Source organism: Chrysemys picta, chromosome 1 (genome assembly GCF_011386835.1).
Source record: "Chrysemys picta bellii isolate R12L10 chromosome 1, ASM1138683v2, whole genome shotgun sequence".
In the NCBI taxonomy this organism is placed as follows: Eukaryota; Metazoa; Chordata; order Testudines; family Emydidae; genus Chrysemys; species Chrysemys picta.
Window position 1 is genome coordinate 118,876,458 of NC_088791.1, and position 60,948 is coordinate 118,937,405.

At 41.7% G+C, this 60,948-nt stretch overlaps 1 protein-coding gene across 2 annotated transcripts; it reads left to right on the forward strand.

Moving 5' to 3' along the window:
- Window positions 1-25,993: 25,993 nt before the first annotated feature.
- PYROXD1 (pyridine nucleotide-disulphide oxidoreductase domain 1) lies at window positions 25,994-59,802 on the forward strand. 2 transcript variants are annotated; one of them, XM_005296594.4, is made up of 12 exons: window positions 25,994-26,327; window positions 34,467-34,547; window positions 36,005-36,124; window positions 38,884-39,012; window positions 40,462-40,535; window positions 42,298-42,458; window positions 43,401-43,501; window positions 48,914-49,052; window positions 53,012-53,124; window positions 57,100-57,222; window positions 57,486-57,623; window positions 58,610-59,802. In XM_005296594.4, the coding sequence occupies exons 1-12, from the start codon at window positions 26,025-26,027 to the stop codon at window positions 58,856-58,858; spliced, it is 1,731 nt and encodes a 576-aa protein (XP_005296651.3). In that variant the 5' UTR covers window positions 25,994-26,024; the 3' UTR covers window positions 58,859-59,802. The 2 variants fall into 2 exon arrangements, with proteins under 2 accessions (XP_005296651.3, XP_065424197.1); XM_065568125.1 differs by lacking the exon at window positions 57,100-57,222 and having other exon boundaries at window positions 26,007-26,327.
- Window positions 59,803-60,948: the final 1,146 nt, after the last annotated feature.

Consider the following 60,948-nt stretch of genomic DNA (forward strand, 5'->3'; position numbering starts at 1 on the left):
GGAGGCTTAGATAGGGAGTGGAGTCCTGGGGGGCAGTTAGGGGCAGGGGTCCCAGGAGGGGGCAGTCAGGGGACAAGGAACGGGGGGAGGGTTGGGGGTTCTGGGGGGGCGGGAAGTGGGAGGGGCAGGGGCGGGGCTAGGGCGGGGCTCCTCCCGTCCTCTTTTTTTCTTGCTGAAATATGGTAACCCTAAATGAACAGAACAGGTAATCATCAAGTGATCCATCCCCTGTTGACCATTCCCAATGATCCATGTCAAGGTACAATTTTTTGCAGTGACCACACTCTTCTCAACTCCCATGCTTCCTTTCTGTTAAGTAGTATTGCTGCAAGCTGTCTAAAAGTTATTTTTCTCCTGGAAGTGACTTCTTTTAGGAGATGGATGAAGTGATTCCTGGACACAGAGAGAAAGAGAGAGAGCTCACACACACCTATAATCACTTTGTAGAGTTTGTTGAGTGCACAGGGATTTTTGGATAAAAAAATGCTAGACAAAGGCTTGTTGAGACATGAGAGCAGCTCCCCAACGAATTGCAACTCAGAGTCTGCTAGCCAATCTGTTACAAGGAGTCAAGTACTCTCTCTTGCCTCCTTCTCACCCACTTGCTCAGCTAAGGAATATTAGGCACTTGGGCTCTTCTAAATTTCATTTTTACCATTCCTCTACCTTCAAAATGCAAGCCTCACAGCAGGAAGCCTTCCTGTGGCCACACTGCATTACACTCCCCCTAAATGACTGAACCTAAATGACATTATTACAGTATTGCCAACTTCAAGCATTCAAAAGCATGACCTATGGGGGGAGGGATAGCTCAGTGGTTTGAGCATTGGCCTGCTAAACCTAGGGTTGTGAGTTCAATCCTTGAGGGGGCCACTTAGGGATCTGGGGCAAAATCAGTACTTGGTCCTGCTAGTGAAGGCAGGGGGCTGGACTTTATGACCTTTCAAGGTCCCTTCCAGTTCTAGGAGATAGGATATCTCCATTAATTTATTTATTTATATAATTTATTTATTTATGGTTCCTAAAATAGGCGATATTTTTTAAAAATGGGTCGGGGGGTGTCTTTTCTTTGCTTTCTGGTTTGAATGTTTAGGAGAAAACTGACTTTACATAAGTGAGCTTTTCTCTACAACCACAAGGGCTAGGAACTTAGATTTTTTTTTTTTTTTAAGTAAAGCTAAGATTCATAAAGTCTCTTTGTTGCAGCAGGTAGGGGTTTAAGAAAAACACCAAATATCATGAGACTCCTGATAAAATTTCACAATAATGGTGTTGCTAACAATTGCAAATTACCGAAAGGAACAGACTGGTATAGAGGCCAAGTTGGGCACCACTCTGAGTGACATTTCATGCAAGTTATTTAATGAGCTAGTTGGTATATTTAAATATGATTTGCATATAACCATAAACTTACTCTTATGGTCAAACACACCCTGCCCCAAGCAATGGCGGAGGTAGGACAGAGCTAAACAGAATTATGGCTGGGTAGATAGCAGCTTGTGGGGGAATCTGGGGGCAGCTGGGTAGGTGGCTTCTGCAGGGTACAGGGCTCCTGGGTGCTGGAACAGGAAGCTCCTGGGAGGGGAGGGGTTGCTGGAGCTCATAGGATGCAGGGGGTAAAAGGCTCTTGGGACATCTGAGGTACCAGGTTTACTAATAAGAAGGTGTTTTGGGATAAAGGGTGCTGGGTGGGGCATGGGGTCATTGAACATCTACAGCTGGATGTTTGTGAGTGCTGGGGTGGCTGGAGGTGTAGTGTCTGGGGGGAGCCCAGTGTAGTTGAGTGAGGAGAACCTGAGGCTACCATTAGACATCTCACCTTGTGCTGTTGCTGCTACCACCACCACCTGAGTGCTCCTTCCCAGCTGGGAACGGAGGGATCCAGCAGCTGTAGCAGCAAAAGAGGAGGCACCTTCCTGCCTGCTCAACAGTGCCACAGCAGCTCTGGTGACAAAAAGGTAGAACTGCAGACAAAAGCCTGCGGCCTTCCCACAGCTCAGGAAAACCAGGAGATTGTGGCTGAGCTGCAGGAATGTAGACATGGCTCCCACATGAGTGAGTGCCATGTGTGAAACACGATATTGGGCAACCCTGAATCTGATAGAAATGGGACATGACCCTTGAGCACACCTCCTTGTGGCTCTGCAGGTACACAGCCCTCAGCTCCCTCCAGTCTTTAAAAACAGTATTCCCCCTCTCCTGGAGTCAATTTATTTAGTCCAATCAGCTCCCCCTTTAGGTTCAGGGGACTTCCTAGGCCTCCTTCTTAGGAATTTCCTGTCAGGGTCTTCTTAAATCAGGAATTCTCAGCCCTCCTCATGGAGCTGAGTTATCTCATGCTCACCAGATAAGGAGTCCAAAGCTCTCTTTCTGGAGCTGGTTTACATTTCAGGCCAGTTGTAGCCCTCCGTCAACTTCTCTTCCAGCTGGTCCCCAGTGCCATAACTAAACATTTGCACCCTCTGCTAGAGCCCTGAGTGGGACTATTTTTTTAATCCTGTTCCCATCCTTCCCTGTAATTCCCAGTCCCACCTGCTTCTGCATTGTTTGTAGATTTTTTTCCATCTCCTGTTCTACCTGGGGTTACCAGGCATCTGGTTTTCGACCGGAACGCCTGGTCAGAAAGGTACCCTGGTGGCTCCGGTCAGCACCACTGACCAGGCAGTTAAAAGTCCGGTTGGCAGTGCAGTGGAGCTAAGGCAGGCTCGCTGCCTGCCCTGGCTCTGCACAGCTCCCCAGAAGAGGCCAGCATATCCCTGCGGTCCTTAGGCGCAGGGGCGATCAGGGAAGCTCCATATGCTTTCCCCCCTGCCAGCGCTGGCTCCGCAGCTCCCATTGGCTGGGAACTGTGACCAATGGGAGCTGCAGGGGTGGCGCCTGTGGGCACGGACAGCGAGCACCACTCAGAGCCACCTGGCTGCGCCTCTGCCTAGGGGCCAGACATACCGGCCGCTTCGGGGAGCAGCATGGAGCCAGGGCAGGCAGGAAGCCTGCCTTACCACCGCCGTACTGCCAACCAGGAGCCGCGTGAGGTAAGCACCACCCAGACGGAGCCCGCACCCTGAACCCCCTCCTGCACTCAACCCCCCCGTCCCAGGTCAGAACCCCTTCCTGCACCCAAACTCCTTCCCAGACCCCACGCCCTCACCCCCTCCTGCACCCCAACCCTCTACCCCAGCCCTGAGCCCCCTCCTGCACCCCAAATCCCTCATCTCCAGCCCCTTCTGCAATATTTAACCATATCACCCACCCACTGCTACCCACCCTGAGACTTCCATTTATAAAATGATTTATATATTTATTTTACGAATTTGATGTCTATAGTACCCAGCATATGTCTGTGGGATATTATACAGTATAAGTATATGAAAACAATTTTAAAAAATGGAACAGACAGCTAGACTGATTAAAATGAATGGAATGGGCAGAAGGAAAGATAAAACTTAAGGTATAACTGTTGAAAAAAAGAGGGAAAGTATTAGTCATGAATGAAATTACCTGACTGAAAAACCTTGCACTGAATGTTAGAAACAACCATCAAGGGAAACTAGCAGGTATATTCAGGGAGATATTTCTATAGACTGACCCTCAAAATAGATAGTAGAAAGGAAAATTTTCCAGTCTCAGTTCATCTTGAAAAGTCCTGGGAGGGAGATCATCATACATCTCTCTGTTACATTTCAGGGATGACCTATTCCTTTGATCTCTCAGTTTCTCCATTTGCACATTCCAGTGACAGTACTACACCTGCACTTCTCTCAGAGTGGGATCCCACAATTCACCCAACTTTTTGACTAGATCACTAGCTACAGCCTACCAACCACATTTTCCTTAGCAGGCCCAACTCCCTTTGAGCCCTGCTATAGACTTCTCTTAGGGAGCTTGTGACAAGTATGAAATTGCAGTGACTCAAGACAGCCTCTTCAAAGCAAGTATTATTCATTTGTCCATAGGAACATAACAAATGGAGAGAAAATGGTTAAAATAATAAATGCCTAAAGGTATATTGACTTACCTAAACTTAGGCCTTGTCTACACTACAAAGTTTTGTCGGCAAAAGTTATGCTGCTTTAATTAAAATTGCTGTTGCATGGCCACACTATGCTCCTTGTGTCAGCAGAGCGCATCCACACTAGCAGCTCTTGCATCGACCCAGAGAGCAGTGCACTCTGGGAGCTAATCCACTATGCAACTGGCCACAGAGTGCTTTGGGAAGGTGTTTGCAATGCCTCAAGGGGCAAGTATAGCGTCACATGATGCAAGTTTCTCAATCCCATCATTCCAGGAGCATCCTAGTAGATTGTCAGCTGCTTTTTCAACTGAAGTGTGTGAGGGAGGGAGAGGAGAGTGGTGTATCTGGGGCAGGGGAGACAACAAGCTGACTGACCTGTCCTGAGGAACGGGGAGGGGGACACCCACACCCCACATCAGCCCCCGGCTCTGCTCGGCACAGCGGTCTCTCCAGAAGCAGCCCGCTCTGTCTGCCTGCCTATGGTTCTGTGATTGCCTACAAGTTCTCCCACGCCTCCTCAGCTGCCGGGAGCAGCATCCTGAGCAGCTCTGTGAGCTCTCCGTGCTGAGGAATGTCAAAAAAACAGCACAGCAATCTTTCTTTCCCCCCTTATCCCCTCCCTCCCCACGCCCCAGCAGCAGCCTGCCTGTCCCTGTGTTCCTAGTACAGGGCAGAATAGGAGCATTCCACGTTAATGATTTGCTCTTTGTTCCCCTCAGCTGTCAGATACTTCCCAGAGCTTTGAAAGGGGAGGGGTGCATGCCTGCAGGGCAGCAGAGATCAGAACAATGAGCAAAGCGGTCACGACAGGCATTGTGGGATACTGGCGGAAGCCAGTTCTGTCGACAAAATAAACAGCAGTCTCTACGCTGATGCTGTGTCGCTTTAACTTTGCGGCAAAAGGCTTTATGCCTCTCATTGAGGTAGCTTTATTTTGTCGGCAAAACAGCAGAGTTTTGCCCCCAAAAGTAGCTTTGTAGTGGGGACACCTCCCCTATTTTGTTGGCAAAAGACAGCTTTTGCTGACAAAACTTTGTAGTGTAGCCAAGGCCTTAGCCTTTCCTTGCCATTTTAAGCTCTCACTTGACCCAAGCACACCCCAGCATGGAGGCCTGTGAAAGATAAGGATGCAACTGGCTTTAAGGGTGCAACTGTAAGCTCTGCCTCTTTGACAGTCTGACCTCCAGTCTCCCACTGCATGTCTCCCTCAGGTCACAGCCTGTGTTTTATCCATTTTAAAGTGCCTTTATTCAATAACTTTTACCTGAAGATCCCAGTGAAGTTTCGAGCAGGGCTCCTGAACTTTGCAGATCTGGTTTATGCATCTCTCCAGGTGGGTCAGAGGAAGACTTTCAGCAGTGGATTAATTTTATTGTCCATTTGAGCAGCAAGCAATTGAATTAATCTATGCTGAGTTCCTGGTTACCTGGGAGACCCACAGCTGTAACTAATCCATAGGGTTCCATAGAGCTAGCTGCACTGCAATAACCGCCAAGTCTACATATATCTATACATAGTCAATGGTAAAAAAAAAAAAAACTTGCTTAGTGGTATGTTGTTTCCTTACAGAACAATGAGTTGAGCAAAACTCAAGCTTCTGAAAACCAGAAAATGCAACGTTAACTCTGTCCTCTGTCAGCAGTGTCCCAATATACTCCATTAACATACATACCTTTACTCTTCAAATCCCACAGTTGCTGAAGTGTACAAGTGTGCTCTTGTTGCCAAGAAGGCTAACGGCATTTTGGGCTGTATAAGTAGGGGCACTGCCAGCAGATTGAAGAACGTGATCATTCCCCTTTATTCGACATTGGTGAGGCCTCATCTGGAGTACTGTGTCCAGTTTTGGGCCCCACACTACAAGAAGGATGTGGAAATATTGGAAAGAGTCCAGTGGAGAGCAACAAAAATGATTGGGGTCTGGAGCACACGACTTATGAGGAGAGGCTGAGGGAACTGGGATTGTTTAGTCTCCAGAAGAGAAGAATGAGTGGGGATTTGATAGCTGCTTTCAATTACCTGAAGGGAGGTTCCAAAGAGAATGGAGCTCGGCTGTTCTCAGTGGTGGCAGATGACAGAACAAGGAGCAATGGTCTCAAGTTGCAGTGGGGTAGGTCTAGGTTGGATATTAGGAAACACTATTTCACTAGGAGGGTGGTGAAGCACTGGAATGCGTTACCTAGGGAGGTGGTGGAATCTCCTTCCTTGGAGGTTTTTAAGGCCCGGCTTGACAAAGCCCTGGCTGCGATGATTTAGTTGAGAATTGGTCCTGCTTTGAGCAGGGGGTTGGACTAGATGACCTCCTGAGGTCCCTTCCAACCCTGATATTCTATGATTCTATGATAAGTTCTTCACCTCCTTTTACAACCCATTCACTCATATGCACAAGATTCCATCTAAAACTGTTAAGGGCAGGGGGGAAAGGTTGCCCACTGCACCTTCCCTCTATCCTCTTTAAGCAATGCCTCGATATGTACAGAGCACATACTCACACTGGCCCTTGGCACTATCAGATTCAGAAGGTTCCAAATTCAGTTTTCCATCCCCCCTTCTTCTGGGGGCCAATAAAATAAAGATTTTCTCAAACAACCAATCCAAAGCTCACCTACCACCTGTCCTCGTGCCCACCTCTCCACAGACACAACCCCTCTTCCTGTTCCCCCATCCTCATTCCCCCCCTGCACAAAGTCCTCTGTCTCCAACTCCTCATCACCCAACATAATAAACATTTTAGTTAGACCAGCTGCTGACTATTCTGCTGTGTTCACAATGAACTTCCCATAAAACAAAAACACATTATAACAGAGACAATTTGTAGCAAGCATCATCGTGAGTTATTAAATCTTTATTGTACAGTTGAACAAAGGTTTGAACTAGAAACATCAGTAGCAGGGTGTTCATCAGGGCAATGACATTCCCTCAAACTACACAGGCAAGGATAAAGTGGCTGCATAGAAACTCTTTCATGGTTTTTTTCTTTATTGGTGCATGCACACTGTATTCCTTCCAGACTGCACATCTGTTCTTAAATACCATTCACAATTTGGGTTCCCCGTAAACTTAGTGAATACCATGAACTACCTTGAGTAAAGCTCTACAGATTGAGACCAATTTAATGTGTGTCGCATCAATAGTTTGATCTCTAGTTCTGTGCAAAATATACTCACCTAGAATCTTGTTGAAAAAATGACTATTTTGTTGTGGGTTATATCTCTGTAACCCCTCGGGTCACAGATTTGGGTCACTAATCCTACCCTCTTGGGGCACATTGTCACACCCCAATGGCCCCCTCCCTCAGGGGGTCCCCTGGGGAGGCAGATCAGCATTGCCTGTTGCTAAAGCTGTTTCAAGCATCACAAGGCATTTTGGCAAGAGTTAAAGGGTTAAAGATGTAAGTGTGGAGTGGAAAATTCCTTTGCAGGTTGCAAGAGGCCAAAGGGGGAGGAAGGGAGAAGAGAACAGGTTAATGCGATGACTCAGCTCAGCCCGAAGAAAAGACACCAGCCCCAGTCCAAGGTCACTGGGCTCGAACAGACTCTATACAGCCAAGAAGTCTGCAGCTGTGCCTGGATCTTACCCAACCCCAGAAAAATAGGGAGACGGTGAAGGCCAGCGAGGGGAAAACAATTGTCTCACGTCCCTAAAGCCGGTATGTTTTGGGAACGCTGAGGAGGCCACAGAGAGCTGGTTTAAACTGGTACAAAAAACACGGGGCACAAAGGTCCCTAAACAAAATGCCCCCCAAAAAACCCAGAACTTAAAACTCTCCTAAGAGCTGAAGCAAGCTGGAGATCAACAGCGAACCCCAGACAACCTGTGCACAGGACAGAACTCCCGTCCACCTCTTCCCCCCTTTCTTCATATGTTACACCCAGGCTTGGCCAGTCCCGGATAGTGTGTGTGTGAGTATGAAAGTGGGTTAAGGCTTGGGGCACTAATGCTTTCTTTCTTTCTTTGAATGACATGGGAAACCCCCAGCACTCTCCGCTGTTATTTTACTATTTTATTAATAAAGCTTTAAAACTCAGTCAGTTGGTGTGCTCCATCATTTCCTCCCCTAACGATCCTGCGGCCTCAGCCTAATCACCTGACGCCTCAGGCAGATTGGTAACATAAATCTGTCACAACATCCAATTGCAAAGGAATCTGTCTTAGCATGTAGATTTTAGAGGACCTAGAAATGTTGACCTTTAAACAAGAGTCTGTTGCACCACTGTAATAAAATAAAAATTCACAACATTAATATAGATATCTGCCATATTCTTCACATTTTCAGAGCTGGTTTTATCTATTATTAGCAAGATCTGGGTATATTAACTTTTTTAACATTACACACTTTTATAAAGAATTTTATCTTATCTTAGCCAGTGATATTTGTAAGTCAGTTATTCTTGTTCTCCCAGCATGAAAATGTTTGGATAATGTGAGATGTCACTATCCAAAGTTTGATTATTTCCTCCTCAAAAGGATTCATCTTTGTAATATATGCATTAGTGAAGTCAACTTTAGTCTTTCTGTTGACTTAGTGGGCTTTGCACAAGGCCGTAGATTGACCTTTCCTTCTCCGCATTCCCATGGACATATAAATGCACACTGGGAGAATGTATTGTTTGTTGAAGGTATCAGTGGAGTGTTAATATCAGGTAGTAAAGTCTTGCCTTTTATCTCAAATGTTAAACTTATTTACTAAAAATTTCCTTTGGGGGAAAGAGTTATTCATCATTGTGTATGAGCAAGAAAAAGGTCAAGGGCCAGATTCTGATAGCTTTACTCATTCTGAATAACCTCATGGTTAAATGGGACTACTTGTAAAGTAAACTGTTATTCAGGGTAAGTAATGCTGTCAGAATCTGTCCCCAAATGAGGACTGATTTAGTTCTTAAATAGAATCCAGTAGACAGTAAAGAAAACTTACAGATTATTAGTGGACCAGATCTTCAGATGATGTAAACTGATGTAGTGCCATTGAAGTCAATGGATCAATGCTGACTACACAAGCTAAGGGTCTGGCCCAATCCTCCCTCCCGCCTCCCCACTCGACCCCCAGATTAGTAAAGTCACCGTGATTTGATATGTACTGAAAATATTCTTCAAAAAAATGTTAAAAACAAACACACTAAGATGGACATTACTTGAAACATGGTGATTTAAATCAAGAACTTGGAAGATAATGTCCTTGTTATCTTTCATAAGGCTGCATTTTTCAGATCGCAGTAAAAAGGTATTGTTGAGAACGCTGTCATCCTGCCAAAGCAAATTTTGATTTTATACTTTGATTAACATATTTGTAGAATTTTACATATTCTGCCCAGAAGGTAGAGTCATGCTGACCTTTTCAGAAGAATTACACTATGGAGGAGAAACTTCTGATAGCCTGATGCTATTGAAAAAGTTTTCACAATTGTCCCAAAAGCTTGAGATCAAGTTGAGACCATGTATCACTATTGAATTCAACTGACGGAGCCTATATTCAAATGAATCATGCAAAGGGACTGATAACAAACCATTGCAGCTCAGTCACTCTCTCTACAAATGATTCATAATTCTAATCTTACATCAGAAATTAAAAAGTGGGTGAAGGTGGGTGGTAGTGCAGTTAGTGGTTGGGTCCCAGGGATCACAGCAGTTTTGTTTGAGTACCCCTTACTGGCTTTTCACTGATGTGGATGCAAAGGAAACAACCACATCATAGTCTCACAAACTAAAATGTAGTACAGTATGATGATTGTTATTAAACCATGTGATAAATTGCATTTTACAAGCACCTTTGTCTCCTTCGCCTGCACCTTGCCTAATGATCAGTCTCCACTGGAGCACATTCTGATGTTCCGAACTGAAGAGGTTGGCTTCCAACAGTTACTTAAACCAAATAAACATGCAACGGACACCTGCCAGTTTCCTTTTTTCCCCTCTATAATTACATTTGACAAAGGCTCAAGACAAGCAATATTCAATCCTGGCCAAGTGAAAGGTTTAGGGACCAGGTTTTGCCATTCTTACTCCTGTTGAAATCTGTGGGACTACTTACATAATAAGGTACTAGTCAACTTGAATAAGGACAGTGGAATTTGGCCCTTCAGGTCTAATGCCTTGTAACCCTACAGAGTTAGAAATGGAAACTTTACACCATGAGAAACAGAACACACTCAGCTTTCCAGAAGGACACTCTTTGCTTCTAGCCCTGGAAATTCCTAAGATACTGGATCTTAAAACTGTCTCATTTTAATATACAGAAAAGCTATTTTAAGTCATTTGTAGAGATTCCTAAAATGTTATTAGTTGTAAACTTCCTTGCGATCTGAACCCTGCATTGTTGGACTCATGATTTTTAAAATTCTCTAAAACAGTTTTTCTTTAAAATATGTGGCTTATATGAAATGTACAGTGTTTTGCTGAATACAGCTATTATTTGCACTTTTGTGGCAGAAGTTGCATTACTCAGACAAATGAAGCCACGAGTTATTTGGCCAGTCCAAACACATTAATAAAAGCTTTATACCACACCACTGTGTATTCCCTATAAATCACTGTTAAGCAACCATCCAATTATCACTTTTCTCTTCCCCGCTGTTCTGAAGAACTCAATATATTTACCACAACAAGTCTCCAGTTTTTAAAACCCTTTGCCTTACTGGACCAACATTATGCACTGCGAACATTTTAGAAAGATGTTGGTGTCATGCACATGTAAAACCAACAATTATGTTCCTACTTGGATTGTATTTAGTCTCCTAAGTATCTGTTTCTGTGGTTATTCTTATTGCTTGCAACACTGAGTTCCATATAAAACAGAATTTTTACTGGGAAGGCACACATTTTGGCTAGTACATTCCCGTTTGTTAAAAGAAGAACCTTATATTACCTTCCCTGTACATGCACCACTCAGCACCAACTCTACGGTGTAACAAGCTGTCTGAAAAGACTGAAAGGTACTTGTGGGGACAGGGGAAGGTTCAAGTATAGTCCATTTCAAATGTAGTCCATTTCTGTTAAATATAGTCCATGCATTCCATGGGTGACCCAATCATTAGTCCCAAATATGACTGGGAGTTTGAATTCAGTCCAGAAATTTGCCATAGAATCATAGAAGATTAGGGTTGGAAGGGACCTCAGGAGGTCATCTAGTCCAACCCCCGGCTCAAAGCAGGACCTATCCCCAACTAAATCATCCAGCCAGGGCTTTGTCAAGCCTGACCTTAAAAACCTCTAAGGAAGGAGATTCCACCACCTCTCTAGGTAACCCATTCCAATGCTTCACCACCCTCCTAGTGAAAAAGTTTTTCCTAATAACCATCCTAAACCTCCCCCACTGCAACTTGAGACCATTACTCCTTGTTTTGTCATCTGCTTCCACTGAGATACATCCTCTTTGGAACCACACTTTAGGTAGTTGAAAGCAGCTACCAAATCCCCCCTCATTCTTTTCTTCTGCAGACTAAACAATCCCAGTTCCCTCAGTCTCTCTTCATAAGTCATGTGCTCCCACCCCCTAATCATTTTTGTTGCCCTCCACTGGACTCTTTCCAATTTTTCCACATCCTTCTTGTAGTGTGGGGCCCAAAACTGGACACAGTACTCCAGATGAGGCCTCACCAATGTCGAATAGAGGGGAATGATCACGTCCCTCGATCTGCTGGCAATGCCCCTACTTATACAGCCCCATTAGCCTTCTTGGCAACAAGGGCACACTGTTGACTCATATCCAGCTTTTCGTCCACTGTAACCCCTGGTTCTTTTCTGCAGAACTGCTGCCTAGCCATTAGGTCCCTAGTCTGTAGCAGTGCATGGGATTCTATAAATCATGAGGAGAAGGGGGATGGTAATGGAGTTCTGTGTGTTTGCATGCAGTCCTAACAGACGGTATCAGAAACCATGGGGATGCAGTAGGCCATGCTGATGCTAACACAGAATTCTGTTGATTCCCTCATGAATTCTGACCTAATCCCAGGTGCCGATAGCTGCAAACTTTTCCTGCAACAGGAACTCCAGACAGGTAGTCACATTTCAGGGAAGTGTATATTTTTAGGGCTACCTCGGTAGCTCACCATCCCACTCCATTTGTAGATGTGCTGTTCAGTCACTATCTGTTTAATACTTTGGTGGTATACATTCCGTCAGTAGCTTGGAATTACACCTCCCTTTGCCAGTTGGAGAACTATTATGTCCTCCAAAATGTGCAATGTCTGAAATGATAGAAAAAACTAATATAGCATGCTGTGGCCACCAACGTCTCCTCAAACGCCATTAAAAAAAAGAAGCGTAAAGGAAACATGATGATGATGATGATTCTCTCAGCACTTCTTTCACTGAGATTAATACATCTTGTCCACATTGATTCTGTGCTCTGAAGCCGATGTAGTGATGTTCAGTTTTTAAAAGTAACATTTTCTATCCTTGAAAATCCAAAATGATTTTTTCTGTGCTCCTGTACCAAGCTATTCAAGACAATAACCCTCGGATCATGTCCTATTCCAGGCCCCTCGATCTCTACAGGCTGCAATAACTCCACAGCTCGCCCACACTATAGAAGCTTGGCTCACTGTACCTTCACGGACCATTCCAAGAGGAAGTGTTTCTGTGATGAACTTATGGTTGAAGTTCTGAACAGGGCCAACAAGCAGGTTGAGCAATAAAGGCAAACAGATTTGTGATGAGAGGAAAAACGTGCTGAGAGGCAAGTGGAAAGGATCAGGCTATCTTCACAGCTTGAGGACAGGGTAGCCGTGAAGGAGTAGGCAATCACTTCGCAGTTCCTGGAACAGGAACAGTTGTTAAGGGAGGAAGATAAAGCACAATAGAGAGAACTGTTTCAGCAGCTGCTGGCTCTAATGGCCGCAAGAGTACAGGCTCCTGTTGTGCCAGCATCATGGGCTGCGTCCCTTCCGTGGTAGCCTGGCTTGCATTTCAGGAGCAGCTTGGACAACTCTGTAGCTGGGTGGCCCATGCCACCCAGGCTCTATATGCAGCAGGACAGGCCGAATGCAGACTCCCATGCAGTCCTTAGTGCTGAATCCCTTTCCCTTTGGATGCCTCCAGCCCCCTTCCTGGGCACCAAGTGATGGCAAACGTGGAAGGAAAGGAAAAGAGAATGGGGGACGGGGGGACGGGCAGGGGACACACAATACTGTGGCGGGTGCCTTGTACATACTTTAATTGTTTGCACTTGTTTATGCAATTTGTTCTTTGTTACTTCTAAAGCTTTTTGTGTTGCTGGTGTTTTGGTGTTCTAATGGCAGCTGGCCTGCCAGGCAATGGTGTAATATTGTACTTTTCCAATACATGTGTAAAAATAAAGGTTTTTATTTTATAAAGAAATGTTATTGCCATCACTGCAATACATCATATAATAGGTATTTCAAATAATAAAGTAAACTCATGATCAGGAACAACTGAGAGGTTGTACACAAAATCCATTGTCTCAGCACAACTATATACATCAATCCATACATCAGTTATTTACATCAATCCATACTGTTCTCCCCCCTCCCCATTTCATAAGCAGTCATGTTATTGAAATTATTATGCAGGGAATCAACCTCCCCCAAGCAATCAACACCCTCCCTCACAAGTACATTCATAAAGGTGCTATTTTCCTTCTTCCATTGGCCCATACAAATCCATAACATAGGAGCACAAAGTATTCCTGATTTCTGTTGCCCTTGTGCATCCAGCTTCAGCTGTGGTAGGTGCACTTTCTGTCTGAGGTGGTCCTGTTCTGTTCAGTGGCCCCTCACTGACACGGGTCCATTTAGAGAGCAATGGCTCACCTTTGGCTTCACAAAGATTGTGAAGAGGACAGCAAGACACAGTAATGAGCACAGCATTGAGGACACAAACAGGTCTGTAGACAGCTCCAATAGGATTTAAATCTGCCAAACATACATTCAATCACCATTCTACACCTGCTGAGAGTGCAATTAAACTTTCCTTTGCCAAGGTGCATTTTCATAAGCAAAGTCATAAGGGGCTACCTGGTGTTACCCAGAATAACAGTGGGGACAGTAACTCTGTGTATGACAATGTCATGTAGTGGGAATAGAGTCCCAGCCTGTCCATGAATGTAGACCCCCAATTGTTGCAAAATCCTGGCATCATGAACTTTTCCAGTGTAGCCAACGCTAACATTCATAAATCAGCCTTTGTGGTCCACAAGAGCCTCCAAAATTATGAAATAGTACCGTTTGTGGTTTATGTACCCACGTGCTCCTTGAGGAGGGCAAACTATGGGCACATGAGTCCCATCAATGGCCGCAGTGCAGTGTTCAGGAATATATTTTATGCCAGCTATCTCGGGGTAAACCACACACCTGATTGCCTCAAAAGAAATGTCAGCCACCACTTTATCCACAGTTGACTTTCCAACACCAAATTGGCTGGCAGTGAACCTGTAGCAGTCTGGGGTAATGAGCTTCCAGGTGATTACGGTAACCTGCTTCTGGACTGGCCTGGCCACCCTCTTGCGTATGTCTTTATACTGGAGGGTAGGGGCAAACTGCTCACAAAGCTCCAGAGACCTAGCTTTCTTGATGTGAAAGTTCTGGACCCTCTGCTGGTCATCCCATGTCTGCATGATGATGTGGTCCCACCAGTCCGTGCTTGTTGCACTCCTTCAGCAGTGCCCATCTATGTAGGGTATCAGCAGCTATACGAAGTGTCATGAGCAGCATCAGCCAGTTTCATTCTGCCATGTCTATGTCCTCCTACTACTACTACTCTGTCATTAGCTCTGTCAGGTGCCTTTGGTGTGTCAGATAATGCTGCTGAACTGTTCATCAGCATCTCATGGAAGCTCTGCCCATGTCCTGAAGCAGGAGTGAAAGTTCAAGCAAGAGAAGTTCTTGAAACGGTGACTTCTCCACATTGCTGGCTCCAGCTGCTGGGAACACGCAGACCAAAATGACAGCTCGGTAGGATGTGTTGGCAGGCTGTTCAAACGTCCTGTAACGTGTCGGGTGGACAGTCAAGGTTTCCCATACTATGAATAAAGGGCTAGAGTGGCCACATTTCGGGACAGTGCTAGGAAGACTGGGACATGGGTGGACTCAGGTCTGTGTACTACAGTGTGGCCACCAGAATCCCAGGGCTCATGCCTGGGTTAAAAAATTCTTAACCACGAAATGACAATCAGTGTAGATATTCAATCCTTGAGTTCTCAAACTCAAGTCCCACTAACCCTGGGCTAACATTGCAGTGCAGTCATACCCTACGTCTTCACTTACCGGAGGGTCCGGCAGCAGGCAATCGATGTTCTGGGATCGATTTATTGCGTCTGGTTAAGACGCGATAAATCGATCCCGGATCGATCCCGGAAGTGCTCCGGTACTCCAGCTCGGCGAGAGGAGTACGCGGCATCGACGGGGGAGCTTCCCTGCCGCGTCTGGACCCGCGGTAAGTTCGGACTAAGGTACTTCGAATTCAGCTACGTTATTAACGTAGCTGAATTTGCGTACCTTAGTCCGAAGTGGGGGGTTAGTGGGGACCAGGCCCAAGTGTTGTCTCTTTACCAGGCCCTGGCCTAAAGCCTAAGGAGGAGCTGGTTCTAGTTCCATGTCTACAAGAGCAAATCATGGAATCATTCTGTGCCACAGCTTACTCATCTGTAAAATGGGAATAAAATACTTCCCTATTTTATCGGGGCACTGTGAGTAAAATCCACTAATGTTTATAAAGCATTTTGAACTCCTCATAGGGAAGCTGCTGCAAAATACAAGTGTGAAATATTATTTTTATTTTTACTGCATTAATTAAAAATGTACTTAATTCACATAAAAAGTACAGTTGAATATCTAGCTAGATAGCTACAGTATATATGTCAAATAGTATTGAGTTATATGTATATTGAGTCATGTAATTTAACATAACAGATTTAAGAACATACAATATTGAAAAATAGATAGCCTGCACATATTGTAATGGCAATAGCAAGTCATCTGTGAAAACCAGAAAAAGAAACAAATCCACACTGACAAACATCAATATCTGTATTGCACACTACAGTTGTTCATTGTGAGGCTTTGGGAAAATGATAGTAAAATGAAGGAGGTTACAAAGGAAGTTTCTGTCTCTATTCTGATGGTTTCATTTGTCAACAGATGAATTTAGCTCCATGACAAGACAACATTAAGGGAACTATTAAGCAATAGATGTGACCAAATGTTATTTGTTTAAACCATCAAAACTTATTATTGTCAGAGCCACTGGCAACGTGACAGGCTTGGAGAGAGAGAATCAAAAGGCTGGTTGCTTTTTAAACTATAACTAGTAAAAAAATATGCAGTTAACAGACATCAAAGTCTGAGGAAACTTTTTCTTACCATATCTCCCTTGATGAGATACTTCTAGAAGAAAACCAAACCAATAAATGCAAAGGTAAATCTTGATTTTATATATAACCAGGGGGTACTTATACATGTAGGTTCAAATCTCCGATGAACAATTTACAGCCTGTCCATTTTATGGATGTGGTCATGCCTCAAAGCTCGCTGTCCATACCCACATGGGGTCATAGAGTGTTATTAGGAAAGTTAGCTGTGGCTGGATTATAGAAATCTGATTGCAGCTCCTCCCAATTTAGCATCATCTGCAAAATTAAATAATATGGAATTTATTTCCTCCTCCAGATCATTAGTGAGTCAGTCATTATAAAATGAATTAAGGGTCTCAATCCAAAGGTAGGTGGACAACTGGTATCTTTGTTCATGATCTCAGCAAGATCTCAGAAGCCAATGGTAGAGCTGGTTGGGAATTTTCTGTCAATATGATTTCTGTATGGAAAATGCAATTTCTGAAAAACTGACATTTTCTGCATACAGATTTTACTGATTTTTATTATTTTTTTATATTTATTTACTTAAATTTTCCAATAGGAAAATCTAATCAAAATATTCCACTCTGGTGTGTTGAGCCAAATAATTTTTTTAAATTTACAGTCAGTCTGACATTAAGCTGCATCTGCCTAAGGTGCTGCAGTGCCTCATGGGAAGTTGTAGTTCAGGTGCCTTCAGGCCTGTATGAACCAGGCTCTTTGGCCTGCCTACATCTCCCATGATGCATTACAGCCTCCCTTCTGACCAAGCCACCTGGTGCATCATGGAAGTAAAACAGTCTGTAGTGAATCATCGAAAATGTAATTCTGCCAGGAAGCCTGGCTTATAGGGAAGAATGAGGGAATGAGGCATTTGAACAACAACTTCCATGTGGCTCTGAGGTACGTTTGGAACATACAGCTTAATATCTAACTGACTGGAAATTAAAAAATTTGATTTGGTTCAACACACCCAAATGAAATGTTTTAATTTAGGAAATGTCAGAATGTTTCATTTCAATGGAAAATGTTGAAACAAATCATTTTGACACCTCCAAATTGAAATTTTTCAGAACTTTTTGCTACATGAAAATTTTGCTATTTCAACTTTTCTTCACAATTTGGGGCAAAAATGAATGTTGAACTATTGGAATTTCCTGTGGGATGGAAATTCTGATTCCTGCATAGGTCTGCTAAATGGTCATGAAGACTGAAGAAGCGGTTATTCTAGGTCAGAGGTAAGGCACATTGGCAGGTTAGTGTGATGAACATGTGCTGCTGCTAACCATGCCGTACCTGTTCTGTGAATAGACATTTTTTAGTTTCCACGACATTTAATTTAGCACCTCTCAGGAGCAATACAATTAAACAAAATATTTTCTTAAAAAATCAACTTCATCTCCAAAGGTGAAATGTGGCATGCTCTCCACTTCCAATGAGCAGGATTGGGCCCACAAGGAGGGCTTGTTCAATTGTTTATAATTTATCCATCCTCAAACTAAAGTATTTCTAGATGCTTTAAAGAGAACAGAATTTTAGGAAACTAGTTCAGACAGACTATTTGTTCTGAAAGCATGACTTCTAAATGCCCAGTTCAATAGGAAGCCATCAGGAGGGATGACACTTACAATCTAGATGACGATGGGGGGGGGGGGGGAGACTCACATAGAAACCAAAACTATATAAAATGAAAAGAAATAAAAATGTTGTTTCCTGAAAGCAAATCACTTCCCCAGGCTGAATTACAAGCCAGTCAATTTGCTCAGATGGCCCCTTGCTTGACATGGTTGAGGCCTTGCTGCTACACAGCAATCACACTCCATCCATGTATAGAAAGAGTGACAAATAGAAGACAATGGCTGGCAAACAGAACAATGTCAGAACCCCCAATACTGTAAATTTTACCAGCAGAACTAATTTGGACTGTCATGGACAGGCACAATTAACATGAAGTGACACCACTGTGGTCCGACGATGAGTCTGATGAAAATAGAACTGTCAGAGTGCTTCTCTGTGCAATGATAAATGATGTCCTCTCTACTTCAGAACGTTTCAGATGAAAGGAAAGCTTAACCACACAAATCATGGAATGAGAATGACAGGAGAGTATTACATCCAACTCCAAGAATGGAAAAATAGCTTAGATTGCCGGATTCAACTTGATGTAGACACAGCGGCAAAATGAGGACAGACACATGCATGGAATTAAGCCACCGGCCACAACTGTCATTAAACTTTAACATGGGGGAGGGACTCTACTCATCCATCACCCACACTTTCCTATGCCAGGCATTTAATTGGTTCCAGTGCAGGAGTTATAGGGCTCCTTGCCATATAACCCAGAACTAGCACCAGGCTTACAAGGTTCCTTTCCATAACCCACAGCATGGGGTAAACTCTCCTCAGCCTGCCCCCAGGACTCAGTTCTCTTTGAGTGAGGGGGACAGAAGGTATTGCAGGGTGGGGAATGGAGCCAAAAGAGGTGCCACATAGCCACCAGACCAGGTTAAATCCTGGGAGCTGGGGAATGCTGGCCAATCAGCACCTCTCTCCTCCCCCCCGGCCAATGGGTGCCCGAGATTCCGACGGGGAAGAGCTACCTATTGTCCCTTGGCAAGTGTATCCCTCCCTTGATGCTGGGACTGTCCCCCTTTCACTACCAGCCCCATCAAGTTCCCCCACCTGTTGATAAAAGAACTCTGCATTTGGTTCTTGGTAGATGTCGACAACTTGGTGAGCAGCAAAAATACCTAAGAATCCAGAAGGATTGGCCTGTGAGGGATGATTAAAAATATTAATGGCCAGATTCTGCCTGACCTTTAGACAGGTGAACATTATAGGGTGTGAGGAGTTTTTCCTACTCTCACAACTGCCCCAGAGGTGCATGACAATGATATAGTGAGTAGGCAAAGTCATGACTCCACCCCCAGATGCAAGCCAACAGAACTACCAGCCACCCAGGTGAGGGGAACAAACAGAGCCGTAACTAGCTATTTTTGTGTCCAAGGCAAGAATATAAAATTGCGCCCTCCCACCGCCATATAATTTCATAGTACTGTAGTTACTTTGTAAAAAAAAGAAAAATACGTAAATAACAAGAATAATAATGATAATAGAACGTTTATTTATTTTAATCATAAGATCTGCATACAAAATCAACTAATACATATAAGGTGTGCATCATAGTACATCATGAAGTGAGGGGGTCAGGGCTGGCAGCCCAGCGCAGGGGTCAGGGCTCACAGCCCGGGATCAGGGCTTGCAGCCGCACACTGGGGTCAGGGTTGGGACTTGCAGCTGCGCGCAAGGGGCGGGGTCAGGGCTCACAGCCCGGGGTCGGGGCTCGCAGCCCGGCGCAGGGGTCGGGGCTCGCAACTTGCAGCCGCGCACCGGGGTCGGGGCTTGCTACCCCCCACATAACCGGCTCACAACCCCCTGAGGGGTCGCGACCCCCAGTTTGAGAACCAATGCTTTATAATTACTGTAGAGTGTATTCTATTTATTTTCCATTTACATTGTACATTTGTCATGACGCAATGTGCATATTATGTGATTATAATTTTTCATAAAATAATAAGAATTTAAAAATGTAATTTGTCTTTTTCTGCGCCCCATAGCTTTGCGCGTCCGAGGCAAGTGCCTCACTCGCCTCACCCTTGTTATGGTACTGGGAGCATGTTGCACCTCATAAAGGGGTAGTAGCAATGTGCATGTCTAAACTACTAGTGAGTGTATGTTACTTACAAGTCCCCTTCTGTGCCCAAGCTGCAGAAGATATTGCTCTGTTACAGCTCCACCTAGAGAGCCTTGCCTTTTTAGTTCAAGCTATAGTGGCTCACAGTTTTAGCCTGGGACGTCCCTGTTTCAATCCCTGGTGTATCAGCCAAGATGATTGTTGCCACACAAGCTTCTCCTGCTCAACAGGGAAGCTGCAGGAGGAATGATGGCTCCCTATGGCGAAAAGTCTCCTGGGTGCTTCCTCTAAGGCAGTGAAGCTCTGTACCACCCCCAAAGCAGAGTTGTGCCTAAATGTCACAAACAATCCCTAAATGACTGATGAACAGATTTTGCCACTTTTAATGGATGTACTCATGGAGAAAGATACTGTTTAACATGGGTAAGGATGACAGAATCGAGGCTTAAAATTTTCAGTCTTCTTACTTAAAATAAAATAAAATTGAGGTTAAAGGATAAATTACAGCGTCACTAGGGTAAATCATTAGGGTAAATCAAGAGTAACTCCATTGTTTTCTTGAAAGTAATCTATATTTACACCTATGTAAATGAGATCAGAATCTGGACAAGTTGTTTTCACCCATCAATCATGGAATCTTGTTTGCTAATTGCTTTACTTGCAGCTAATAAAATGATTATGACAACATGAAACATTCGTTTGGCTGGTGTTTAATTATCTATCTGTTAATTTCTTTGCAAGTCCAATGTGTCAAGCAAAATTATAATATCCATCACACAGATATTTCCTAGCAAAAAAACTTAGAGGGATAATCTTCTTGAAAACAAAGAACCAAATGCACCAGTCTCTGGTTATTATGTTTCAGGACACATCAAAACAAGCTAAAACATTTAAGGAGTTTAACAGAGCATTGAAATTACAGTACAGCAAACTAGTCTATTTTAAATTCCAGGCAGACTAATAAATAGCCAGAAGCAAGTTCATATTTTTAAAAGTCATTCACATTAGCTATCTTGATAATATTACATCCTCTGTCCTTTAGGTGATCCAAGTATTAACTGACATGTAATTTCTTCTTGGAACCACAGCATATGTAACATTTTATGCTGTTTTAATGCCCTTATCACTTCTCTGGCCCACTTCCAAAGAGTCCTCAAATACAAAGAAATGTCCTGTTCCTCTTCTTTATCATTCCACAATGGGTGGAAGATCCCTTTTTACCACAGCTTTCACTCTCTGAACAATCTCTCTACCTGCCTGAGGAAAGGAAGAGAGAGAAATTAATGATAGTGTATGGTGCTATAGCAGTTTTATTGTCATGAGCTGGAGATTAATTCATTATTAGCTGAAAGCCTGTGATGTCACACAGGGCTAATTTGTAAAGTGTAAAAAAGCTGAAAATGGCTGAGAACTTAAAAATTGGATCACAACAGACCATAAATCGCAATGATGATTGAACCTGGTGATATTCTAGACAAAAAGAGCTCTCAACCATGCTTGTAGGTGTGTCCATCACTTCACACTGACTCAACAGACATTCTAGGCTTCAGAGTGACACACAGACAGAGTGACAATCCTGGAACCTTACTTTATAGATTCATGAGTGGTGCATTACTCATATTCCTGGATGAATGTTGCTGTCTCCTCCTCAGCCATGGAGCTCCCTGACCCAGATGAAGTGCCTTGCTACTACTACAGCAAGTATGGGGAAGGGATCCAAGATTCCAGAACCCCATGCAAGGGAGGTGGACTACCTTGTCTCATGTAGCTGTGTTCTCCAGAGGTTCACCGTAGAGGCCTTTTAGTAGATGGTGCAGGGTTGGGGCAGGGCTAGTGGATCATCTGTGACTATATGTATCTGCTAGTCATTCCTTTCTTCAAACTAAGGACACAAGACCTCCCCATTTCCCTTGTAGATCTCCCCAGTTCACCTCCCAGTTAATCTGTTCACTAGAGCCAGGATTTGGCCCTCTCTGAATAGGGCTATTACATTTCACTCTTATGGTTAGATCATGCCTGTTAGGCAAAGCCCTTCACTGAAGGTAGTGCACTGACATTCTACCCCAGGGAGTACTGTGAGGCAGAGTGCCTTCCAGAGCTCCTCAGGACATGTGGAGAATTCATCTGCTGCTGCACCTCTTTACTGGATGCAGTTTACTCTTCTGGCACCACACCCTCTCCATCCCACGTGCCTGGGTGGGGTAGTACAGTGAATTTCTGTTTACAATCAATGCTGAGACTGAAGCTAAACTCATGACATTCTTTAAATAATTGTTTTTAAATATTTTTATAAATAATACCTATCTTATAGAACTGAAAGGTCATTAAGTCCAGCCCCCTGCTTCACTAGCAGGACTAAGTACTAATTTTGCTTCAGATCCCTAAGTGGCCCCCTCAAGGATTGAACTCACAATCTGGGGTTTAGGAGGCCAATGCTCAAACCACTGAGCTATCCCTCCCCCCCCAAACATTATTAATATGGAAATATGTTCACAGAGCTACATTTATCTTTTGTGGTTGCTGTTGATTAGGGGCCAGATTCAGATATAGTGTGAGTGTGTGCAAGTCCATTGATGCACATGGTCTTGAACCCATTTTCACCAGATATGATTTTGGTCCAAAGAATTTAGTAAAGTCTTTATTCAACCAATTTTTAAATGGCAGTAATGAAACAGTTAACATGCAGGAGCAAATACATCAAGTTAAAAGAGAAAAGAAATTTTCTTTTCATCTTGCTGTCATATGCCAATGATAAAAATATGGGGAGTGTATTTATATCTGATGACACAAGCCTATCCAATTTCTTGCATTATTTAGGTTAGGTCATTTATTCAGGTAATTACTGTAGGACAGACTGTGTATGGAAGACAGCATTTAGTTTATGACCAAAATGGCCAGCAATTGTCTGGATGGCAAAATTACCTTCAGCACTGGAAAAAAATGTTACTTCTTAAGAAAGACAAAGTCAAAACAAAAAATATTTATTACTAACGATCAGCAGGTAGTCACTGCTTCCAAGACCAAGAGTGATTTCCTGATATCATTAGGGATGTCTGAAAATGCATCAGTCACTAGATATTTTCAGCATCTGCGTGATGAAATGCATGTCATTGGTATTTCTCACAGGAAATCTGTTTGGGAAGGGGTCTAGTCTAGACTAGGATTTAAAGGTAGATGTTAGAACATGTTAGTTATCACATGAACTCAGAAGCACCAACTTTCTAATGTGCCGGGGGATGCTCAACCCCGCTGGCTCTGCCCCAGGCCCCACTCCCATTCTAACCCTTCCCCCAAACTCCCACCCTGCCCCCATCTTTTCCCGCCCCTGTTCTGCCCCCTTCCCTGAGCGCGACCAGCCCTTGCTGCTCTCCCCTCCCCACCAGCATCTCCTGCATGCTGTGGAACAGCTGATCTGTGGTGAGGGGGGAGGTGCTGGGAGGGAGGGCGAGTCGCTGTTTGGCAGGGTGCCGGTGGCTGGGAGGTACTGTGAGAGGGGAGATGGCTGCCAGTGGGTGCTCAGCACACAGCACCTATGCATGAACTAACACATTTGAAAAGTTTACTGTAGATAAGGCAGTGTATATTTTAATACATATTGAGCTGGTCGTATTAAAACCGAGGCTTCCCTGTAGGCTTTAACTCAACTGTCTAATCACATGTTAAAGGTGATGTGCCTTGTCTATACTAGACTTTTCAAACATGTTAAAACACATTCACGTTCTAATAATATACTTTTTATTGTAGTCTAGGAAAGACCAAGTAACTGTCAGAGCCAGCTAGTCTAGTCACTAAAGAGTAGTAATAAGTATTTTATATCAAACATTTATATAGCACATTGTATCTGCTAAGATCCCAAAGCACTTTACAAATGTAAATTCCAATCCTGCAATGTGATGCAGTGAGCAGACACTTACACCCATGTGGAACCACTTGCACGACATGTAATCTCAGATGGGTACAACAGCTAACATGATTTTAAAGGTGTTAAACTGTATTTACAGTAGGTTCTAAGTGGAGTGTCAAATAATATTAGTTAACTTGTATTAGCTAACTTGATTTTAAAAAACAAACCCACACCATTTTTCCTAGTCTAGACAGATCTTAAGGAAGGGCTTGTGTTAGAACATGACTAATCTCAAAGAGTCACGTCAACTAATGTCATGTAAAACAAAACTTGCTGTCGGTGTAGACAGGGACAAACTGTATCCTATCAGCTGTTTGTAATTAAACCTATAGTTACAGTAGGACTAGTCATGATCAGCTGACACAGTGTCATGACTTGCCCCATCTACATTGAGTACAAAGTCATATTTAATGTCATGTTCATTAACATGACACTTCAAAGTCATGTTCCAACACAAGCTAATTTTCTAGTGAAGACAAACCCCACTGTATATCTACACTACAAGCACTACAGCAGCACAGCTAATGTGCTATATATTCGCTACTGTAGGGTAGACACTTCCTATATCGATGGAAGAGGTTTTTTTGTCAATTTAGTTAATCCACCTTTCTGAGAGGCAGTAGCTAGATTGATGGAATTATTCTTCTATCAACCTATCTGCGTCGACAGTGGGGGTTAAGTCGACCTATGTATAGCGCTCAGAGCACATTTTTCACAGCCCTAAGCACCGTATCTAATTTTTAAGTGTAATCCAGGCCTGAGAGAGATGTAAACAGGATGTCTGCCTCCAGTTTTAAATAATCAAACAAGAGTTTCCTTAGAACAAAGACCTCGTGAATTACGATTTTGAAGGTGCTAGCCTAGTGTAGATAAACACAAAATATGTTCTCTTGAAAACACAAGATCACTCTCTGGCTATTTATGGCCATTTCTTCTTAGAAGTACATAATGTACTAAATTGTATATTTAGTAGCACTAGGTGAGGCAAACCCACAGCAAGACCAGGGTTGCTCACTCAGGTGCTCTGATTTATCCCTCCAGCAGAGCCTGTAGTGACTCAGCCCTCAGGCATGCTGCAGCAGCCTTATTCCTGGACTGAGCCCAGATCAGATGATCAATTTTTTATGAGGTATTAAGGTGTAGACAGGACCTAAATGTATATTTATTATTCATCAACTTCAGCCTTATTTATTTATTACAGGGTCCTTTAAAGCTCTCTTGACAAAATGGGGCAAACATGATTTATTCAGCAACAGAGGGTCCTGTGGCACCTTTGAGACTAACAGAAGTACTGGGAGCATAAGCTTTCGTGGGTAAGAACCTCACTTCTTCAGATGCAAGAAGTGAGGTTCTTACCCACGAAAGCTTATGCTCCCAGTACTTCTGTTAGTCTCAAAGGTGCCACAGGACCCTCTGTTGCTTTTTACAGATTCAGACTAACACGGCTACCCCTCTGATACATGATTTATTCAGTGTCTCTTCTACACATAGCACAATTGTTATAGAGCTTGGCTGGATTTTGCTGACTGACAGGGAAGCTGAGTCCAGTAGTATCAAGATGACAAACACAATTAGGAGGGTATCAGTTAGTTTCCTGTAGAGACCAAAATGTCAGTAACAGAGACATGGTTTTCCCCAGTATGGGCAGCAGTGACGCTGCGTGGCAGCGTTTTAAGCAGTGCTTTTGTGTCACATCAACATTTTCACTCAATCGGGAGATACAAGAGGGGCAAGCTACTTTGTCAGGCGAGTTACAGACAACCCAGCCGGTTGCTATTTCTTGTGGTTTGATCACTAGTCTCATGATAGTTGGTATTTTCCTTAGCGGCCCCTTTTCTTTCTTTAATATCCCTGGGGTCCTGTGAGTGCACAAGTCTCTCCGCTTTTCTTTCTTTCGCGTGCTCAAGCCTGTGGAGGACATCGGAGCTTTAATGGGTTGAAAACCAGAAGGCAAAGGCCCCACATTTAGATACACTGGGGGGGTGGGGGGGGTGTTTACATCTCAGGATTTGGGGGCGGGGGCTGACTCATGGGTATTTTTTTAACTCCCGGGGTTGACACTATTGTTGTCACCCTGCCCCCATTGCACACAACGGGAGCCTCACCCCTGATGGCTGCTGGGGGCAGGATTCAGCAGACTTCAGCCCCGGCCCTCGCTCAAGGCCTGATCCTGCCCCCAGCAGCGGGCTCCGCCGCCAAGCTGCCATTAGCTTCACGTGTGCGGAGGTATTGGGCAAGCGGCACCGCAAACGCGAAGGGCAGAGGTTTGAGCTCAGCCGCGCACCGTAGCCAGAGCTCCTCCCACCCTCTGCTGTTGCCAGGTCCAGGCGTCGAGATGGCGGCTCCCCTCCCCGCGCGGAGCCGGTTTGTGGTGGTGGGAGGGGGGATTGCGGGAGTCACCTGCGCCGAGCGGGTAGGTACCGCCCCTCCCACCCCACGCGCGCGCGACACCCACCACTTCCCGCCGGCCCCCAACCGCCCAGTGAGTGGGGCGCGCGCGACACCCCGCCTCTTCCCCTGCGGGCGCCGGGGAGCACGGGACGGGCGGGGAGAGCTGACTGGGGTCTAAACACGTGCTCCCCGGTTTGCACTATAATAAAATCTCAGTCCCCATTGCAGCTCGCTGAGCTGTCGGGTCCACCAGGGCACTTCCAGTCCCACCCTGACCTGTACATCCCTCGGCCGTGCACACAGCCCCTTTCCCCTGTACACACCTCTTCCTCTGTGCCCCCCCCTTCAGCTGTGCACAGCCTCCGTCACCAGTGCACAGACCCCACAGCTGTGCATACAGTCCCCCTGCACTGTGCAACCCCCCACTGCTGTGCATACCCTCCCACCTGTCTGGCACAGCCCCCCTCAGCGGGGCACAGCCCATCTGTGCATCCCCTTCAGCCATGCACACAGCCCCCCTCACCTGTGCACCCCCACAGCTGTTCATACTGTCCCCACACTTACGTCCCAAAATGTTTGCTTTTTTGCTAGTGTTCCATTGTTGACTCATTAATTTTATGATCCGCCATAGCCCCCAGATCCTTTTCTGCTGTACTCCTCCTTAGCAGTCATTTCCTATTTTATACTTGTGTAATTGATTATTTCTCTCTAAATGTAGTACTTTGAATTTGTCCTTACTGAATTTCATCCTATTTATTTCAGACCATTTTTCCAGTTTGTCAAAATTATTTTAAATTCTAATCCTGTCCTCAAAAGCGCTTGCAACCCCTCCCAGCTTGATATTGTACACAAACTTTATAAATGTACTCTCTGTGCCATTATCCAAATCATTTATGAATATATTGAATAGTGCAGGATCCAGGACAGGGCCCTGCAGGACACCACTCCATATGCCCCTCCAGCTTGACTCTGAACCATTGATAACTACTTTCTGAGTATGGTATTCCAACCAGTTGTGCACCCACCTTATTATAGGCTTATCTAGGCTATATTTCCCTACTTTGTTTATCAGAACATCATGTGAGATAGTATCAAAACCCTTACGAAAGTTGAGCTATATAATATTTACAGCTTTCTCCCCTCTGCAAGGCTTGTTACCATCTCAAAGAAGGATAGTAAGTTGGTTTGACATGATTTGTTATTGACAAATCCAGGTTGACTGTTACTTATCACCTCTCTGAAAATATCTGCTCATTTTGCAACAGCAGTCAAAAAAAAAAACAAGGTTACCATTAGGAAAGGGTTAGAAAATAAGACAGAAAATATCATAATGCTACTGTATAAATCCATGGTACATCCACACCTTCAATACTGTGTGCAGTTCTGATCTCCCCATCTCAAAAAGAGATACTAGAATTGGAAAAAGTTCAGAGAAGGACAATAAAAATGATTAGGGGTATGGAACAGCTTCCATATAGGGAGAGAGTAGAAAGATTGGCACTGTTCAGCTTAGAAAAGAAATGACTAAGGGAGATAAGATAGAGGTCTAAAATAATGGAGAAAGTGAAAAAGGAAGTGTTATTTAACCCTTCATATAACACAAGATCAAGGCGACACCCAATGAAATTAATAGGCAGCAGGTTTAAAACAAACACAAGGAAATACTTCTGCATACAACACACAGTCAATCTGTGGAACTCATTCGTTCTCTGGGTGACCGTAAGTCTCTGACTGCCAGAGCTGGGACAGGATGACAGGAGACAGAATGACTCTTGCTAATTGCCATGTTCAGTTCATTCCCTCTGAAGCACCTGGCAGTGACCACTGTCAGAAGACAGGATACTGGTCTGAGCCAGTATGGCTATTCTTATTATCTTCTAGTTGCTTTCAAACTGATTGTTTGATTATTTGCTTCATTAACTTTCTGAGTACCCAAGTTAAGCTGACTGGTCTATAATTCCCTGGGTTGTCCTTATTCCCCTTTTTATAGGTAGGTACTATATTTGCCCCTTTCTGGTCCTCTGGAATCTCTCCTGTCCTGTTCTCATACATAATCATTAATGGCTCAGAGATCTCTTCAGCCAGTTCCTTAAGTATTCTAAGATGTATTTCGTCAGACCCTGCTGATTTATAACCATCTATCTTGTCTAAGTAATTCCTAACTTACTCTTTCTCTTTTAATGTAAGAGACCATTTACATGTAAAATATTAATATTAATGAGGAATTAATTAATTGCTGGCAATGTACATGCAAACTCTCATCCTGCTCAGGAAGACAAGAAAATCATTGCTCCAAAAATTGTCATGTAGAATCAACATCTTTTAATTATTGAAGCTAAAGAATTTGTAAGAGTTATTTAATTTTAAAAGACTGTTTTAAGAACTAAAAATTTTTGTATAATTTTGGACTTTTTGAAAACAGAATTTCATTTCCTGTGAAACTCTAATAAAATTGAAAGACTATCTCAGAAAATGAGCTGAATAAAAAGAAAGAGCTAGTTTTAACTTTAAAAGTTATCTGGATCTTTTCTGCAACAAGAAGAACAAAGGCAATTAAATAAATGTTACGTATTTATTAAGCAGTGCATATTCAGGAGCTGAAAATGTCACCTAAGCCAGCCCTGAATTCACGAAGCTAATAAAAGAGTGACGGCAACCAAGTTGAGTCTAAATGAGCCTGAAATAGATGTGTTTTCCTATAATATAATAGGAAGGAGAATGGTATAAAATACTCTGAACTGAGCACCTCAGATGCTTCCATTCGCTATTCTGGTTAGACAGCAATCATTCCATAGCTCATCCTGTCCATCTCCACAAACAAGCTGCCACATGCAAATAAGAAAAATAGAGAAGACTCGAAGAAACCAACCAATCCAAGGAAAATCTTCCCAAAACTTCAGCATGAATTCATTAGACAAAGTTAACTACGACTTTGCCAAAGGATTAGATTGCATCATGGGGATGTGCTCGCCGTCCTGTGATGCCGTTCTTTCCATCCCATCATTCCTTGGTCTTCCTGCTTCATTTTGTGCCATTTTTCAACAGCCCTTGTAAACTGTGCACTTGCCATCTGTGCCTGACAGCATGGATCCTGAGCTGCTGACCATTCTGGTGATGAATATTATGAACACAGTGTGGCTGGGCCTGCAGTATTTCATGAGCTGTGAAACAGAGAGTAAGCCGGTGATGCCTGCCCTGCTCTCTGCCATGGAGATAAATAATTCAAGATTGCTGCTGGCATTCACAGATCAGCTTGCCACAGTGGACCATTGATACTGGGATCGGGAAACAAGCACTGACTGGCGGGATCGCATTGTGATGCATGTATGGGATGACGAGCAGTGGCTGCAGAACTTTTGGATGCGCAAAGTCACCTTTCTGGAACTGTGTGCGGAGCTCGCCCCGACACTGCAACTCAAGAACACCAGAATGAGAGCTGCTCTGACTGTGGAAAAGCAAGTGGCGATCGCTGTGTGGAAGCTGGCAACTCCAGATTGCTACCGATCAGTTGTGAATCAGTTTGGAGTTGGAAAGTCCACCATGGGGGCTGCAGTGATGCAAGTGTGCAGGGCCATTAATCTCCTCCTGCTACGAAGGACTGTGACTCTTGGTAATGTCCAGGAAATAATTGATGGCTTTGAGGCAATGGGATTCCCTAACTTTGGTGGGGCGATAGATAGAACACATATCCCCAACCATCTTGCGAAAGAGTATATCTACCAAAAGGGCTACTTCTCCATGGTCTTGCAGGTGCTGGTGGATCACCGGAGCCATTTCACGGACATCAATGCGGGGTGGTCAGGGAAAGTGCATGATGCACGCATCTTTCGGAACAATGGACTGTATAGAAAGCTGCACACTGGGACTTTCTTTCCAGACCAGAAGATTCCAGTGGGGGATATGAAAATGCCCATAGTGATCCTTGGAGATCCCACATACACCTTGCTCCTGTGGCTCATGAAGCCTTACACCTAGACAGCAGCAAGGTGCAATTCAACAACAGGCTTAGCAGGTGCCGAATGACCACTGCATGTGCCTTTGGCCAATTAAAAGGTCGCTGGCGCTGTCTTTTTTTCCAGTTAGACCTCAATGAGGGAAATATTCCGATGGTCATTGCGGCCTGCTGTACTCTCCAAAATATTTGTTAATTGAAGGGGGAAAAGTTTCCTTGGGGTGGACCACTGAGGCTGATCAACTGGCTGCTGATTTTGAGCAGCCAGATAGAAGGGCAGTTAGAAGGGCACAATGGGAGGCTATTTGAATAAGGGAGGTTTTGAAGAAGCTTTTGACAGTGATTCTCAGTATTGTGTCTGTATGTGATGCATTCAGCCAGACAATGTTTACTTACCCCTGTAGTGCTTGCTTCTTGAGCATTTATTGCAAGGAGAAAATATTCCTACCTATAGCCACTGTGTTTCAGTGTTAGCACTGAGTGATGTATGTATGTCACAAATAAAGACTCATTTTATTTCAAAGACTCAAGTTTAATAACAGGATAAAACACAAACTTTTGGACAAACAGGGAACATGAAAATGAGGAACAGTCTTGTGGTTAGGGCTCTCATAGCTGGGTGTAATTCCAGTTTTAATTGGAAAACCAGTTCCCTAGTGTGGCGTGCACAGGTCACTGTGAGGGACCGGAAACATGCCATGAATGCAGTAGGGGAGTTGGGGGAGGGCTGTAGTGGCTGGAGGGGGAGTCGGGCATGGATTTGCTCTGATTGCAGGCTAATGAGGGACTTCAACATCTCTGTCTGGTCCTGAGGTTTATCATCCTCTCCTGCCCGTGTCCCTTCCTGGCTATCCCGCCTCAGTCTTTCATTAATTGTCTCCCTCCATGCTCTTGTTTCACTATGTGCTGCATCTATTGACTGCAGCACTTCTCAAAACATATCCTCCTTATTCCTCCTGGGTTCGCCGCTTTATCTGATGGAGGCACTCTGCCAGTGTGGTGGAGTGTGTTCTCAAGGGCACATGAGCAGAAGGCAAAAGAACAATGAACAGAGACAGTATTGTGAGTGCGTTCACAGACGTGAATCGCAAAAGTTACACACACCTCTTTCTCACTGTCCCTTGGATAGCACATAGTTGGCCACGAGTCCCAATTATGGTGAGTTCACGGGGGGGGGGGGGGGGGGGGGAAAGGAAAGGGCAAGAAAGTACAAAGGGTGATTTTCGAAGGGGTTTCTATTAGTGGCTAGGGAACCTATTCCGAATTCTTGTACCCTTTTCCATAGGCTAGGGTAATCAAACCCGATATCTCATTCCTCAGGGTAATTCAGGATGCAAGGGAGCATCTCCTGCATGCATGTGGTTTCAGACCGGCTCTGTATACTGCTTGTCTGTGTGCCACTCTGGTTGCTGCAGAAATAATTGCCGGGTGGCGCGGCAAAGTTTCATATGCTGGGGATAGAAACAAGACAGCTCTGCCAAGGAACCTTCGACAGCGGATTGCAGAGTACCTACAGGAAAGTTTCCTAGAGATCACTATGGAGGATTCCAGAGACATCCCCATGTACATTAATAATTTTTTCTGCTGTGGCCCCACTGCGTAGATGGACAGGCTCTGTTGTTAATTTCTGTCCCTTATCTCACCTCTACCATATAACAAAGTACATGAGAGCTCAGTCTCCTGTCACCATGCAGTATGAAAGCAAAATGAGCACTTACCAGAGCTCTCCTCTCCTGCATCCTCCGCGCCAAAGTCAGAGTGCTGGGATTAGCTAGACCCCTCCGGATTGGAAAAGAGGTCCTGACTCACTGTGCCACTTGATGACCCTGCCTTGTGCTCCACATCGTCCTCCACCTCCATCTCCTCATCCACCACTTCCTCACTGGAGTTGAGTCTGATGGCCGCTGCCTCCGTGCCCCTGAAGTATCCTCAGGGCTCCTGGTGGTGGAGATGGGGTTGCTGCTGAGGATGGTATGAGGCTCCTTATAGAGGCAGCATATCTTTGGCGCTGCACCAGAGCGACGATTGGCCTCCATTGCCTTCTGGTACGCCTATGTCAGCTCCTTGATTTTAGCAAGACACTGCTGCGTGTCCCTTTTGTGCCCCTTCTCCTGCATGCCAATAGCATTCAGCCTGTAGGTATTGAAATTCCTACAGTTGGTCCAAAGCTGTGACTGCACAACCTCCTCTCCCCATATATCAGCAGAATCAACAGCTCCCATGTGTTCCACACAGGAGCGCATCTGTTGCGTAAAGCTGCCGTGGTCAGCTGTGTGAACTGTGCTCACCAAGCGAACAGGAAGAGGAATTTCAAAAATTCCTGGGCCTTTAAATGGGGGAGGGGTGCATATCTGTGTATCTTCAGGACAGCAGAATTCAAACTGCTGACCAGAGTGGTCATGATGGGCATTCTGGGACACTTCCTGGAGGCCAATTAGGGTAACATAACCAAGTAAGTTACACTGATGCTGTGTTGCTCTAACTACGTCGCAAAAAGCTCTATGTTGCTTGTTGAGATGGTTTTATTATGTCAGCATTGCATGGGAGTTACATCAGCGGGAGGAGCAGTTCAGTATGTATACCTCCAGTGTTTTGTCGACGAAAGCTGACTTTTGTCAACAAAACTGTGTAGTGTAGGCAAGGCCCAAGAAATAGTGTGATTTAATATTCTTAATGTTGGTTAATTGGCCTGTCTCAAGACAGCTCCTTTAATGGCTTTTTCTAATTGATTTAATTTTTTTTTTATTTCATAGGATGTAAGGATTGCCTGTTTTGCAAACTATAAACTGTTTGTTTGTTTGTTTATTAATGCCCAACAAGTCCACCTGCCATGAGACTAAATTATAAAACATTTGTTGGTATCTAAACAATGAATTCACAATAATTTTGGGAAACCATATATTTTTGAGTCTTATCTTACCAAGACAAAAGTATCTACCAGAGGCTGTTCACTCTTAAAAGTGTAATTCCTGTCAAAAGCTCTCCACAGAGAGACATACAGAAGAAGTTGTAACGGAAGTAACTGGTTTATCATTTGTGTTTGGTCATTTGTGGTGTTTAATATTTTCTTTTCCTTTTTTAAATATTAAAATAGCCATGGTTAATAATGGTGATTATTTTGCTTAGTCTTGCTCGTGACTAAATAATGTGAGCCACACCCCTGAGTTGACAGTAAGAGAAGCAATAAGACTTGGCCTACCATTTCTTATTTCTTGAAACTAAATAATTGTAGTAATTTTTAAAATAAAATTACTTCGCATCCAACAATTTAAAATCATCTCTTTCAACCCTACCTGGCCTTAGTCAATAATAAAGGTAGTGAATTGCCTGAGAATTTATACTGCACTTAGAAGAGGTGAGATCTGAACATCTGGGCTCCTTGTTCCTAGCCAAGGGAACTTTCCCTTATGTAAGCAAGCCCACATTTTGTAACAGACAACATTCTTGCTGTGGCACAGATTTTTGTCATCAAATTAAAAATCAGTGGCTTCAGATTAACGCACAAACTTTCTGTTGCCACTTTAAAGTCCTTTTGTTTAAAAAATTGCCATTCACTTACCCAAAGATCGTATTCTAGGAACCTGTGTTATGGAAACAATGATTTGTGCAAATTTGAACCATATCTGTGATTGTATCTTTCTGCTAGAGGACTACAGAAGCCAGTGAGACCCTCCCTGGCAAAAATAGCCAAAACATGAATTTTTAAACAGCTTAATTATATAACCAGTACATCAAAAAATCCATAATTAGCCAAAGATTATAATCCATTTTCCATAAAACTCACTCAAAGATACGAGGTATTCACTGTTCTTTCTACAGTCAAAAGTCTTTAATACAATCTTAACTGAGTTACCACTGCCCACTAATAATTGGACTCCAGGCATACAGACTCTTCAGATCTCAGTTTGTGTCATTTTACACCTCCCAGTTTGGCTAGTGTGATGGTTAGGCATTCGTGCCATGATGTGAGTCTTATGGAAATGTCTATAAATAAAGAAAGCCCTGGACCTGGGGATCAGGTTCGCTTCCATTGTATCACCCAAGCCAAGTTTACCCTTCTGTAAAATGGAGGCAATATTTGCCTACATCTCTGGGATTTATAAGACTAAAATCCTTAATACGATAACTCCTGTTTTTTTAGTACTGTTATTGTCTTATTTAAAGTCAAATTCCACTGACAGCTGTGTTCACTCTCTCTTTCTTTACAAGTTGGCTACAGAATTTCCATCAGAAGATATTCTCTTAGTAACAGCTTCTCCAGTTATAAAAGCAGTAACAAATTTCAAACAGGTAAGAGAGAGACTTAAATTTTGTTTTTGTGTAGGCGTCTATAGAAGTTACTAAAACATTTACTCAGGAGAGATAATTTAGGGCCTGACCCCGCAAATGCTTATGCATATGGTTTCAGTCTCATGTCCTTTTCCCCTTCTCTCCCTGACTCCCAGCCCCAGTCTGCTTGTCCGACCTGTTCTAGCTTCCTTCCCTCAAGCTCCCAATCTCTGTTTCCATTCCCCCATCCTGGGTCCCTGTAACAATCTCCATGCCCAGCCATTCCCAGTTTCTCTCCCCTGAGTTCTTCCAGTCCCAGTCTCACCAGACTCCTTTTCCAATTTACTACTGACCCACCCCCTGGTCTGGCTTTTACCTCCTCTGCATTTGAATCAGACAGCTTCATCCTCCACACTACCTGGGTGCCAACAGAAGAGACTGCGCATGCCAGCTTGGAGCAGTCATTACAGGGAAAGTCTGATTTCACCCCCTAGCCCTGGGCTAGAGCATACTCAGTTGCTGTGTGGGGATGGTTTATGCAGAGTCTGGTCATAGGTAGGAGCTGTGAGAGAATGGATCATGCTCAGTTCGTGTGTTAGACCAGTCTGCACTAGGAGCTGTGAAAGACTCAAGCATGCTCAGTGAAGATGGAATCTTCAGAGATTTTAGCTGTGAATCTCTATGTCTCTCCTGAATACATGTACGAACTGGGATTTTTCATTCACTTTTATCACTTGGGCATATTTTCACGGGAACAGCAAAATATATATCCCTTACACAAAGTCCAACCCCTGCCAAATGTCAAGTCCCTGTTCAGAGCATATGGGTCATAGATCTGTTCAAAGAAAAGGTCACCAGAATTTTTTAATGTGGGCAAAACAGTGTATTTTTTTCTAGCCTTGTTCTTAAAAACAACTGAACTGTTGTGGCTAAAATTTTCCAAAAGAAATTAGGCTAAGGCCAAGCATGGAACATTGCAGCCCAAGTGAATTTAGATTTGCAAAGTTATAAGCAAATGGAAACAGTGTTAAAATGGAAAGCGTAGGGCTACCTTAATAGATGGTTCTACCAGCCCCACTTATAATAGTAGAAATTAGATATGGAAAAGACCTATTTGATTGTCTAGTCAATCCTCCAGGGGGCAAATATAGTCTCAGGTGCTTAATCTAGTCTAATTTTAAATTTCTCAAAATAGGGATTTAGAAGTCCAAGTTCCATTTTGAGTGGTAACGTACTACTGCGAGCCTTTCTTAGGACTATTTATTAACAGATTATGTACCTAAATGCTTAATTTTAATAGCAATTTTCTAACTTGGTGGAAAGAATTTGCTGAGGGTTTGGTGCTTTAAGTTTACAGACTGGGAGTGAACATCATCTATTTTCCAATCACTAGGTTTGGTTGAAAACTTAATAAAAGAAGAAAAACAATTAAAACAAAAATGATTTTTCTCTCTCTCTTTCTTTTTTTTAAACTATAGGTATCCAAAACACTAGAGGAATTTGATGTTGAAGAACAACCAAGCACTATGTTAGAAAAACGGTATCCCAACATTAAAGTTATAGAGTCTGGAGTGAAACAGTTGAAAAGTCAGGAGCATGTAAGAGAGCTTCATTTTGCCTAATTTTCTATGGATCCTGAAAGTGAATGGGTTTAAGAAGGGATCCATTTTTTCAAATGAAATATGTTATTAAAACAGAATTTCTAATGATTTAAATTAATTTACCAAGATTTAGAACAGAAGAGAAATGTCACAGTTCACTTATAGTGCACATTTAGAAGAAACGTAGGCAATGGGGTAAAAAGGAATCACAGGTCATAAGTCATTAGAAAAAATCAGTGGTTAGAATGCTTAGATCAAGACTCCTGATTCCTCTAATATATTGCCTGGCTCTTTAGAGCAGAGTAGCAAAGAGTTGATCATGAAACCAGATATAATAGAACTAAGATTCCTGCAAAATTCTTAAATCATTAATCGGCACTCTCTGTGAACTGTAACTTGGTTTGTTGCCAAAGAGAAACCAAAATTAGTATTGACTTTATAAATTTATAATAAATACCCACTTTTAATTCTGAGGAGAACAAAATAAATAAATCCCTATGCTTTTTTCTCCGTTCTCCAGCAAAAATATAGTACACACAGTCTCTCTGATCCTTGTTCAGTGTCTTACTTATAGAGTAAAGTTGGAAGGCTTTGTTTTTCATCTCAATATTATTCATTTACCCACATTCAGAGCCAAGTCTGTGTTTTTGCTTTTATTATATGTAACTGGTATACCTGTAATTAATTCACTGTACTTAGGTTAAGGTAGTATACTCATATTCTGTACTGTATCTGTTAGGCTGATGTATGCGCTCAGGTATAATACATAATAAAGCGCACACACAACAGTTTTAATAAATATATTGTGTTTTTTGTTTTGTTTTAGGGATGTCCCCTGGGATGGCCATTGTGACATTTTAGGGATCACCCAGACCAGTAATGGGTTCAGTAACCCCTGCCCTGTAACCTTGGGTGACCTTAGTGCTATGCTGATTTAGCTCAGAACCCTGACACCAGTAGCCAGACCATAGGCATAAAGTTTCATTCTTGCTTCCACCAGCCTAGTTACTCCTTATAGGGTGACCCCAACAGCCCTTCTGCTCCTGAGTCTCCCCAAATCCATCTTTCCTGAGTTCTTAACTAGCAGACACTTGGACTTTGCACAGTCTCAAAGTCGGGGATCTATCTGTGAATGCTGGATCCCCCTGCTTGGGCTAGGAAGCACTGTGGGAAATGGTTCAAAAACAATAGGTAACTTTTATTAGAAAAAGGAGTTTAACTAATATGGAAGTGCAAAGCCAGAAGTTGTGTCTTTATGTTTATTTTCTGTGTAACTTGTATGTGTTTGCTTTTCCTTACTATTTCATCTTTGAATCTATGAATTTTCTGTTAAATAAACTTTTTGTTTATTTTTACAACAATCAGGTCTCTGGTGTGCAAATGGTTTGGAGTGTATATGCCAAAGTGAACTGATAATGGGGGGGCGCTGTTTTCGCACCTTCAGGGGTAACGAACTAGAGGGAAAATGGGGATTTGGGGAAACTGAGAATTGGAAGGGCTGATAGGGTCACCCTGCAAGGAGTAGTGAGGCAGATGGAAGCTAGGGTGAGACCTTTATGCTTGTGGGCTAGCTATTGGTTTCAGGGCTCTGAGCCCAAATAGTTTAGCATTTAGGCACTCAAGATTACAAGGCAGGTGGATCCTTTTACTGGTCTGGGTAATCCCCCAAAAGTCACAGCCATATTGCACGTGTACATCATCTTTCATCTCAAAGGATCCCAATGCCCTTTATAAACTCTCTACAAGATGGACAGAACCATTGTAATGTAGCCATCTGTGAGGTGGAGAACAGCAAATAAGCTCACAAAAAGTTTCATTTTAAATGTTCTGTGCTGCAGCTTGATGTGGCTTCCTCCAGAACCTGACAATGTTGCTCCTTTAGAATTTGATCCAGTTTTGAAGTACTGAAGTCAGTGGTAGCCTTTCCATTGACTTTAATGAACTTTGGATCACACACTTGGTTGACCAGATGTGGCAGTATGTAGAGTTGCATCCATGGCACTTATATTCTTTGAAAGACCTGGGGGAAAAACATTCTTTTGAACACAGATCCCAAAAGCAATTACACCTCTACCTCGATATAACGCTGTCCTCGGGAGCCAAAAAATCTTACCGCGTTATAGGTGAAACCAAGTTGTATCGAACTTGCTTTGATCCGCCGGAGTGCGCAGCCCCCCCCCCCCCGCCCCGGAGCACTGCTTTACCGCGTTATATCAGAATTCGTGTTATATCGGGTCGCGTTATATCGGGGTAGAGGTGTATTTATACCCCATGCTGCCCCCAACAGAATTCTGTGTACATACATGTAAATTAATCGCAGCCTTCCATTCTACAAAATACAGAAGTAATCTCCAATATAAAAAATAGCACTTGGACTAGTAAAGCAGTGTAGGTTTTGCCATGATATACAAGCTACTAAAAAACCAGTCTAATGCACAAAACAAACTCTTCCCTCAACACCATAACAAAATACAGAGTTCCACTAAGAGACAAGCTTTATATTTTGTCTTGTAATCTTATTGAGTTTACTATATGCAATTTCCATTTTACTGATTTAGGAACTCACATAGCACTGTCATGAGCGTAATATAAACTGCTAGATATTTAATCAGTTAGAGAGGACTTGCTTTTTTTTTTTTTACCTTTCCCATAGCCAGTTACAGTTTGATACCAGTAAAATACTGTGATTTTAAGGTGTACCCTGGGTTTTCTTAGTTGATCTATATAGATGGTTTTTCTTTTAAATCTTTTAACAGAAAATTTTCACAGAAGATGGCAAACAGTGTATATATGAAAAACTTTGCCTATGTGCAGGAGCAAAACCTAAGTTAATTTTTGAAGGAAACCCATATGTATTAGGAATCCGGGATACTGACAGTGCTCAGGTAATATATTTTCATGGTTCATAAATATGTTAGCATTTTGCATCCTAACTATACACATGTGGTTAGTCACAGTATAATGTAAAAATTATTGTGGAATGAAATAGATAAACAAGATGTTATCCTAATATCAGAAATAAATAATAGAAACCATTGTTATACATTTTTAGAAGCAAAGAAGTAACTCTGAAATGCCATTTTAAAAAATAAGATCTTTATTTTCAAAAATAACTCATGAATGGATAGAGAGGGTTCCCATCATGAGAACCTTCAGAATAAGCAAAATAGTAGTTTATTTTGTGCTGGTAACAGGTGCCAGATTGAAAACATACAGCATAGGCAGCAAACTTTCCCATTCACTGCTTGCCAATTAACTTGAGGTAGTCAACAAATTTGTAAAGGCTTGTGGGGATGCTCCAAACATTTGATCCAGGCTGTAAATTTGTTTTAGTAAAGAAATTGGCTATCCATTAACTTGAGTTAAAGAAGGCTAATGAAGACAAGCCCAGAAAGACAACCTCTAGGGACAGGAGAGGATAGTTGTTTTCATAGCCTCTCAGTTTTTTATTTCTCTGTTGTGACTAACCACAAAGGTGGTCAGTTGTGTACGTTGATCCATATGGTACGGGATGGAGACTAGCAGGTCATTCTTTCATAAATTCTCGAACCATCACCAGATCGTCATGACTCTTGGTCACTGCTGATCTGGACTATATTCAAATCAACAGTTCAAAGTTTAATGGCTTTCTGTGCCATGAGCTATTCAGTCCCAGTGGATGCAGATATTTGTTTAAAATACAGTGTCCCAAGTGATAATGATATGATACAAAATACTGTCTGGTATTCTTTGTTTTCTGAATAGCAGCATCTCTTGCTCATAAGTTATGTAATTCAGGGACTTAATTTTCTTTTTCAAAAAATTTTCCAGGCAAACAAAACAGTCTGTGGCAAATCTAAGAACCTTACTGTTAAATCAATGTTATAAATGCAAAACAGTCTCCTTATCCTGGTCCATTTTGTCTTTTTACAAGATATTGAGTGAAATAAAATTGGACTCAAAGAAACAGAACATGATTTCAATATTGGCTTTTAAATACATTATAAAATATGAGATGAAACGTGCTTTAGTGGTTAGGACAAGGGAGAGACTCCTGGATTCTATTACAAACTCTGCCATTTAGTCTTAACTAAATCACTTACCTTTCCTCTTCTCAGTTTATTTATCTATAAAAGCAATATAGTAGAGGCACACTGTGGCATCCTAACAGAGCTATAGAGTCTTAATTAACTTCAATAAAATGCCTTAACATAATTAGATGTGTATCATTCATAATCATTAACATAATAATTATTAAAATTATACATTTGAGAATTTGAGGAATATTAAATTACGTAAATTGATCAAGTTTGAGTGACTAGAATACTGTAAGCTGTCTTTTTTTTTAACTATAGGCCTTTCAGAATCATTTGGCCAAAGCTAAAAGAATAGCAGTTGTGGGAAATGGTGGCATTGCGCTCGAATTAGTGTAAGTAAATTATTTTCTTAAGTTATTGAGAAATGTGTGCAAATAAAGACTAGAACAACTGGGTTATCCAAGTGTGTGTTATCTTAGGATTTTTTTAAAATGCTTTATAATAAAGTTCTAATTATTATTTGTTTATATTTAGTAAGGGCATTGATAAAAGGAAATACTTTGATACAACATGTAATTGGACTGTGGAACTCATTATCACAGAAAATCATTAAGGCCAATAATTCAGCAAGATTCAAAAAGGGATTGGACATTTACATGGATAACAACATCCAGAGTTAAAGTAATGTAAAAATAAGTGAAAGGCAAGTTAAAGCTCGTGTTTTAGGGTTTAAGCTATTCTCTATTAGAGATTAGAATGAGACCTAATGTGGGAGTAGGGAGCAGATCTGCCTACTGTATGGTTCTTACACGTTCCTCTGAAGTCCTTTTAATACCAGGATTGGTGTTGGAATGAGGATAATGTGCTGGAGGGACTCTTGCCCCCTACTCTGAATTGAGGCTAAAGTGGTGGGGAATGCTGCACGGATCACCAAATTGGAGGGCCAAGGATAGTCTTGCTTATGGTTTTTCTTTCATCAGGCAAAGATTTTCTTTAGGTGGATGTGTAATGGATGTGACTGGGTTCTGTGGGGGGGAGTCTTGTCATGACACTGTAGGGTCTTGGATTCATTAGTGACGTTTTGTACTATATATGTATATGTAGATTTGTCTCATAAAAAGGGGGATAATATGTAATCTCTGTAACCAGTACTAAAGGGCATGAAAATAGGATGCACACAACTTCTTCTTTCACCAGGGAGGCATTAACTTTGTTTCCAGGTTTAGGAATGAAATCTCCTGCCCTCCTTTAATCTAGATCAGCATTTCTCAAACTGGGGTCTGTGGACCCCGCTGCTCAACTCCTCCCCCTCCTCACTCCCAGGCAGGCTCCCTACTTGCCCTGGCTCCCTACCTGCACAGGGGCGGCCAGGGAGGCTCTGTGCACTGCCCCTGCCTGAGTGCTGGCTCCGCGGCTCCCGTTGGCCAGGAACCGCGACCAATGGCAGCTGTGGGGGCCTCGTCTGCGGGCAGGGCCGCCGAGAGTGGATTCGGGCCCCGGTGAAAAATTTTTTTCGGGCCCCACAGCAAGGGCAGACTGGCTAAACAGGGCTGACGGGGTGGGGGTGGGGGGGGAAGAAGCTGGGGAAGCTGGCCCCCGGGCCCCCTTCCGGACCGCCAAGCCCTGGTCATTTGTACCGGCTTTCTCTCCCCCCCCCCCCCCCCATCGGCCCTGTCTGTGGGTGCGAGGGCAGCGCGCAGAGCCTCACTGGCTGTGCATCTGCCTAGGGGCTGCAGGAATCTGTGGCTGCATCCTGGGAGCCACGGTAAGTGCCTCCAGGACCACTTACCCCTCCACACCTTAACCCCCTGCCCCAGCTCAGAGTCCCCTCCTGTACCCAAACTCACTCCCGGAGCCCCCACGCCCCAGCCCAGAGCCTCACCCCCTTCCCGCATCCCAACTCCCTGCCACAGCGTGGTGAAAGTGAGTGAGGGTGGGGGAGGGCAAGCGACAAAGGAAGAGGGGATGGAACGAGTGGGGGGCAGGGGCTTGGAGAAGGGGTGGGGCCTAGGTGAAGAGGCGGGGCAGAAACATTCAAAATGGGGGGGCCTCAGATTGCTAAAGTTTGAGAACTGCTGATCTAGATCACTCATAAACAAAAATTTCCTCTGTGGCAACCCATAATTTTATCCGTTGTTGAAATGTGCTTTCCAGGTATGAAATTGAAGGATGTGAAGTGATTTGGGCCATCAAAGACAAAGCCATTGGGAATACTTTCTTTGATGCGGGAGCAGCTGAATTCCTTATTCCAAAGCTAACTGCTGAGAAATTAGAGACTGCAATTGCATGTAAAAGAACCAAATATACGACAGAAGGTACTGTGCAAACAGTAAAATACACTCCTTGCTTTAGTATATTAGCATATTAGTTGGCACTTGAATTTACACCATCTAAAATCATATGTAAACCTGAGATCAGCTGAATTAACAATGTTCAAAAAAGCTTCACTGTTCAAAATAGCATTCCCTCTTTAAAAAAACAAACATAAAAAAGATTTTAATTATTATACTGCTAAAATGTTTGTGTAATATTGCTCTCTAAAGATTATTTAATGTATATACTGGTATGTATGCATGTATCTCTGTCTCTATTTGATGATGTTACATATTCTATAATTGCCCAAGCGCTGCAGCAAGTAATACTGGTAATTGGAAGCACTCTACCCTCTTAGTCAGTACTGAACTAATGTGTCTGCAGAGTGCTAGGAGATGCTACTGTTCAATACAGTTTCTTTTGGATAAGGCACAAAACTAAGATTTCTAGTTTATTGTGGTCATTAAAGATCTCATTACACTAGATGCTTTTTAAAATTCCCCCATCTGTTTTAATTTAGATATTAATATTTTTTCTTTGTTACAATGAGGGCCTGCAGTTTTCTATTCACATGAGTAGCCCCATTGATTCATGTGAGTAAGGGTCTGTTGGAACAGCTCCTTTAATCTGTTATACCGTTGCTGGGTGCTTTCACACAGCGGTTCCTTTTTATTCCATGTCTGGTTGCATGTGAGTGGTGGCTAAAGGGTGAAAGGTGTTTTTAAGAATATTATAAAATAAAATTACAATCCTGAAGTATGATATGTTCTAGAAGTAGTGGAGTATTTTGACTCCAGCACATTGTAATCCCTCCTTCCCACCACAAGGTCACACTACTCTCTTAGTTCAGAATCCTTTGGAGTTGTGAGGATTGTATAATCGTGTATAAGGTCTTCGTATCGTGTATTTGTTGAGTCTGATATTCTCCACATCCTTGACTTCAGGAAGTGAGAAGGAAGAAGGAAGTGTGGCAGCAGCCGACAAACTAGGCACTGCCTTAGGCCCTGATTGGCATGAGGGCCTACATCTTAAAGGAACTAAAGAGGTAAGGCTGACATCATCCTAACTATATTTGTTTAGATGCTAGTTTAAGTGTGTGGGAATGCACTGGCAGTACAGCGCCACACAGTGTTTCTAGGAATAAAACCAGAATGCACATGAACTAATTCTCCTCATACACCAAATTTACATTTGTAAATCCAGTAATTTCAATAGAGTTACTTCCAATTCTCCTCACATCAGTGAAAGTCAGATCTACTGCTGTGCTTCATCTTCAGATACAAGCTCAAAAATGTTTTTTACCACATTTCTGTGGGATTGGGCCTGATTGTAGTTTTAATAAAGAGCAACAAAAGTTATTTGCATACTCTCTAACTTCAGCTGCTTCAAATAAAGTTTAATCTCAGAGAGAGGCTATAATGAAACTCACCCAAATGTACAGTGCACAACAATCACTTATCACTACAGATATTCATGTTTCCTTTTTTAGTGAAACAATATAAATACATTTTTAAAACCCTGGAAGTAGGGTTGTGTGGACCTTTTTTGTTTGAAAAAAACAAACAAACAAAAATCAACTGAGTGGGCATTTCTATGTTTTTATCAGATTTTCATTTTTTGAACTTTTCGGTCACTCTGAAGTATTTATTTGAATATAACATATATTTGAAAGATTTTTATGTGAGAAATATTAGCCTCAAATTTCAATTTTGAATTAAATTTTTAACTATTCTAAAAAGTTAGAAAGAAAGGAATGGGCATATCAAAGTTGTTGCTGTGCCTCTCAAAATAATCATAGAATCATAGGACTGGAAGGGACCTCAAGAGGTCTTCTAGTCCAGTCCCCTGCACCCAAGGCAGGACTAAGTATTATCTAGACCATCTCTGACAGGTGTTTGTCTAACCAGCTCTTAAAAATCTCGAATGATGGAGATCCACAACCTCCCTAGGCAATTTATTCCAGTGTTTAACCACCCTGACAGGAAGTTTTTCCTAATGTCCAACCTAAACTGCCCTGGCTGCAATTTAAGCTCATTGGTTCCTGTCCTATCCTCAGAGGTTAATGAGAACAATTTTTCTCCTTCCTCCTTATAACAACTTTTTATATACTTGACAACATGTGTCACTCCCCCATCAGTCGTCTTTTCTCAGACTAAACAGACCCAGTTTTTTCAATCTTCCTTTATAGGTCATGTTTTCTAGACCTTTAGTCATTTTTGTTGCTCTTCTCTGGACTTTCTCCAGTTTGTCCACATCTTTCCTGAAATGTGGTGTCCAGAACTGGTCACGATATTCCAGTTGAGGCCTAATCAGTATGGAGAAGAGCAGAAAAATTACTTCTTGTGTCTTGCTTACAACACTCCTGCTAATACATACCAGAATTATGTTTGCTATTTTTTCAATAAGTGTACACTGTTGACTCATATTTAGCTTGTGATCCCCAGATCCCTTTCCACAGTCATTTCTAAGTCATTCTTAGACAGTCATTTCCCATTCTGTATGCATGCAACTGATTGTTCCTTCCTAAGTGGAGTACTTTGCATTTGTCTTTATTGAATTTTGTCCTATTTACTTCAGACCATTTCTCTAGTTTGTCCAGATCATTTTGAATTTTAATCATATCCTCCAAAGTACTTGCAACCCCTTCCAGCTTGGTATCATCCGCAAACTTCATAAATTTACCCTCTATGCCATTATCTAAATCACTGATGAAGATCTTGAACAGAACAGGACTCAGAACTGATCCCTGTGGGACTCCATTTGATATGCCCTTCCACCTTGACGATGAACCACTGATAACTACTCTCTGGGAACGGTTTTCCAATCAGTTATGCACCCACCTTATAGTAGCTCCATGTAGGCTGTATTTCCCTAGTTTGTTTATGAGAAGGTCATGCAAGACAGTATCAAAAGCCTTACTAAAGTCAAGATATACCACATCTAATTCTTCTCCCCAACCACCCTGTCAAAGAAAGCTATTAACTTGTTTTGACATGATTTGTTCTTGACAAATCCATGCTGACTGTTAATTACCACCTTATTATCATCTAGATATTTGCAAATTGATTGCTTAATTATTTGCACCATTATCTTTCCGGATATTGAAGTTTAGCTGACTGATCTATAATTCCCCAGGTTGTCCTTAATTCCCTTTTTTATAGATTGGCACTATATTTGCCCTTTTCCAATCCTTTGGAATCTCATTCGCCTTCCATGACTTTTCAAATATAATTGCTAATGGCTCAGATATCTCCTCAGTGAGCTCCTTGAGTATTCTAGGATGTATTTCGTCAGACCCTGGTGACTTGAAGACAACTAATTTGTCTAAGTAATTTTTAACTTGTTCTTTCCCTATTTAGTCTCTGATCCTACCTCATTTTCACTGGCATTCAATGTTAGACATCCAATTGCTACTAAACTTTTTGGTGAAAACTGAAACAAAAAATCATTTAGAACTTCTGCCATTTCCACATTTTTTTTGTTATTGTTTTCCCCCCCTCATTGAGTAAAGGGCCTTTCCTGTTCTTGGTCTTCCTCTTGCTTCTAATGCAGGGGTTCTCAACCTTTTTCCTTCTGAGCGCCCCCACCCAATATGCTATGTTGTGCCACTGCAACTGTTTTTCAGTAGATTAATAGCCAGGGCCAGTGTTAGGGGGTAGCAAGCAGTTCAGTTGCCCTGGACCTTATGCCACGGGGGGCCCCACGAAGCTAAGTTGCTCAGGCTTTGGCTTCAGTCGAGAGCAGCAGGGCTCGGGATTTGACTTTCTGCCCTGGGCCCCAGTGAGTCTAACGCTGGCTCTGCTCTCTGGTTTATTTTGGCAGACCCCCTCAAACCTGCTCATGGCCCCCTAGGGGGCCCCGGAGCCCTGGTTGAGAACCGCTGTTCTAATGTATTTGTAAAATGTTTTCTTGTTATCATGTATGTCTCTAGGTAGTTTAATCTCGTTTTGTGCCTTGGTCTTTCTAAAATCGTCCCTAAATGCTTGTGTTGTTTGTTTATATTAATCCTTTGTAATTTGACCTAGTTTCCACTTTTTGTAGGACTCTTTTTTGAGTTTTAGATTATTGAAGGTCTCATGGTTAAGCCAGGGTGGTCTCTTGCCATACTTGCTATCTTTCCTGCGCAGTGGGATAGTTTGCTCTTGTGCCCTTAATAACGTCTCTTTGAAAAACTGCCAACTCTCTTGAACTGTTTTTCCCCTTAGACTTGCTTCCCATGGGATCTTACCTACCAACTCCCTGAGTTTGCTAACGTCTGCCTTCTTGAAATCCATTATCTTTATTGTGCTGTTTTCCCTCTTACCATTCCTTAGAATCATGAACTCTACCATTTCATGATCACTTTCATCCAGGCTGCCTTCCACTTTCAAATTCTCAACCAGTTCCTCCTTATTTGTAAAAATCAAATTTAGAACAGCCTCTCCCCTAGTAGCTTTCTCCATCTTCTGAAATAAAAAATTATTTCCAATACATTCCAGTAACTTGTTGGTTAATCCATACCCTGCTGTCTTATTTTCCCAACAGATGTCTGGGTAGTTGAAAGCTCCCCATCACCACCACGTCCTGTGCTTTGGATGATTTTGTTAGTTGTTTATAAAAAGCCTCATCCACCTCTTCTTCCTGGTTAAGTTGTCTGTAGTAGACCCCTACCATGACATCCCCCTTGTTTTTTTTTAACCCTTTTATCCTAACCCAGAAACTTTCAACAAGTCTGTCTCCTATTTCCATCTCAACCTCAGTCCAAATGTATACACCAGGGGTAGGCAACCTTTCAGAAGTGGTGTGCCGAGTCTTCATTTATTCACTTTAATTTAAGGTTTTGCATGCCGATAATACATTTTAATGTTTTTTAAAAGGTCTCTCGCTATAAGTCTATATTATATAACTAAACTACTGTTGTATGTAAAGTAAAAAAGGTTTTCAAAATGTTTAAGAAGCTTCATTTAAAATTAAATTAAAATGCTGATCTTACGCCGCCAGCCTGCTCAGCCCGCTGCCAGCCTGGGGTTCTTGTTCACCTAGGCCGGCAGCGGGCCGAGTGGGGCCTGCGGCCGGGACGCCAGCTGGCAAGGGGCCGGCAGCTGGGACCCCAAACCTGGGGGGGTGGGTTCAGGGGTCAGGGCAGAGGGCTGAGGGTGGGGGGGGGTTCAGGGGTCAGGGCAGAGGCTGGGTGTGTGTGGGGGGGTTCAGAGGTCAGGGCAGAGGGCTGGGGGGGGGTGTGGAGGTGCAGGGCAGAAGGCTGGGTGTGTGTGTGGAGGTTCAGGGCAGAGGGCTGAGGGCTCGTGGGGGTGCGCCCATCTGGAAGGGATATGCCCGTTCCACCCCCTTCCCCAGGTTCCGTCCCTACCTCTTCTCTGCCTCCTATATGGAGCAGCGAGCACGCTGCCACTCGCCCCCCTCCCCTTGATCGGCGCAGGGAAGGAGAGGAGGAGGGGCAGGAAAGCACCACGCTGGGGGAAGAAGCGGGGCTGCCGCAGGACCAAGCTTCTGCCTCCTGCCCCCGCAGGGGAGAGCGGTGGGCGGGGGGACTGAGTGGGGCTGGGGGCCGGGACCGCGGCAGGCAGCAGCGTGCCACTCAAAATCGGCTTGCGTGCCCTGTTTGGCACGCATGCCGTAGGTTGACGACCCTTGGTATACACTTTTGATATATAAGGCAACGCTTCCTCCACTTTGATACCACTGTTGTCAACAAAATGTAGCTGTGATTTGTTGAAATTTGTACTGAGCATGAGGAAGATTATGATCAAAACATAGCATGCAGGGAAGCACTAAACTTACAAAAGCAATTGAAGGAAGTTTCAGAGACTTGACAGATTGGAGAGTGGTGATACTACTGTGCAGTCTGTGGGCATTTGGTTTACTGTAATCAATATCAAGGAATGAGAACTGCACAAGGATTGAATCATAAAATGATTCCGAAAAACTATGGCATCTCTGCATGACTAACATGCCTGATCCCAAATGTTAGTCATAGATTGAGCTCAGAACTGGAATAAGTTGAAATGTGGCAGATGCAAACATAAGAGAGAAGGAAGGAACTCAACAAATCCAAATCTATGTATGTTGTCATAAGAGGTAGTCACAGTTCATTTAATCAAAATGGTGAAAAATTGTGGAATTGAAATCCTGAAAGACAGGATAGTTGAATTCAGATTTATCATATTTTTTAAAAATCTGCACTCTTCTCTAGACAACTCAGTGTCAGTTGAGCATGTCTTTAGCCATTAAGATTGTTTTGGTTAAAACTCCATGACAAAGAAGGTGATGAAAAAGCAGGTAAGTACTGATACTGAAGGGCTATAACAAAAGGGACTCAACTAATGTGTCAGATTTCAACATTTGGGACATCTTTTTCATCTTACTAATATTTAATTCAGGAGAAAGTTTTCTAGCATGTACGATAGTATTCTTATTGCTAATTGTTGTATATCTTGTAACTATCCATTTTCTTATTTAGTTTTCTCACAAAGTTCACATTGAAACACTGTGTGAAATAAAGAAAATATACCTTCAGCAAGAATTCAAGCAGCTGCAGAAGACCTCTTTGTCTTTTCCTAAAGATAATTCAGATAACCAGAATGCACACCCAGATGAAGGTAAGTATCACAGAAGAAACAATATGCAGATACTAATTTGAAACCCTCCTTGAGGATGCAAACATAGCAGAAGTACAATATATTTGTATTATTTGTTTCAAAGCAAATAAAATAGATGGGGACAGATCATCTGTTTCCGTAAGTTAGCATAGCTCCATTAAGTCAATTAAGCTATGAAAACTTACACCAGCTGAGGATCTGACCAATGGGCTCCAGACCAGCAAATAGCTATGCCCAGACTTAAGCCCGCTGGAATCAACAGGGCACTGTGCTAATAATGGGGACAGTCAGATAAAGGCACATACCTATTATCACAGTAAAAACAGAAAAAAAAGTTCTTCATTATCCTTATATGAATGCCTGAGAGAATATGTAAGGGATAATCCTGAGATGGTAGGGGAATTGACTAAGACCACCTTCTGGTTCCAGCTTTAACTTTTGATCCTATGTAGACGATTCCTATTAGAATTTTATAAGAATGTAAGAATGGTCATACTAAATCAAACCAATGGTCCATCTAGACCAGCTTCCTGTCTTCTGACAGTGGTTAGATGCTTCAGAGGGAATGAACAGAAGAGAGCAATTACTGAGTGATCCATCCTGACATCCAGTCCCAGCTTCTGGCAATCAGCGGTTTAGGGACACCCAGAGCATGGGGTTGCATCCCTGACCATTTTGGCTAATAGCCATTAATTGACCTATGCTCCATGAATTTACCTAATTCTTTTTTAATCCAATTGTACTTTTGGCCTTCACAACATCCCCTGGCAATGGGTACCACAGATTGAGGGTGTCCGATGTGTGAAGAAGTACCTCCTTACGTTTCTTTTAAAACTGTTGCCTATTTCATTGGGAGACCCTTGGTTCTTGTGCAAAGGGGTAAATAACACTTCCTTTTTCACTTTCTCCACACTATTCATGATTTCATAGACCTCTATCATATCTCTCCTTAGTCTTCTCTTTTCTGAGCTGAACAGTCCCAGACTTTTTAATATATCCTTATGTTGAAGCTGTTTCATACCCTTAATCATTTTTGTTGCCCTTCTCTGTACCTTTTCTAATTGTAATATATATTTTTTGAGATGGGGTGACCAGAACTGTATGCAGTATTCAGTATGTGGCCGTACCATAGATTTATAGTTGCATTATGATATTTGCTCCCTTACTATCTACCCCTTTCCTAATGGTTCTTAACATTCTGTTAATTTTTTTGACTGTTGTGGCACATAAAGTGGATGTTTTCAGATGATGACTCCAAGATCTCTTTCTGAGTGGTAACAGCTAATTTAGACCCCATCATTTTGTATGTATAATTGGGATTGTGTTTTCCAATATGCATTACTTTGCACTTATCAACATTGAATTCCATCTGCCATTTTGTTGCCCATCACCCAGTTTTGTGAGATTGCTTCGTAACTCTTCACAGTCAGCTTTGGACTTAATTATCTGGAGTAATTTTGTATTGTCAGCAAACTTTGCTACCACACTGTTTACCCCGTTTTCTATATCATTTATGATTATGTTGAACAGTACAGGTTTCAATACAGATCCTTTTGGGACCCTGCTATTTACCACTTTCCAATATGAAAACTGATAATTTGTTCCTACCCTTTGTTTCCTATCTTTCAACCAGTTTCTGATCCACGAGTGCACCTTCTCTTTTATCCTATGAATGCTTAGTTTGCTTAACAGGCTTTGGTCAAAAGCTATCAGCCGGATCACCTGTGTCCACGTTTCTTGACACCCTCAAAGAATTCTAATAGATTGATGAGGCATGATTTTCCCCTAGCGATATTGACTCTTCCCCAACATATCATGTTAATCTATGTGTCTGATAATTCTGTTCTTTGCTATAGTTTCAAACAATTTGTCTGGCATTCCATTAAGTATCCTCCACTTATCTGGTACAGAGGCTGATTTAAGTGATAGGTGACAGTAGTTCTGGAATTTCATGTTTGAGTTCCTTCAGAACTCTTGGATGAATACCATCTAGTCCTGACTTGTTACTGTTTAATTTATCGATTTGTTCCAAAATCTCCTCTGTTGAAACCTCAATTTGGGACAGTTCCTCAGATTTGTCACCTAAAAAGAATGGCTCAGATGTGGGACTCTCCCTCATATCCTCTGCAGTGAAGACCAATACAAAGAATTAATTTAGCTTCTCCGCAATAGCCTTGTTTTCCTTGATTGTCTAGTGAGCCCACTGATTGTTTTTGATATACTTTTAAAAAATTGCTGTTAATTTTTGTGTCCTTTGCAAGTTGCTCTTCAAATTCTTTTTTTGGGGCCTAATTATACTTGTACACTTGACTTGCCAGAGTTTATGCTCCTTTCTATTTTCCTCAGTAGGATTTGACTTCCATTTATAAAGGATGCCTTTTGCCTCTAACTATCTCTTTTACTCTGTTGTTTAGCCATTGTAGCATTTTTCCCCCTCTTACTGTTATTTTTTTTTTTAATTTGGGGTATATATTTATTTTGAGTCTCTATTCTGGTATTTTTAAATCGTTTCAATGCAGCTTGCACGTCTTTCACTCTTGTCACTGTTCCGTCTAATTTCCATTCAATTAACTTCCTTGGTTTTGGGTAGTTCCCCTTTGTGAAGTTAAATGTTATTGTGGTGGATTTCTTTGGTATTTTCCCCTCTAGAAGGATGTTAAATTTAATTACATTATGGTTGTTAACAACAAGTGGTTCAGCTATATTCACCTTTTGGACCAGATCCTGTGCTCCACTTAGGACAGAGTCAAGTACTGCCTCTCCCTTTGTGGGTTCCAGGACTAGCTGCTCCAAGAAGCAGTCATTAATGGTGTCTAAAAATGTTATCTCTGTACCCTGTCCTGAGGTCACATGTTCCCAGTCAACCTGGGGAGAGTTGAAATCCTCCATTGTTACTGGGTTTTCTGTTCTCGTAGCCCCTCTAATCTCCCTGAGCATTTCACAATGACTGTCACCATACCGGTCAGGTGGTCAGTAGTATATTCCTAGTGCTAAACTCTTATTTTTCGAGCATGGAATTTCTATCCATAGAGATTATATGGTACAGTTTGATTCATTTAAGATTTTTACTATATTTGACTCTATGCTTTCTTTCACATTTAGTGCCCTTCCTGCACTAGCACGATCTACTCTGTTGTTCCTATATAGTTTGTATCCTGGTATTACCATGTCCCATTGATTACCATTGTTCCTCCAAGTTTTTGTGATGCCTTTTATATCAATATCCTCATTTAATATGAGGCACTTAAGTTCACCCATCTTAGTATTTAGACCTCTAGCATTTGTATACAAGCACTTATAAAATTTTTCAATATTAAATTGTCTGCCTTCATATGATGTAATTAAATGGGATTCTTTTCCATTTGACTGTTTCTCTTCAGTTCCTACCTGTACTTTATCAACTTCTATCCTCTCCTTTTTTACTAGGATATAGAGTATTCCCTTTAATAAATCCTCCCTAACTGATGTCTCTGTCTGAACTTGTGCTCCTCTACACCTGTTGGTCTCTTAAAATGTAATAATCTTAAAATGTTAGTGCATTAATTCAGTAAAGCATTTTCTGGGTATTACATGTATAGATTTAATAATAATACTTAGCATTTATATAAGCCTTTATATCTTCATAGTATTTTACAAACACAATATAATCCACATAATACCCCAGTGAGGTGGGAGCAGTGGTGAGTAGTAGTAGTATTCCTATTTTCCAAATGGGGAAACTGAGGCAGAGTAAATCCAAAAAGGAATTAATGTCAGAACGAGGATTTGATCTTTGGTGTCTAGGCTCCTAGGTCTATGATTAAAATAAGAAAAGTGGTGGGCAAATTGTGAGAATTATTTTTGCCTCGAATAATAAGGTAGGGTGTTCGCAAGTAACTTATTCCTTGTGTATTTCATGCCTTATTAAAATAATAACATGCAGTGATTGTGTTCTCAGGTTAGAATTTTCACTTTTTCAGAGCTGTGGCCTGTATATATGGAATTAACCAATGGGAAGATATATGGCTGTGATTTCATTGTCAGTGCAACTGGAGTTGTGCCAAATGTTAAGCCATTTCTTGATGGTAATAATGTAAGGGTCATTATTAAATATAACTACTGACTTCTTTTTAAAACAAAAGAAAATATACTTTGGTAGCTATTTTATGTTACATTTCCTAAGATAAAATGTTGAAAGGTAAGGATTTTGCATGTTGTAAACAAATTTAAAATGAGGGGTATGCTATGAAATTGAGTACTCTAGAAATTCCTAACATATTAAAAAATGAATTTCTGTAGAGTTATGGGCTCTTACACTTGGACCAAATCAATATCAAAGCTGGAATTAAAATTTGAGAATTCCTAGCTCACAGTTAAATGTTGACACCATGAGATCATGCTGCTTCCCATACTTATATCTATGTTAAGAGTGGTGTTGGTTTTTTGTAGTTTACGGTGTTGGTAAAACACCGGTCACTAAGCAAAACATACAGCTGATATTACAAAAACATCTTAATTTCTTACCTAGTGTTCAGTACTGAGGTATGAAATGTAAATTGTGAATTACTGCTACATGTTGACTCGCTTGTGAAGTCACTCGTACTCCTTTGTTACATCCCTATGGGATATCAGTAAATTAAAACAAACAAACAAACAAAACCCTTGCAAAGCTACACCATGTACTAAAAACAACGTTTTATGCTCCCTTAGGGTTCTATGCTTTCTGTAACACCAAGGAATTAATGTATGCTGATGTGTTACAATGGAGTGTAATCTGGCTGACTTCCACTTCAGGCGATCTTAAGTTAAAATAAGTTTAGAATCATAGAAGTACCAATGACCGTCTTACCAATGCTACATCTGGATTGTGGAGTTAGCTCACTTTAAAAGAAAAATATGTGCAGATCACTTGTAAAACACAGCACTGATCTCAGTTTTAAACTGTGTTCTAATAGTTTTTATGTGAATATGAACAGCACATATTAACGTTCTCTCTCTGGGACTACAATTTAAAACCACTATGAAAATTAAGTTAACACTGAATATGCCCAGCCGCTTATTAAACAGATATTCAAACAGAGCACATTACATCTGTAGTCTGTACTGATTGCCTGTTTTAGATTGAATTTGAGATGTTAATTTTGACCTATAAATCCCTAAATAATATGGAGCCTTTCTGTGTGAGAAACTGCCACTGGGTGATTTTGGGAAAAGGGACAAGATGTCTGCTGCTGATCAAGCAAAAGGAGGTGCCAGGGAAGTAGAAAGAGAAGAGCTTGAGGAAGGCTGGAACACATGGTCAACAATTTGAACTGGATTTTGAAATGAATGGGGAGCCAGGGAAGTAGTTTGTGGGTGGGGGTGGTGTGATAGCACTTCTGTGTATGTGTGAAAAGGTGGGAAGCAGCATGCTGAACATGTTTGATCTTGGTGAAGCTGTAAAAAAGGGAGCTGCCATAGCTAATAGCATCACTTTTTGATATTGGGCCAGATTAAATTAATTTAGTTGGTAAATTTACAGAAGGGATTAATTTAGTCCATTATATCCAAATGGGATGCTGCTGTAAATAAACTAAATAAAATAAATGAGATTGCAGCAGAATAGTATTGCTGTATTCAGGAATAAAGGCTGACAAAGTACAGGGTAGGAAAAGAATAAACAGCCTCTAAAAGAAGAAACCACACCACATTTTTTAACTAATTTATTTTTGCCATTTTGAGTGTCTTTTTATGTTTGAAGGATAACATTGAGTGGTATTGAGAAATTAAATTTAGCTCTTGAATATAATATGGAGAAGTGTTTTATTAGCTCAGCCAAAGATATTTAACCAGGACATACATAGATAGTTGGAAAAGCTGCTTTAATGTGGCGTACCTCCGGGAACCTATTTTCTTCAATCAAAATGAATGGGTTTTCTGTTTTAACAAGACAGTTTTAATTATACAAGCTGCTTTGTGGTGATGGTTTCTTCTCCTGACAGTTATAAGTAGTCCTATTAGAAGCATGGTTAAAGGTCACAAATTTGGCTAATAACTAGGGCTGTCAATTAATCACAGTTAACTCACGCGATTAACTCAAAATAATTGCGATTAATTGCACTTAACAATAGAATACCAATTGAAATTTATTAAATATTTTGATTTTTCTACATTTTCAATATTGATTTCAATTACAACACAGAATACAAAGTGCACAGTACTCACGTTATATTATTTTTTATTACAAATATATACACTGCAAAAATTATAAACAAAAGAAATAGTATCTTTCAATTCACCTCATACAAGTACTGAAGTGCAATCTCCTTATCGTGAAATTATAACTTACAAATGCAGATTTTTTTCGTTACATAACTGCATTCAAAAACAAAATAGTGTAAAACTTTAGCGCCTACAAATTCACTCAGTCCTACTTCTTATTCTTCCAATCGCTAAGACAAACAAGTTTGTTTACATTGATGGGAGATACTGCTGACTGCTTCTTATTTACAGTGTCACCTGAAAGTGAGAACAAGCGTTCATGTGGCACTTTTGTAGCTGGCTTGCAAGGTATTTACATGCTAGATATGCTAAACATTCGTATGCCCCTTCATGCTTCGGCCACCATTCCAGAGGACATACATCCATGCTGATGATGCTTGTTAAAAAATAATGCATCAATTAAATTTGTGACTGTACTCCTTGAGACGGAGAATTGTATGTCTCCTGCTCTGTTTTACCCGCATTCTGCGTATATTTCATGTTATAGCAATCTCGGATGATGACCCAGCATATGTTCGTTTTAAGAACACTTCCACAGCAGTTTTGACAAAACGCAAAGAAGGTACCAATGTGAGATTTCTAAAAATAGCTACAGCACTCGACCCAAGGTTTAAGAATCTGAAGTGCCTTCCAAAATCTGAGAGGGATGAGGTGTGGAGCATGCTTTTAGAAGTTTTAAAAGAGCAACACTCCGATGCGGAAACTACAGAACCCAAACCACCAAAAAAGAAAATCAGCCTTCTGCTGGTGACATCGAACTCAGATGATGAAAATGAACGTGCCTCAGTCCACACTGCTTTGGATCGTTACCAAGCAGAACCCATCAGCAGCGTGGAAGCATGTCTTATGGAACTGCGGTTGAAGCATGAAGGGACATATGAATCTTTAGCACATCTGGTACATAAATATCTTGCAACGCCAGCTACAACAGTGCGACATTATAAACAAGGAGCAGGCAGCATTATCTCCTTCAAATTATAACTAACCTTGTTTGTCTGAGTAATTGGCTGACCGAGAAGTAGAACTGAGTGGACTTGTAGGCTCTAAAGTTTTACATTTTTATTTTCGAATGCAGGTTTTTTTTTTACATAATTCTACATTTGTAAGTTCAACTTTCATGATAAAGAGATTGCACTACAGTACTTGTATGAGATGAACTGAAAAATACAATTTTTTAAATTTTTTACAGTGCAAATATTTAATAAAAATAAATATGAAGTGAGCACTGTACACTTTGTATTCTGTGTTGTAATTGAAATTAATATATTTGAAAATGTAGTAAACATCCAAAAATATTTAAAATGATATTCTATTGTTTAACAGCGTGATTAATCTTTTTAATCGCTTAACAGCCCTACTAATAACCTTAGCCTGCATTGCCCAGTGGTAGCCAGGGAACTGCCCTGTTGGATAAGAGACGTAAATGTGATTTTAAAATTGCACGTTTTGGTTGAATGGAGTTGCTGAATATGGCAGACATAATAATATAATAATAATTAATGGAGATATCCCATCTCCTAGAACTGGAAGGGACCTTGAAAGGTCATTGAGTCCAGCCCCCTGTCTTCACTAGCAGGAGACAAGTACTGATTTTGCCCCAGATCCCCAAGTGGCCCCCTCAAGGATTGAACTCAACCCTGGGTTTAGCAGGCCAATGCTCAAACCACTGAGCTATGCTTTAAGACAAATACTATGTAAATGAGATGGGCACTTAACCAGGATGAATTTAAATCTCCTGGAGCATTCCAATTAAATGGCTTTTGTTAGGTTGTTTTTTTCTTCAGCACTGATCCATACAAATATTTAGTTTGCTCTAGGTGAAGATGGCGGTCTGAAAGTGGATAAACATATGCACTCTTCAGTAGCAGATATCTATGCAGCAGGGGATATCTGCACTGCATCGTGGGAACCTAGTCAGATGTGGCAGCAGGTGAATAAATTTATATGCATTCTAATCCAAAGGCTAAATAGCACATTATTTTTGTACATCTAATGTATGTACATATGAGGCTTATTCAAGCAGTATATCTCAATAGAGTGTGATGATTCTACCTGATATCAATGCACCTATAGTTTGTTTCTGAAGACCAAGTCACTCCTCATCTCTAGGTGGGTGAGGTTACTAAGTATATACGATATGTGAACTGATATGTTCATTACACATAGCATGTCTGTTAACCTTGTATTTTTTAGATGAGGCTTTGGACCCAGGCTAGGCAGATGGGATGGTATGCAGCAAAGTGCATTGTAGCAGATTTTTTAGGGGAATCTATTGACATGGACTTCAGTTTTGAACTCTTTGCTCATGTTACAAAATTTTTCAATTATAAGGTAAGTAAACTAATTCTTACACAGTTAGTTTAAAAGCACTCATTATTTGGTGTTGATTTGATCAAACCAACCATCATGTCACTCAAACAAATGATTTCTTAGTTGGCTAATATTGACAAAGACACTGATTGTGTACTGTATATAATATTCTGTTAATGTTTCATTCATTGTTTTTTATTGATGCTAACCATGAAGGCTAAACACTAGAACTGAATAGAGGGCCTACAAACAAGTCAGCTTATGTCAGCGAACTTATCCTCCATCTTTGACACACATTGCTAGCTCTATCCTTATAGTGCATTCTGTGGTTATATTCACTGCAAACTCAACATGATGGCTGGTTCATTAAATGCTGTGCATCTCAATGGATGATTACTCTTAACCCCAACTCTTGAAATTAGTCATGTTCCAATGACAACTTTTTAAAGTAAATTGTCACTACGACTTCTGTGCCAAAATGATGGTCTTTATGTCGTGGAAAAATAGCCACGGCAATGAGATTTAGATCACCAAACTCGTTTAATCTGAGATCTACGAGAGATGCAAATTCAGTTTTCTACACGTGATTAAATATATCTTTTGCCATCTGGTTCATAATCCCATTTTGTAATGTCTGTGAAATTATCCTACTATCAAATATATACAGTGCAGTTCCCAGTGGGTCAAATGTCAAAGTGCTTTTTAAAGGTAAGTAATTTATTGCTCTTATGGAGAAGGAAATTAAATCACAGGGTGATAGCAGACTGCCCCAAGGTGATATAGTGATGTGGTGGCAGAGTGAGGAATAGAACCCAGGTCTCTTGACGCCTAGTTCTCTGCTCTAGATCATGCTGCCTATAAGCAAGTGAGAATTGTTTGTACATGGCCGGGAGTAGAATTTCCCATTAACATCAACCCTTTTGAAGTTTACAGCATTTGCAGCAAAGCGAAGATTCCGAATCATTGTGTTCCTCTTGTAATATCTTAATTTTTCTCCCCATCTCTAGGTGGTGCTTTTGGGAAAGTACAATGCTCAGGGTTTGGATTTAGATCATGAACTAATGTTGAGGTGTACCAAAGGGCAAGAATACGTCAAAGTGGTGATGCAGAATGGACGAATGATGGGAGCTGTATTGATTGGTGAAACAGACTTAGAAGAAACCTTTGAAAACTTGATTTTAAATCAGATGGATCTTTCAGCATATGGAGAAGATCTCCTAAATCCAAATGTGGACATAGAGGATTATTTTGACTGAAACAAAAACACTGCTCTCCATTATTTTATTTAGAGTTTGAACTTCCAGTGCTGTGGTTTATATAACAGTTTACTCAGAATTTACAGAAATCAAGTAACTAGGTGTAATTAAAATTCTGGAGTGAAGATATTGTGCTGGTGCTGCCAGACACTAAGAGGCAGTTGGGTGGTGGGAGATACGTGCGGAAATGGAGCAGCACCAAAAAAAAAAAAAACTTCAGCGTATCAGGGCAAAGTGTATATAAGTCTACTGTAAATCACATTGGGTGGTGGTGGTTTTTTTTTTTTAAAACAAGAATTTTTCACATTTTAGTAATATAGTACTTGAAAACCTTGAACTGTGGCAACCCGATTGGAATTATATATTGTTTGACAACTGGCTTTTCCTTCCTTGTCATTCCTAACCTAGCAAATCCAGTGTTTTGGGAGTACTGCGCTGGCTTGTCCTAGAAGTGTCAGATAGCAACTTTGGGCAGGTAGAGCACAAAGGCATTTAAAGAAAGAGGTAGCAGTCAGACTGCATTTTCAACATCACCTGCAGGAAGACTTGCAGTAAAAGGATCCCCTGGAGGAGCCTTACTCTTGGTAACTGCCACATCATGTCAGTTTGGGCATTATACAAATTTTCATTGGCCCATTCCCAAAGGGGAAGTCCAGGGCACTCATTAAGTTCTTTGTGGCCCCTTTTGTCCAAATGTGTGCACAGGTTCTTCCCAGGTAACTGACACTGTCATTTAAGAAAGACACTTTTAAAGCGGGCTTGTTTGTGCTAAGACTTTTTCTCCCTCAGACTTATTTGCACTTTGTTTACAGGGGGAGTTTGTGGAGGTATTAAAGCCTAAAATTTGTATTGTGGCAATTGCCAATGGAATATTTAATTTTGAGCTGCAAAATAATTACATGTTTTTATTTCTGCTACTAAAATAAATTTACTATAACAATCTAGCACATAGTATGTTGGAAGTTATACAAGCAACATGTTATAAATGGTGAATCTCAAGCATAGCTAGCTTTCAATATCTGTTAACCTGGAAAATAAGTGCTCAAAAGAGCCAAGAACTTTAAAGCCATTCCTAAATATCTTCCCTGTATTCTACAGTGCAAGCTACAGCAATGAGATATTTTAATATAAAAAAAGTTAATTTCCAAAGCAATTTTTTTTCTTTTTAAAATTAACAGTACGGTGCACACCACTAAGTCAGGATAGCCATTTTCATTGCAACTTCTTCTAAAAAATCCCTTTAGCCTAATTATGTAATACTCATTGCCATTCATAAATAAGCAGGAGTGAATTAATTCCACTTAAAGGGAAGCTTTCATTTAAGTGGTGGTTAATCCTGTATGAAAGTTTAAGCTTTAGTCTTAAGACGAGATGAATCAAAACAAATAGGTTTTTATGCAGTATAAAACTATTTTGGTATCTGAATATCTCTGAAAAAAATGGTCTTAAATGGAAAATTAGTTACTGTTACATTTATTCCCAAAACTATACTAGGGCTCAGAGCCAAAAATATTGAAACAAGGAAGTGCAGCATTATTACAGATGCTCCATCACTGACACCTGCTGTTCAGAGAAAGGGGGTGTGTGTGGGAAGCATGACTGCGTGAGAGAAGGATGAAACTTAATCCAAGCTCCTCACAGCAAAGGTTATTTATTACGAAGCACTAACCTACAAACATCAGGTGTGACCGCCCTCTGTGGCCCCGGCCCCAGCCAAAGCAGCAGAAGATAAATGTCGTTTTAACCAACTGGAAAAGCTGTTAGATAAATACAGCATGTAAGAGTTTTGAAAACTTGAGCACACTAACCTTATAGGTACCTAAATATAGCTTTATTGTAGGTACCTATTTTTTAAAAAATCTTGACAAATGCATATTTATGTAGATGATTTGTCAGAGCTGCGTGAGGAATCTTGCATCATGTCTGCTCCTATTAAATCTACATCTAAGCAAGTGAAGTCACTTGCTTATTAAATTCAGCTATAAAAAATTCTTTTGGTGGAGGGGAGTGAGGTTGTACCACAGAAGACAAGAGAAGAGAAAGGTGAGAGTTTAGTTTTTAAAAAAATCATTATTTGAAGATTTTCTTCG

What these genes read in the sequence shown, in the direction of transcription:
- PYROXD1 (XM_005296594.4), top strand. Translation starts at nt 26,025, where the DNA reads ATGGCTGCTGGGGGCAGGATTCAGCAGACTTCAGCCCCGGCCCTCGCT. An exon ending in AGTTGAAAAGTCAGGAGCAT is followed by an intron (nt 36,125 to 38,883) that starts GTAAGAGAGCTT and finishes ATCTTTTAACAG; the next exon opens with AAAATTTTCACAGAAGATGG. An exon ending in CAAAATTTTTCAATTATAAG is followed by an intron (nt 57,624 to 58,609) that starts GTAAGTAAACTA and finishes CCCCATCTCTAG; the next exon opens with GTGGTGCTTTTGGGAAAGTA.